Source organism: Tachyglossus aculeatus, chromosome 20 (assembly GCF_015852505.1).
Source record: "Tachyglossus aculeatus isolate mTacAcu1 chromosome 20, mTacAcu1.pri, whole genome shotgun sequence".
Taxonomy (NCBI): domain Eukaryota; kingdom Metazoa; phylum Chordata; class Mammalia; order Monotremata; family Tachyglossidae; genus Tachyglossus; species Tachyglossus aculeatus.
Genome location: NC_052085.1, coordinates 9,200,905 through 9,261,852, shown reverse-complemented (window position 1 = coordinate 9,261,852; position 60,948 = coordinate 9,200,905). Strand labels below are relative to the sequence as shown.

Below are 60,948 nucleotides of genomic sequence, written 5' to 3'. Positions count from 1 at the left end.
AAACAGCAAGAAAGACCAAATCAATTCACTCTTCTGTAAATAATCTTTATTAACAGAAAGGTCAGGGAATATACCTTGGCAAATTCAAACCAACATTTCAAAGACTAATTGCGGTACAAAGATTTCATCATAAAGGTACTTGGATTTTGATTAGACTATGGTTATTTATTTTACCTTTAACAACACTGACAAAACTGCTTTCAGTTGTTGCAGGCTGAATATTTTGATAATTGCCATCAATATCCATCTCTCCTCTCTCGAGATGCTTCGCTCAATCTAACAGGGCCCTCCTTGGAGGAACCTCTTTGGCAGTTAACAAATTGGGCAGGTTTTTTTTTTGTTTCACTTATGTCTAGCATCATTGTGAATGCTTGGGGTGGTGTTTGCCCCAAGACCAATCACAGGGTCCCTCATATTTCAATGGGTGGGAAGTTCTTACCTCTCACTGCCATCTAATGTAGCTTTCCTACGAAGCTTTGGTTATGAGGTTTAAGACTGAAACCACTCAGGAGAATTTAAAAATCTACCTGCAAAGGGGAAGGAGTGGAATTAGCAAAACTCAATGTGCCCGGCTTTTAAATGAATTGATTTACTTAGAGAACATGCCTACATTCTCCTGTAAAGTAGGACACCCTATCAATTAAGGTAAAACTTGACATTTCCACTAAAAGTTTGCAGTTTTCTATGCACTTAGTTTTCCATGCTTCAGAAAGACTTTATTGGGTTATGAAATAAAAGTTATAATGATTTTATTTTGGTTTACTGTGACTTTTCCTCTCATCTGGTTTCAATTGTTTGATGTTTGTCTTTAGCTTGTTAAAAGTATTTATGTAATGCCCATGTCAGTAGGTTAAGAAAACTTGGAGAAACTGCCATATTTTAGTATGGGTGGCAGATGGCTTTACAATTTCTTTATCTAAACATTTGGAACACTAGTTGTCTGATCTCTCTTGGGTTAACTTCTCACAATCTATTTTAACGAGGTGGTGAACATGGTATCAATGGAGTTGTTTGGCATCAACTTCAAGGAATCTAAATGAAAAAAAAAAAACGGATTTTTTCTGACATGGCACAAAAACGGAAAATGTGAAGACTTTTTTTAGAATTGAAGGAGCCTGAAAGTTGTAATGAATTATACAACAAAATTATTAAACCAAACTCACAGGGCTAGAAGCCCACACATTCTTCTAATCTAATACATAACTTCTGGTCCTATTGTGAGCAGGCCGCATGGGCCAGGCAACACAAGCAACTTGTCAGAATATAAACCTGACCAAAAAAAAAAAAAAAAAACAACAAACCCACAAGCTACATTTGACCCGTTTTTCTTCAGGTGACAGTTTTGAGGCCCTGAATTATATTATACGTTATAAATCTCCATTTAGATCAGCTCTCATTTGGTGATGTATTTTTTCACATTCAAGAATCTGAGATGCTGAAGGCCATTAATAAGAAATGTCTACAGGAGTATGGAAATGAAAACAGCAGCTTGATTCCTTAATCAGATGTATTTATAGTGTGCTTACTGTGTGCACAGCACTGTTCTAAGCACTTGGGAGAGTACAACAGAGTTGGTAGACACATTCCCTGCCCACAGGGAGCTTACAGTCTACAGGGTGAGAGACATTAACAAAAATAAATAAATTATGGATATGTACATCAATGCTGTGGGTCTGAGGGAGGGGTGAATAAAGGGTGTAAATCCAAGTACAATGGTGACAGAAGGAGTGGGAGAAGCGAGAATGAAGGCCTACTTGGGGAAGGCCTCTTGGAGGACATGTGCCTTTGATAAGGTTTTGAAGGTGAGAAGAGGAATTGTTGGACACAAAGGGGGAGGGAGTTCTAGGTCAGAGGCAGGACATGGGGAAGATGTCAGTGACAGATGAGATAGACAAGATCAAAGTACAGTGAGTAAACTGGCATTAGAGGAGCAAAGTGAGTGGTTAATCCCCCTGATAACATTTTCCACCTTTTGCTCTTCTTCTTTTTCTTCTCGTTTGGCAAAGCGCGTAATAGCTGGCTAGAACAGCATGAAGAACTCCATGATTACTTTGGTCTTCCTACAATTTGGAGATTGAGCATTTAACTTCATAATGTGAACATGCACTTGGATCTGGACCCTTTGAGCACTTGATATTCACCCCACCCTCAGCCCCACAGAATTTACGTCCATATCCATAATCTATTTTAATGTCTGCCCGCCCCCCGGCCCCCAAAGACTAAGCTCCTGGTGGGCAGGGAACATGTCTACTAGCCCTGTTATGCTGTACCCTCCCAAGCACTCAGTACAGTATGCACTCAAAAAATACCATTGATTGATTGATAATGCCTGAAATGCCTAAATAGTACTTACTATTTAATCTTGGAAGTTACTCTTGGATCAAGTTGGACAGTGATATTATTACATTCACTGAACACTTCAGTGAAATACTGCTTGATGTAAAAATGACAGGCAATAAGAATGTTAATTATTTCTTTTGGAAACTTCATGTGTTACTTTAACCAGAGGTCCTTGGTTGTTATAGACCCACACAACTACTGTTTCATCATACCAATACTGACCTAAATGCTATGAGAAATTATGTGACACTAAGGAATGAAGAACTTGAACAAAACACTATTTAAGATTTTAACAGTACCTAAAATCAGTAAAGTATATATGAAAATACATAAATCCACATACACAGAACTATTTGCTTCAGAGCAGACTGTCTCCTCTTTAAGAATTTTGAGACCACATTAAAGAAAAACAAGTTTCACAAGCATAAATTTTCACAATATTAATAACTCTAATATTTCACAAACTGTTTCAAAAATATTTACAAATATACTGGGATTGTAATAAAGCTGACTGGCTTTGACTTTAAAATAATTAATAATAGTTTCTTAAAAGATAGCTATGCCTTCTGAAATAGTTCAACAAGAATTTACTTTGCTTCAAATGCACAAACGTGTTTATACATGAATATATTCTCAAACCCAATAATGGAAGTGTTGGTTTGGATTGGCTTAGGGATGACTCCGGGGTCTTGATTTACTCATTTTTCCTCCTCAGCCCATTCTTAATGTCCAATTTTCCTATCACCTGTGACCACACACCATCAACAACTAAGCACCAGAAATCTCAAAAGCTTGGTGCTTTTGTGTGTGTCTGTGTGTCTCCCTTAATATACCTCTCACATTCAATCTGTCCCCAAGTGTCCTGGAAACTCTTTCTTAATATTTCAGAGCCATTCTCTCCTCTTAATAGAAAAATCATGCTAGAAGATCTGAATGTTAAAAGCCTCCTTACTGGTTTACCAGAATCCAGCCTCTCCTCTCTTCAATCTGTTTTACATACAGCTGCACCTATTATCTATCTAAAATGCCAGTCAGTGCATATTACTCCAGTGCTGGAAGCTGAACTGTCAGGAACTAGTCTCCAGTGTAAGAAAAAGCTTTGGAATGAGTGTTTCAAGGCAGTGCTCCACCCTCAGATCTCATCATCTCTTTGGCCACCAGCAGCTGAAGCCCTGCCTCTTCCATCTTACTCTGCCCAAGACCCTGGGAGAGCATACCCAGCATCTTCTTCTGTGGCTGGCCATATCCCCTGGAAATGCATTTGCCACTGCGATACTGGGACCATTGGCTATCAGGTTATATATATATATTTTTAAACTTTCAGGATTGTTACTCTCCTATCAAGTGTTCCATGCCTTTCCATGGCTTCTCACATAAAACCAAAGTTCCTAACCATTGTTATAACTCCCTCATACCACCGCTGATGTTCTCTGCTTCTCCTGATCAATAAGTGGTATTTATTGAGTGCTTACTGTGTGCAGAGCACCATACTAAGCAGTTAGGAAAGTACAACAGAGTTGGTAGATGTGATCCCTGCCCACTAGGAGCTTGTCTAATAGGGGGCAAAGGCATTAAAATGTGTTACAGATAGGGGAAATGGAGTCTAAAGATATTTACATAAGTGCTATGGGACAACCAAGTGCAGAGTTGACCCAGTGGGGAGGATGGATGGGGAAATGGGGTCTTAGTCAAGAAAGGTCTATAGGTGATGTGATGTGATTTTAAGAGGGTTTTGAAGTGGTGGACTGTCAGATATGAGTGGGGAAGGAGTTCCAGGTTCGAGGAAGGATGTGGGCAAGGAGTTGGTGGAGGGGAGAACAAGGTAGAGAGGGAATAGGCTGGTGTTAGAGGAGTGGAGTATGCTGGCTGGATTACAGTATGAAACCAGCAAGATAAGAAAGGAGGGAAAAAGCTGATTTAGTGCCTTAATCCCACAAACACCCCTCCTATGTTTTCAATCTTTTCCTTTCATCTCTCCCTCCTCTGATCCACTGTACATGCCCTCCCCTTCTCAGCTTTTGCCAACCATGTTCCTCTCCTCCTTCAAAACTTCAAAGCACTTCTGAAGAGCCACCTCTTTCATAAGAGATTTTTTCATGAATCCCCTCACCATCCTGGTCATGCCACCCCCTCAACACTTACACATTTGTTTACCCTTGTCCGTTGTTTTTATCTATTCTCACATGTACTTAAGTCAAGCATAACAAACTTGCATTCCATGGGCTGTTTACGGCCCACTGTGAGAATGGCTGCGGCCCACACAGAACAGCTGCTTTAGACAGAGGCTAGTCTGTCACACTTTCCCTGTCGGTAGCCCAAATGCTTGCTCTTATCCCGTCTGAAGGGGCTTTTCTCTGGGGGTTGAAGGGGCTTGGGTTCCTGGTGAGCAGTCCCTAAAAGTGGCAGCAGTGGCCTCCAGCCTACAGCAGTAGTGACAAACTGGGCTGATGGCAGAAGCGATGATGGGGCGGCAGGTTTGGCTGTGATTCTGTCCGCCAGCTTCTGAGGGGAAAATCATCTGGTGAGTGTCTATGCGTGGACATGTCAGTGAAGGGGTGTGTGTTCATTTATCTCACTGCCTCTTTTCCCCTTTCTTACCTTTTTCTTCTCACAATCATAGACTATTGTCCCTGCCCCCATGGAACCCCCACTCATTATCATGGGATGGCCAAGAAATATGGCCATGCGCACCAATTTCATTTCCTTTCATTCTGCAGGGACACCACCCCCTTTACACTTTTAATGGGTCCATAAAAATGAGGGCTAAGCAAACAAGTGCTAAATGAAAGCCCTTCTCCACCTCAACCCAGCAGAGCTTTTCTTAACAAATGCTGGTATTAGTATTTATTGATCACTCCAATCATTCATTCATTCAATCGTATTTATTGAGCGCTTACTGTGTGCAGAGCACTGTACTAAGCGCTTGGGAAGTAAAAGTTGGCAACATATAGAGACAGTGCCTACCCAACAGCAGGCACTTTGTACAATGCACTGCACTAAGTGCTGAGGAAGAACAAAACAAAGAAGTGACCCATTCCCTTCCCCTAGACTCTGAGGGATGAGCGAAAAATATTTGCAAATAGCCATGATACGTACTCTACATATATACAAAAGCAGGGCTAATGAGTTCACAAATGCTAAAGTTTATAAGACTTACGGAGCTGGGAATTAGTTGGGAAAGGTGGGATTTTGGAGGGTTAAGAGGGCTTTGAATGTGGGGAGAACTGTGGTCTGCTGGCAATGCTTTTCCCCTCCCAGCCCCACAGGACTTAGGTACGCATCTGTAATTTTATTTATTTGTACTGATGCCTGTCTCCCCTCCTCTGGACTGTAAGCTCATTGTGGGCAGGGAATGTTACTATTTATTGTTGTGGCATACTTTCCCAAGTGCTTAGTACCATGCTCTGAGCTCAGTAAATACTACTGAATGAATTGAGCCAATTCCGGAGACACTTGCTTCCTGGCTTGCGATCCTGGAGAGGGGTGGCTCCCTAACTCCAAGTGATCAGCTCCTGCCCTGACCATGGATACAATCCCCACTGACTTCCTCTGTCTCTTCCCAACCCAACATCCACCAAAGGACTGCAGTCACCTGCTCTACCATGTAGCACTCTGGGGTGTGGGAGGCCACAGAACTGTAGCAAAGTGAAAAAGTATAAAGTAACTGCCATTTAAATGTAAGAGCTAAAAGCATAAAAGAAGAGGGTCCCTGTATTTAATAATGTATTATCTGTATTAATGACCTATCCACAGGACTGAGTTTGAAATGCCTGGTACAGATCTTGTAAGATCATCACTTAAAATGTGCTTGACCTCCCCATAAGACTAAGCAGCCCGCAAGCGGGAACTGTGATTTAAGATTTTTTCCAAAAACTCCTCACTCTCAGCTTCAAGGCTATCCATCACCTCGCCCCCTCCTACCTCGCCTCCCTTCTCTCCTTCTACAGCCCAGCCCGTACCCTCCGCTCCTCTGCCGCTAACCTCCTCAGGGTACCTCATTCTCGCCTGTCCCGCTGTCGACCCCCGGCCCACGTCCTCCCCCTGGCCTGGAATGCCCTCCCTCCACACATCCGCCTAGCTAGCTCTCTTCCTCCCTTCAAAGCCCAACTGAGAGCTCACCTCCTCCAGGAGGCCTCCCCAGACTGAGCCCCCTCCTTCCTCTCCCCCTCGCCATCCCCCCCGCCCTACCTCCTTCCCCTCCCCACAGCCCCTGTATATATGTTCGTACTGATTACTCTATTTCACTTGTACATATTTACTATTCTATTTATTTTGTTAACAATGTGCATCTAGCTTTACTTCTATTTATTCTGATGACTTGACACCTGTCCACATGCTTTGTTTTGCTGTCTGTCTCCCCCTACTAGACTGTGAGCCCGTTGTTGGGTAGGAACCGTCTCTATATGTTGCCAACTTGTACTTCCCAAGGGTTTAGTATAGTGCTCTGCACAGAGTAAGCGCTCAATAAATACGACTGAATGAATGAAAGTACTTAGTAAAAGGCTCTGCACTCAGTATACATACTAAGTGGCTCAATGGAAAGAGCACGGGCTTGGGAGTCAAAGGTCATGGGTTCAAATCCCCACTTCACCACCTGTCAACTGTGTGACTTTGGGCAAGTCACTTCACTTCTCTGTGCCTCAGTTCCCTCATCTGTAAAATAAGGATTAAGACTGGGAACCTCACGTGGGCCAACCTCACTTCATCACCTTGTATCCTTCCCAGCGCTTAGAACAGTGCTTTGCACATAGTAAGCGCTTAACAAATGCCATCATCATTATTATTACTGTTGCTGATGCTAACAAAAAAAGCAGTGGATGATTCATGGATTCCACCCCCCCACACCCCACCAAGACCCCTACTCAGTGTCCCAAAATAATGTTCTTTCTCCTATCTGTTCTAGCTGTCTCCTGCTAGAATGGGACTGCAGGCAAAAGGCCCATGGACGGGGGCTAATCACTGACTCCTACTGCAACCTCATTTCCAAAGACACAAATGGAAACCTAAATCTTAACGAGGAGGAATCAGTCATTGGCCTGCCTCCTCCGGCTTGCCAGGTGAATGCCTACCACGGCCACTTTCTGGAAACAAATACGACGGAGGTAGGGTAAGCAAGGAAAAACATTCCCCAACTCTATGCTCTTCTCACCACAACCCTAGCAGAGTAGTCCACTTAGCTCACCCCTACCAATTCAATCCCTGCCATTCACACTTTCTCCTCTACTGTCCGCCCCGCCCAGCCCCATTTAGTTACAGTCAGTGGAATTCCTGCTCTATTGAGGCTAAACTCCCCATCATACTCAACCTTTCTCTGCCCCTGGCATTCCTCTTCCTCCTGCCATTATGGAGACCTTGACTCTCATTTCATAGCTGTCCCCCATGTCCTCTCCTGAGCGGATTTCACCTTATTTCTCCTGACTGGGTAGGCGGGGGAGTGGGGGGGAGATGGGGACGGACAGAACGACGGGAAGGAGAGGAAGAATCAGTTTATTCTACCCACAGTGGTGTTTTCACACCACCACTTTCCATTCACTTGAAGCCCCAATCATCTACCTTTACCACCCACTGCAACTAAGAGTAGCAGCATGGTTTAGTGGATAGAGTTTGGGCCTAGGCATCAGCAGGTCATGGGCTCTAATCCCAGCTCCACCTCTTTTCTGCTTTGTGACCTTGCACAAGTCACTTCACTTCTCTGTGCCTCAGTTACCTCATCTGAAAAGTGGGAATTGAGACTGTGAGCCCTACTTCGGACAGGGACTTTGTCCAATCCCGGCTCTGCCAATTGTCAGCTGTGTGACTTTGGGCAAGTCACTTCACTTCTGTGTGCCTCAGTTCCCTCATCCATAAAATGGGGATGAAGACTGTGAGCCCCCTGTGGGACAACCTGATCACCTTGTAAACTCCCCAGCGCTTAGAACAGTGCTTTGCACATAGTAAGTGCTTAATAAATGTCATTATTATTATTATTTGCTTGTATCCACCCCAGAGCTTAGTACAGTGTCTGACACATAGTAAGTGCTTAGCAAATACCATAATTATTATTATCACTGCCTCCTTGGCCCCACCTCCGATCATATTTATTGAGCACTTACTGAGTGAAGAGTATTGAGCACACTAAGTGCTTAATAATAATTTTGTTATTTCTTAAGTGTTTACTATGTGTCAAGCACTGTTCTAAGCAGTGGGGTACACACAAGGTAATCAGGTTGGACACAGTCCCTTTCCCTCATGGGGCTCACAGTCTTAATCCCCATTTTACAGGTGAGGTAACTGAGTCACAGAGAAGTTAAGGGACTTGCGCAAGGTCACACAGCAGACAAGTGGCAAAACTGGGATTAGAACCCACGTCCTCTGACTCCCACACCTGTGCTCTTGCTACTAAACCACGCGGCTTCCCTTTGGGAGGGTAAAACATAACAGAGTTGGTAGGCATGTTCCTTGCCCCCAAGGAGCTTACAGTCTAGAGGGGGAGATAGACATTAATAAGAATAAATGAATACGATATGTATATAAGTGATGTAGGACTGATGGTGGGTTGAATAAAGAATGCAAAACCAAGTGTGAGGGCAACACGCAAGGGAGTGGGAGAAGACAAATGAGGCCTCAGAGAGGCTTCTTGGAGGAGATGGGATTTTAATAAGACTTTGAAGGTGGGTAGAGTGTTATGAAGGGGGAGGGAGTTCAAAGCCAGAGGCCGAAAATAGACGAGATTGAGGTACAGTGACTACACTGGCAGTAGAGGAGAGATTAGGAGGCCTTCCCAGACTAAACCCTCTTTTCCCTGGCTTGCTGTCCCTTCTGTGTCATCTAGGCACTTAGATCTGTGAGCCCCTTGATATCCCTGTCCCCAACCTCATAGCACATTAGTAGATATTTTTAAATTACATAATAGACTTTAAACTCATTATGGGCAGGGGCACTGTCCGCTATTGAACTTTCCCAAGCGCTTAATACAGTGCTCTGCACATTCTAAGCACTCAATAATAATAATAATGGCATATATTAAGCGCTTACTATGTGCAAAGCACTGTTCTAAGCGCTGGGGAGGTTACAAGATGATCAGGCTGTCCCACGGGGGTCTCACGGTCTTAATCCCCATTTTACAGATGAGGTAACAGGCCCAGAGAACTGAAGTGACTTGCACAAAGTCACACAGCTGAGAACTGGCAGATCCGGCATTTGAACCCATGACCTCTGACTCCAAAGCCCGTGCTCTTTCCACTGAGCCACGCCGCTTCTCTAATAAACACCACTGATTGATTGAATGAGAAGTGCGTGGTCTGGGTTGTTGCAGGAAATCAGAGAGGTAAGGTAGGAGGGAGTAAGGTGATTGTGTGCTTTAAAATCAATGTTAAGGAGTTTCTGGCGGACTGGAACATCCTTCTCTCCTACACTGATCCTTCAGGACTTGAATATCCACACACTTCCTACTCCTCCCGATTCACTCACATACCAATTTGGGCATTAAATTAACCTCACTATCACTAGTTATATCGTTTCTAACTTCACCAACTCAAATCCCACCCTCCGACCCCAACTACCCAATCTGACATCTCACCCACAACAGGACCTCGGCAGAACTGGTCTCTTCTCCCACAGAAAACATCAATCTTTAGGGAAATGGAGAGCATTAGAGTAGTTTTCAGGGAGAAATGAAGGAACATAGAGAAAATCATGGAGGAAAAGATGACCTAACAAATCTGAAAGTCTTTCAACTAGTATTCTATAAACACAAAAAGAAACCCAACCAAGAACAAATTTATTCATATCAAGACCTTTGAAATTTCACCCAATGCTACTCTGCACAAATATTCCTGAAATAAAATACTTCAAAATAAAGCCTCAAATTCATTACCTATCAAATTTAGGCAATTATGGAGCCTAATTCTATCAGTGCCAAAATGTACTCCCAAGAATAAGTTAGGCACTTTGGAAAAAGCAACTAAGGGACTGTTGCATACACTAACTTTAGTGCATCTTGGCAATCTTCTGGTGGGCTGACAGTGTTAAGGATGCTCCCAAAGTTTCTAATTTAACAGTGAGTCTAAATTTAGATACCTGGATTACTGGGCCCAAAAGTTTGGAAAACACCAAGCTACATATTTGATAAGGGAACATAAAATATTGAATGACGTGGACAAAACATGAAAAACCACAAGTTAATGAAGTTGTGTGAATTGTGGTAGCACAACAGGTAAACCAGCAGGACATTTTAGCATATTCACTTTTGATTGTCAATTGCAGAGAGTAGTCAGCCTTACTTCAGCAGCACAGTTAATACTGGAGATACTTTTAGAGTCTTAACGCCAATATTTACGTGCTGCTAAGGTACTGCTGACAGTGAGATCACAGTGGTTTTGACTTATCAGAAATACAGTGTCTTCAGAAGATCAGATCCTTGTATTTTTGAGGCAGCACAATATGGCCTGTATAATTTCAAAACTCACAAACCATTATGTGCTGCTACTTTACCCCAAGGTGTCTTCAAGCTAGCTCCTAAAGAATAGGAAATTAACACATTTGTTAGAAAATGGAATTCACTGAGATTAGCAAATTATTTTCATATTTTAAAAGACTCTCTAAGTACTGATAAAATTGTTCCTTTTTCTTAACTAGCTGCCTTATCACCTTAGAAACCTTTACTATTATGCCCTTTAATCTTTTTCCTGCATTCAGTGCAATTCAATCGAGTTCATTTGAAATTTATCAGGAGTGCATAAATATGAAGAAAAATTCTAAATTAAATTTATTCTCCTTTCATCCTAAAACAAAAAAGGGTTTAAATATTTTTAAACTCTGAATAACAATACATTTTATAATATATTTATTTAACACATACCATTCAAAAGAAATAGTTGTATTCCCTCAATAAAATAGTAAAGATGATTGGGGGATAGGGAAGAAAGCAGAATCAATTAGAAATATTTATGAAATTTATTACAAAAAACTCTGAAAAGCTAGCAAACTATGAATAGCCTTTAAACACTTTAGAGAGAGTGTACTTATCAAGTACCTATAAATATTATACATCAGTACAGAAATAATAAAATCAATTCTCTCATTGCCCAGAAAGGCAATTTTATTCAGATTTTTTAGTTTATTATCCTGGGGAGGGATTGTTATGGTGTTTGTCTTCAACCACCCCATCCCAAAGTGTGAACTTCTTGGGGGACGGAACGGTTAGAATTGAATTGTTCTATACAGATTTCCAAGTGCCTAGTAGCATGACATACATGTAGGCACTCAACGACGGTTAGTAATGATAATGATGAGGAAGAAGTCAACCATGACTCTTGACTCCTTTCTTTTCAACAAGAAGAAACAGGAAGCCTGATGTTTAGAGTACTGAAGCATGACATTTTCTACAATAATTTAAATTCTAGGATGTGGGAAATAATAAAAAAAAATTCCCATGGATCTGAATTATAGACCTTTTAAATAGAACACTATAGTAATTTTCCTCTTGAAAGTTTACACAGAGACAATGTCTATTCTTTGCTCATTTCATATTCAGTTTTTTTATTATTAAAAATACTCTACTGGAAATTTCCATTTCTGAAGGACCTTACATCTTAAATTACTTATATTCTTCCTATATAATGGAATTGCCATTCTTAGTGGAGCTAATGTATGCTTTTAGTACAATTTTATGTTGAAAATCAATTGTATTTATTGAGCACTTACTGTGTGCAGAGCAATGTATTAAGTGCTTGGGAGCGTACAATGCAACAAAGTTGAGAGACATATTCCCTGCCCACAATGAACTCCCAGTCTAGAGGGGGAGACAGACATTAATATAAACAAATTATGGTTATGTACGGAAGTGCCGCGGGGCTGAGGGAGGTGCGAATAAAGGGTTCAAATCAGGACGATGCAGACGGGAGTGGGAAAAGAAGAAATGAGGGCTTAGGGAAGGCATCTTGGAGGAGACGTGCCTTCAATAAGGCTTTGAAGGTGGAGAGAGTAACTACCTGTCAGATATGAAGCGGGAGAACATTTCAGGCCAGAGGCAGGACTTGGGAGAGAGGTTGGCGATGAGATAGACAAGATCGAGGTACAGTGAATAGGTTGGCATTAGATGAGCTAAGTGTGCGGGCTGGGTTGTAATAGGAGAGGGCAAAATAACTGAGTGCTATAAAGCCAATAATAATAACAATGATGATGATGATGGTATTTGTTAGGCGCTTACTATGTGCAAAGCACTAGGGGGGATACAAGGTGATCAGTTTGTCCCATGTGGGGCTCACAGGATTTAGACTGTCTTAATCCCCATTTTACAAATGAGGTAACTGAGGCCCAGAGAAGTTAAGTGACTTGCCCAAAGGCACACAGCTGACAAGTGTGGAGCTGGGATTAGAACCCATGTGCATGTTAATAAATGCATTAGTCTTTCCAGGTTTACATTAACTGTATTACATAGCTTCTGTAGTTAGCTAACCCAATTTTTAAAGTTAAGTGAAGATATAGAAAGGTAGTTAAAGAAATCCAGACAAAAAACTAAAATCCTTATTTGAGATAAATGTTTCAACCTCCTCCTTAGCCAAATCTTTTCCTAGAGCAGCTACGAACAACAACAACAACAACAACAACAACAACAACAAAAATCGACTGATTTGAATTTCACTTCCTCTTCTTTCTCCTTCTCCCTCTTTGGTGAATGGGTTAATGATGATGATGATGTTAATGATAATAATGTTTAAAAGAATGGTGTATGAACAAAAAAGAAAAGTGACGGACCGGGATAATCCACTAATATTCATTCCCTAGATAATAATTCATTCTCTGTAGGTAAACAGTAATCATAATCAAAACCAGCACTTAGAACAGTGCTTTGCACATAGTAAGTGCTCAGCAAATACCATTATTATTATTATTATTATTATTATTATTATTCTCTGGATAATCATTATCTGTACGTCAAAATTTGACTGCAAGGTAAGGTAATTATGAAAAATATAAATCCTAACGATCTCCAAATTTAATATCCTTCTTACAATCTAAATAAATAAAAAGTTCTCATAAAGATTAAAAAGAGATGCTTATATCTACATTCCTGAAAATTTTGTACTTAGTTAACATTAAGTTTCTAACAATTTACCTCTGGGTCTTAAATGCACTACATACTAAAAATGCTAATCTCTCAGAATAGCGGGAAAATGAATCATAGTTGTGCATATTTTTGATACGTAAAAGGAATTAAAATATTTTCCCACAGCCATCTCACCTCAGAGGACTAACTAAAAGAAACCTATTAATTTTAACCACCTTTTTGTCTATATTATTCATAATCATAAAGTCAAACTCAAAGTAGTATTACAGTTCTATTTTCTTTACTTCTTGGATTTAAATAGAGTAAAATACACAAATTCAAAAGATCTTCCAATAGATTCCTATCACATTTTTTGTTGGAGAAAAGGAATAAAAACATCAACTCTTTAAAAGGTTTTCAACAATTAAAAGATTTACTCAAAATGGGTGAGGAATTATTATTAAAAAAGTACAGATACTTTTGAAAATAAAGACTTACATTTTCACTTCAATGCAGAAATGCAAGAGTAGTGCTAATTTCTCATTCCATTTCTCACCTTGCTCTTAAAGCACATTCTTACAGTACATAAATCAGGGTGGAAATACTTCAAATGCACCTTGAACCAGCAGTTACTTAGCGCCATAACAGAAGTGGAAAGGAAAAAAAAGAAAATTAATTATTTAAAAAAATAAATTAAAACTACACTCCAGCTGCCATTCTGCCTCATCCTCTTGACTCACATTTACATCTATATGGGTTATAACCATTATTTTTTTTAAAGTCAGTCAACATTATTTGTTGAGCCTCGATTGTGCACACAATGTATCACACTGTGGGATTTAGGAGGAAGAAAAAGACATTTCCTGCCTATAAGAAATCTACAACATAATGAAAGAGATTGAATGAGTTTAGGAGGGGAAAATGGGAAAGATTTTGACTAGAAGTTTAAAATTCAGCCCATAACAGTTCAGGTTGTGGAGTCAGGTGCAATGGGTAGAAATAATTAACTTCTGCCAAGTTGCTTCTTTACACCATGGTACAACCACTACTGATTTGCTACACTGTAGCATAATCACGCTTTTATTGAATTTTCGGGAATGTAATCATCTGGGTTCATTTTTGAAATAATAACTGATCTCTGGCAGTGCTTAAAGCCTTTTATCTACAGCAATTAATTCTCATAATATCCCATATATTAAATTCAGAATTTCCATCTTCATTGTGCCTGACAAGACAACAGAAACTGAAATTAAGAGCTTTAAACAGAATGAGGATGTGGGTAAGGAATACAAAAAAATGGTCTTCTGAATCTCATATTTGGGCTTTATTGACTAGGCTATTCTGTACTTTAATTTCACTGACTTCCAAGTAATCAGACCCTGGTAAGGTTTATCTAAACTGAATATTTTCAGGTAGCTGTTGGGCCACTTCTGATCTAGGACTAGATGGGAGGTGGTAGTACAATGTTAACTGAGGTTAACCCTCCCCCATAAAAATGGGTGTTGTTCTTAAGAAGGTGAAAAGTGGGGAGTCCACATAGTCTTCTCTCCTTAGCAGGATGCAAAGAGGAGCAACACTATCAGAAAGACTTATCTTTCACCAAAAGAGTTCAAACTGAAGGAATGGGAAGGTGACTTCTGAGGACACCTCCGTCTGGATTAGTGGAACCTCACAGAGGATTTGCAAATGAATGATGAAGAAAATGGGGCAAAAAGATTAAAAGAGGAAATTACCAAATCTGATCTGGTACATTTGGCTACCAGCTTGAGATATGGCTTGCTCACTGAAGTCAACAAAAGTTATTATTATGATGAGGATTTTATCCATTTTTTTTAAATGAAGGGTAAAACTGAAAACCTCAACTTAATATATTTTTAAAACATTTTCTTAGCCAAAAATGAATTTGTTAATTTAAGAATCCATCTCAATTCCACAACACTAGACCTACATCAATTTTGCCCACTTGTGTCACGAATTGCCAATAAAATTAACAGTTTAGAATGGGACCTTCAAAGTGCGGTTATTTTCAAATGTGTAATAGTTTGTTTTTTTTAAAACCTGGGTGAGTTTCCTTCTTGCCTCCTTGGAAATTTCTCTGGGTAACTGGCACCCATGGTCATTTCTTGTTCATCTCTAAAATGTTAACATTTTTCCAACTCCAATATACAGTCCTCAACTCAAATCCAAGATCAGGATATGGTTAAATTTTTGTCTGACTCCCCAAATTTGTTAACCTGAAAAATGCAATCACATTTATTGAACATCTACTTGAGCACTGTAGTAATCAATGTGTCCCCTTCCAAAGTCTTTACTCACAGCAAATTTAAAGAATCACCTAAGATCATCACTAGGCCAGAAGACAAGCAACTAAAGCATCATCTTTTTTGGTGACATCATGATGCAACATCATTATGAACAGAAAAAGCAGTCTGCTACTTGTCTTCATTAATTTAGGATTTCTACAAATTTAATTATCTTCCCAGATAGTTCAAATTTTTTTTCTGGAAAGTACTCTTTTGGGAATCAAGGATTTGTTGCACATCACTTGATCCTGACATCAATTTAATGCTCAATCAGAGCCACCAAGTTTCTTTTAGAAAGATGATAGTTGTATTTAACCAAAATCACTTTTGAATCTGGGACTGTTCAAGAGAAAGTGAAGCTAAAAAAACACTTGTGTCATCCCAAAAGAGGGTGTGGGCCTGCATGTGTACTGCACATGGGGCAGGAAAAGTGAGATTCTTCCTTTTAAACCTGTCAACAAGACCCATCTCTGCTAAAATGTATGTAGAGTGTTTTTTAGACAATGCAGGCAACAGTTGTCATCCTTGAGAACATAAAGGCAGAAAGAACTATAATTTTATTCTAATTTTGCCTGGAAACTCCTTGTGAGAAGGGAATGTATCTACCAACTCTGTTGTACCTCTCCAAAGTGCTTAGTGCAGTGCAACACCACTGATGGATTGAAAAGGTTTCCTAAATCTGAAGGAGATATGAAGAGGGGAAAAGTTAAGAAGTGCTAATAATTTTACAAAATATGATCTAACAGTTTGAGGAAGGACAAGAAGGGATCCCAATGTCAAGTTTTAGGGATCATAAAGATCGTTTTGATAATCTTGCTCTTCAAAAGGGAGCCCATTCAGGTTCAACTGCATTTATCAAATTTTATAAAGAGTGAGTTGCTTTTAATCTGAGCATTAAAGAGACAGTGAAAACTAGATCGCTAAAGCCTGAGTATGGTGGATGAAAGAAGAGATTTTGGAAACAAACCCATATTTATAAATGAGAGCTGAGGATCTCATAGAATACTCACAAATCAAGAATGATCCTTCAATTGAAGTCAAGAATTAACTATCGCAAAAAAAACAACAATGGGCTTTCTTCATTTTATCTTCATATTTGGACCTAAGAAAAACCAGTACATAGTTAAGATGTAAAAAAAAAAAAACAAAAACAAAAAACCAAAACACCCCAGCTAAGTTTATATAGTAATACTGGAATATTTAAAACTCTCATTTATATTGCATCGCTGTTTGTAATGCATTATATTGCATTATTTATATTCTTCCATGCATTTTACCAGACAAATTAATCTTCTTTGTTGAACCTCACGCACCAAAATTTACTTCTTTAAGTACAGATTGCAGGTACTCAAAGGCTATTTTTATATCAGCCTAAGCAATAAGCATTAAAAGTTTTTAAAGACTTATACAACCACATTTCTACTAAGATTAGCATCTATAAAACTTAACACATACTACTTCATGAATCTTAAGTACTAAAATCCCTTTATAAAGTGTTTTCTAAATTCCTATGTGACTGCTTGACTCGAAAGCTATAGAGAAAGAAAAGACTAGGAGGGATAAAAGAATGGTGATTGGAAAAGGGCATGAAATTTTTTGTTTCATTGGTTGAGTCCTTTTTCTGTCTCTCTCACTCTCCCATTTCCAAAGAGGAAGGCTTAACCTTGCTCAGAAAGGTGAGAAATACACTCTAGATCATCTTTACAGTGGAAAAAACAACAAAAACTACCAAACAAAAAAGACTTCATTAAGGCCCAGCAAGAAAATAACCAAAATGGGAAGTGTTTAGCCACAGTGGTTAGCATGGAAAGGCATACTGATACCGCTTTCTTGAAAACCCATTAAGTTTATTTCTGTGATTGATTACCATCCGCATGGGTAAAATGTCCCAAACACTTTAAAGTTCGAGAAACAGTTCGTGATGCGGTAGCACCACTAATATTACAATTATGGGCCTAATTTACGTAGGCCCATCATGTTATGACCAGAGACCTAAGAAAATCAAGTGGAGAAGCAGAAGCAATTTGATTTTTCCGCATTTTTATTTGGAAATAATCAATGTTAAAGCATTATTATTTCACTTATTTTTTTAGGTTAAACAGTAAAAAGGGAAATGTAAATGATGTATCTTTGTTAAACTGCAAGCAACATATATTTCTAATTTAGTTTTGCGTAAGAACATCATGGAAACATTAAAAAGTGCTTGTTGTTTTATGGCTGAACAATCCGAATCTCAGTTTTGCAAACAGGAGGGGTTTCACTCTGTCTAGATACTAAGTTTATGCTGTTGGACTAAAACAGTGTTTGGTTGTATTTTGGATGGTAAAGTGAAAAATGAAGAATAGTAATAAAAAAATGGGAGATAGGGAGAGGAAAAAAGCAGTGAAAAGTACAATTCATATTTCAGATTTAGAGTTTCTACAGCAATGCTCCTATTCTCAATGTCAAAACAGTACTAAGTATGATTCTTTTAGGAATTCATATGTTTACCTATCAATAATTCCATTTTGAATTTTGAAATAAAAACTTAAAAAAAAAAAAGATTCCTAACTAGTTTTTTTATCATCACCATAACTATTCACTGAACACTCACTGGTGCAACAGCACTGTAGGAGGAAGTTGAATATTTATAGGCATCTACATTTAACAAGTACACACACACACAAAAAAAATTCACACATCCCTTCGTTTTATTTTCTCTGAAATGACAATCCAACCTTATTTATTTTATTTAGCAGTTGAGAACTCTTATTTTGTACTTGGAAATGGTCTTATTTTGATATTGGAACTGAAGACACTTAGATCCAATTACTGATATTAAGTAATGTTTCTTTCATTAGGCCTCAAAAATGAGGTTGCCAGTTTTTCACTGGGGAATCTTACTATATTTTTCATTTGGTGTGTACACTGCTTTTTCCTGGTCTGGTAGGACTCTTCTAGAACGGTAAGTGGAAGACAAACAACAGCCAGACCTGGATTTTCATGCACCAGAAGGAGTGAGTGAAGCCAGGGAGGACCACACAAGACCTTCTCAATAAGGATGAGGTGGGCTATTATGGCAGTAAGGCTAAAAGTGAAGATGGAATGTTTATCAGCATCTATTAATGGAGCTTTTCTCTTAATTCTTTGTGACCAACATCAATGGGAATGCACATGCACACTAATGTGGGCTTCAGAGTTCCCCACCATTAATAATCTATGAAGAAACTGACATAAGGGTTAAGTGACTTACTTAAGGTCACTTGGCAAATCAGAGACTTCTAGCTCCCATTTGTTTTTCACCAAATAATCTTCCAAAGACATAGTTACATTTAAAAGACAAAAAAATACTTTCATAGAGTTCCTCTTTTTAAGACAGTATCTTAGCCACAGAGCTCACTCTTCAAGGAGCAGAAAAAGTACTAAAAGTTTTATTTATGACTGTCTGTTTTTCCTATTTCGTCAGTGATATGAAATGGCCTTCACTTAACTACTCAGTGACTAAAACTCTCTAAATTTTGGGTTATAAAACAAAGTGAGGTACTTTTGCAAAATCAATCCTAAAATTGTAGTGGCTTTCAGGGTGAATAAAATGAGCAGCTGCCTGTGGACCTAACTTTACCACAAAGTGAGCAAGGACCGATGTACCAGACAAGTAATATTGTCCATCACAGATAATGAAAACTACAGGTCTCCCTGCATAACATACCTAATGGCCCACACACCTAATCCACTTCAAATGAAAACATGCAAATAGATAACAAGGCCCGGGGCCTTTATATTTCTTTTAAAACACAGCTGCTATAAAAAAATATAGCACTACTTCCCCAGCTACTTTTAACTATAATTGAGAAGTAAATGCAATATGCACTTTAAAGGAACTCCTTCCTTTGTTAATTTGATGAAGATGATGGAAGTTCAGACACTAAGCCTGCTTTCACATGACTATCTAAATTTCAAAGCATTTCTCATCACTCAGATACTAAGAAAATTCTTACTTCAGGGAAGTACCTCAAAAAGACACAGAAACAAATGCTTACAAAAGAAGCTATTTAAGTGCAAAAAATGCTTGCAAAATATTTCAGAATAGAAAAGGAAACATATGCAATAGTATTAAATTTTAGGAATATGTTTATGTCATTAGGTTGTCCTTCACAGATTTGTACTGTGATTTTATTTTTACACTGAATACATTTTTGGCAGAGATAAAGCAATTTCCCTTCCATAACACTTCAGTATGGTTAACTGTAAATAAACTTAAGACAAAAAGAATGATTACGAAGAGGACTGTAGTCTAACTAGTTAATCTGGCATACTTCTACCCCTGTCACAGTCTCTATCTGCATTTGTTTTTCTATCTGAATTTTTATATGCATTTGAAAAATGTGTTCCTTTCCATTAAAAAAAATACAATAAATCACCCATGTATGACTTAAAAAATTAAAACACATTTAAAAACACTAATGGATTGCTCAACTTTTAGTTAATTTGTCAAATGTCTCAGAAACCATATTATGAAACAGACTGCTTCTCATCAAAATAACTGTGAAAACACAACTAGAGAAAAGCAAACCACGAAATGATATATATTAATAAAATATCAGAATAGAACATTGTAAAACTGTGAATATGCTTGCCAATAAAACTGTTTCCAAAATACCACAATTTCTTGAACACTGACTTGTGTTGTGTACATTCTTCCCCTAAAGTCTAAAAATTTATGACTTCCTTTCAAAAGAAACTATGGATTAATAATTGATGAATTGCACAGAAAATTTCATATTAAAAAGTCTTACCTTTAAAATAAAGTTCAAAATATATATCATAATGAGAAAAACATTTCATTTGGGGAAAATAAAATATTTACTTGTGGATTTAAAACCCTTAAACTAATCTAGACAACCCTCATTACTGAAAAGTACACCACTTTCATTACAGAAAAGTACACCACTTTCATTAAAGAAAACTACACCACCTCCATTAAAGTTGTTACCATTTAAAATTGCAACAAAATTTAAAATGAGAAAAAAATCCAAAATTTGCCCATACATTGTATAGCATTGCCAAATAATGGATAATTGTATGTGCCACTTATACTATGTATTAAGGCATGATGGATATCTTATATTTTTTTCAGTTACTTCTAAAACACTTCTTCTAAAAGGTGTCCTTGTCAAAAGGATAAAAAGTTTCTTCAAAATGGAAATGAGCTGGCAATTTTTGGATGAGTTTTTTTTTTAAATAAGCATATTTAGATTACAAAAGTCCTTTTATGTAGCCAACATTTCCTTAATGGAGCATAAATATAGAAAATGGGCGAAAAAAATGTTAATACAGTATCAAAATAAATCTTGGGTATTTTGAAGGTTACCAAATATTACTATATATATAAAACTGAATTGGAAAGTAAGGTTAAATACCATCTATCTTTAAAAGCTTATGGAATAGTTAAATGACAATCACCCACCCTGATGCACAAAAGGCCTCTTGCTACTTAGGCTAAGGTTTCTCAATTAAAATCTCTCAGAAAAATCCTCCAAAGCTATAAAAATAATTTTCCCCAAAGATAAATCCACTCTTAGAACAGTTCTGGCAGGATATACAGAAAACAGAGTACACTTCTAAATAAAAATGTACACAGCAAGAGCCACTATTGTGGTTAGGAGACAATTATAGGATATATTTTAATAATACAATGCAAACCTAAAAAATAGCAGCATTTGAAAAAAAAATTAAAGGCCACAAATCTCTAGCAATGACTTTCTGGATTTATGTATTTGTGTATAAGCTCTATCATTTTTTCTGCTTTCCAACTGTTATAATAGCTACACCTATTACTTTAAATTGAGAGAAACTCACATTCAAACAGAAAAGTCCTTAAAGCATGTTTTATCTTTAAAATCTATTCTTTAAATATGTGGCTGTAGGGTTTATGTTCACACTAATTTGAAAAATGTATTTATTCACCCAAACTGTTTTCATAAATTTAGTAAATGTATATATCTACCCGCATATTTGAGGATTTACGAATTTTCTATTATATCCTGATGCAATCACACTAGACTTTATAAAAAATAAACTGTCATTTAAAAAAAAACCCACTGGCCAAATAATCAAAATTCCACAAAGTTTAGCTAAAGTTTAATTTATACTTAAGTACTAAAAAAACTGAAAAAACTACTTATAAAATTTAAGTTTTGGGGGATTATATTAGACTACATAAGTGAACGTGGAAAACAAAAAATGCACTAGCAAAGCTTGTACTTCTTTCCTACGCAGTTTATCACAGGCATAACTCTAGAATACCCTATTAGACCTCATCTCTCATATCAACCATAAACTAAATATTAGATAAGATTTTTACATACTGCCAAGAATAGCCAATTCCACTGTTGAACCTGCTCTACTTCATAAACTGTTACTATTTTGAAGTAAAAACAATCTGTTGTTGAAAACTTTCTACCAATCTAATTGAAAATAAAAATTTGATGCCAGAAAGAATTTTCAAATATCACTAAAGTGTGTTTAATATTACACTTCAAAAGCAAAGTAATTGGAAGTTATGGTTTTTAAGGTTTTAGATTTTATATTTGGTCTTCATTTTGATTTTAACTTCTGATTTGAGCAATTTTAATTTTTCTCTCAGATTACTCATGTGTAAAATGGAAGTTTATGCTCAAGTGAAAGTGAGTTTTTCAGTTTCAACCAAATTTGCATTCTTGGTAAAAGACGAAACTTCAGTTGTAAATTATTTACTTAATGTTTATTCTTTTAGAATTATATTTGATTAGTCTTACTACTGAGTGTTCTTTAAAGACCAATTTTGAAACTCACTACTACTGCAACTGTCAACAAGCCAACAATTAGTACCCTCAATTTTATAAGATGAAAGTACACAATTTTTTTTCTTTTCAATCTACCCAACAATTCACTGTTCTTATGAAAGACTAAAACTGTTTTAAAAAATAAAACACTTTTTCATCCATTCTCGTATTCTGGGACTAATGACATTTCAGTTGGAGATTTTCCCAATACAAAAATAAGAGAACAACATCGAATGGAGAATTTGCACAACTCCAATGAACATGCCTGCTGCAAACTCAGGTTTTTATGTTTCCTCCTTTTCACATAGATGGACTTCTCAAAAAGAAATGGAAGCTGACTTCTAACTTCTTAAATTTTTTCTAAGAATGAAAGTACACCGACACCTAATTTGGCAAAAAAAGAAGTCTTTGAATGTATAATTAGGCTTTTGATAGAGTTAAAAGCCAAAATCCAATTACAATGTGTTTTTAATCCACACAACATACAAGTAATAAATTCATTAGCATACCTTAATTATTCTCTCATCCATTTTCCCCATAGGACGCATGACTTTTCAAATCACAGAAGTGTGTTGTTCTCTAGAATCAGCTCTCTCTTTTGAAAGGTCAAAACCTGCAATAAAAATGTCATGTATTATAGCACGAAGACACTCAACAGATTTCCGACACCCAGTTCCACGGTTGATCCCTAAACATAGATGTAGGTCATCTAAATGACCCTCATCTTGCCTATGTTCTTGGAAAATCCTAACTCTAAAATACTATTCTTTGAACTGAACTGAGTTGATTAGAAACACCTGTGATATGCTTCTTTATTATCAGAAGCCCCCACAACCAAATCAGATTAACATGTTTCTGTTTTCATTTCCCCCTATAGCATAAATGTTCAAAAAGGGAATGAAGTTGGGAGAAAGAAACCAGCTGAAAAATGTATATGTGTGTACACACACACACACACAAACACACACACACCCCTCTCTCTCTGTCTTTCTATTTCAGCTGTCTATCAAGTAGGGTATATGCTGAATTCTGCCGACAGTTTAAAAAACTGTTTAAGGCATAGTGTGTTCCTGGAAGAACTTTTTGGCCACCCTCCCTCCAGAACCAGCAATATCGACATTTTCAATAATGATGTGAAACATAACCACAATAAATTACTCTCAATGAAATATATGCGAAGCAGGATCCGGCAATTGTTCATTCACAAATTGCCAACAGCTATAGAATGATTACTTCACTAAAACGAAAGCTCAGTTAAAAAATAAAATAAAGGATCACTAATAGCTATAAGAAATAACTATATTTGAAACAATTACCTAGTGAAAAAGTGATGTGACCAAAAGCTTTCTAAACACTAAGCATTCACATTTATAATTTATCCAATTTAAACTACTTTTATACGATCAATCAGTAATTAAAACATGAACACAATCTAGTAATATTTTTCAATATCTGATTTTAGTGTAATTTGACATGGCATTTTTCAATAAACGAAGGTGAACTTGGTTTTCCACTTTAAAGCAAGACGGAGGGGAGGAGGGATAGAAGCAAAGGAAAATTAATTTTTCTTAGCCTTTATGCTTCTTCAAAATGTTTGGTGCAGTTTTTAAAAATTTACCAAACCTCTCAGCTGCAACATTTTGTATGAAAGAAAAACCAAATCCCATTTCCACCCCAAAACTTTCCAGGGACAACAAGGGTGAATACACATTCACAAAACTTTACTTTCCTAAAATTAAGTCTTTTCTAAAACATTCTCATAGGGAAATTTAGAGGTTGTATAAAACACAATTTAAACTAAAATAGTACCCAAGCAAATATTAGACTTAAATGAGTGGAAGACAAAAATAAGCTGTATGAGTAAGGGAAGGTGTGTAATTAATTAATTATCGGGTCCATATTAAGTTATACAAAAGAAGGAATCCAGAACTGAAACCTGGATATCAAGTTCTTAAAAAATATTATCTTCTATCTTTTTAGGGGTCTATAACCACTTATGGCAGGTAATGATCTTTACATTGCTATAAATATTATTCTAACTGGTTAATAGATAAAATTTGTTGGGGCTTGATTGAAAAAAAAATCTTAAATGCAATTAAAAATATCTCTAGCATATACCCTGGCTAACCACAATTCAAAATTTGAGCTCATTATGTTTTGCCTTCTAAAAGTATCTAAATATTTTCCCAGTATCAATTTATACTAATGATGTGAGCACAATCACAATAAATTACTCAATGAAGCACATGTAAGGCAGGTCCTGGTAATCGTTCATTTACAAATAGCTAACTTTTCATAAGAGCTGCACTAATGCTCAGTGAAATGCTGGGAAAAAAAATTTTACATGTTAATTGGACAATCATAGAAAACATATATGTATAGATTACATCTATTTTACAAATATCATATGGATGTGTAAGCACAAGCTCAGGGTGATGAGATAAATGGGTAACTTCTGAAATGAAAAGGACAGAGAATTGAAGTGTCCTACTGATATCAATTAATCATTTCTCCAAAGTATAAGCCAATTATGAAGAACATTTACAGCAAGCTAAAATTAGATGTAAATATTGCTCCCATATCCAAAGCTTTGACATACATAATTAAAATATAACAGACTGGATCATTTCTCTAGGCTTGAAAGATTATTGGAAATTTTGGACACAATCAAAATATAGAACCTAGTCATTTCTCAAAATCCATTCCTATTTAATAAAATGTGCTTCCAAAATGTCTATTTTCCAAAAATTAGCTAACAATTGTCAATACTTTTAAGAAAGGGTTAAAAAATACAGGTAAAATCATTGTTAAATTAGTCTTTACTTGTGAACCAATTTTAACAATAAATAAAACCAGAAACCTAAATGAAATATTTTTGAAAGCTAATTTACTACAAAAAAACACAAAAAAAACCCAACCCACACTAATGATCTAATATGTTCTTTAAATAGGAGTTACCTTTTAGATACTGCTAAGTTTTCCAAAATAAAATGAAGGGTTAAATAGGCCTTTTCTGAAAAATACATTTGGTTTAAATCTTCCCACAATATTTCTGATGCTCAATATTCCAAAGCTATTCTTTGAAGAAAAAAAAAGAAAAAATCATTATGCCAGTTTTTAAAAACAAACAAAGAAACCCCCCACAGGATCCAATGAATAATGGCAGCTGAAAATTATAACACTTCCAGCAAATATGAAAAAGAATGACTTGTTAAAAAAAAAAGATAAGGGATTCCCCAAATCTTTTTTGGGTTTGCTGTTTCTTCAGAGTGTTATTAAAATCAGTATTAATCAATGGCATGAAAAAATGCAGATTGCTGCATTTAAAAGCTCATTGAAAATGACCGTATTCTGACAAAATAAGATAATGCCACTTTTTTTGGTTTTTTTAAATGAAGCTGCATTTTCTACTTTTACTTTAAAAGTGGTATATTCTTTTCAGCTAATTAAAAAGAATGAAAATGCTCTGGGAACGACAGTAAAATTAACAATGTATTTGAGTTAGTGATTACAGGCAAGCATTCCATTAAGTAAAATCACCACTCCTTTGCAGATATGAAATACTGACTTACTTAAATGGTGTTTTTAATAGGTCAAGAACCAGAAAACAAAACACAACAAAGGATGAATGTGCATATATGCACTTTTATATACACCTGTTGGGAAAATCCAAAGCAAACTCTCACTGTTCTAGAAGACATCGAAATTACAAATATACAAATATTATCACAATGCATTAGCACCCATCCAACTAAATAGTCCCATTTAACATATTCTCTTGGTTACATCTGGAATCACCAATACATCAGTCTTTATTAGAGACATCCAAATTTAGAATCATCTTTTTAAAAGCACTGCTAACAAAGTAAAATTCTATTTTGTGGAAAATCCTGACCAATATAATGAGAACCAAAGCATAAAATAATGGTCCCAGGGTGAAAAGGTCTTGAAATTAAAATCATGTTTTTCTGATACTTTGGACAAAATTGCATTTCAGAGGAAAATGGGCCTTCTTACTCGTCGTCACTTCATCTTAAATTTTATTTTTCAACAAAATGTTAATGACTGACTTTCCAAAATGATCTTGAAACAATCCAAAAACCAAACATTTTAATGAAAAAAAAATAAGGAAAAACATTCAGTTTTGTAGATTTCCCATGATAAGAATATGACTTCTTTAACAGGAAATGAATGTATGACTAATCTGAATTTTTCAAACCTTACAATTCAGACAGATTTTTCTAAGGAATGAATGTATTTTGGTGTTAAACAGTAATCTTGAGAATTTAAGATAAAACCTAAAATCTCACAGAGCAAAATGTGGACAGACTCAAAATATAAAATTACTACATGTAGACGATTTACATATAGCTAGTTCATCAGTATGTCTACTGTTCCTTTGAAACCACACCCACTTGCTCATGTTGTAAAAAAATGGGAAGGTTGACAAGTTCTGTAATATATGGAGAAAAAAATACCCTGATGCCTGCTTGTTCTAATATTTACCTCACATTTAACTACAATGCATGTTCTTGGAAAAAGTATGTTTCTTAATACTTAATTTATCACTATCAAAAGAGTGAAATATGTGCGCACCTGTGCACCACTTACCTGTTACCGGGCCCTAACTGTACTGAATAATTTTATTGAAAATGCAAGGTGAATTTTATTCAATGTATCGGAGTAGCTGAATAAAAGCCTATCTATATAATTTGTTTAACATTTGTAAAAATCAATATACACAAAACCATTTTAGGCTCCTAAGAGGAACAACCTGAAAACCTTTCGCAGTTGAGTCTGTGTATCGAAATGCCCGAAAAATTCCACCTCAAAACCCGGTTTTCCTATCAAGACGTCAATCCGACAATGGGCTTTCTTCTAATCTTCCCATGAACACGGTTAAATAAAAGGGGACTGAGCAACACGGTGGTAGAGGCGGAAAAAATAAAATACCGTAAAGCTGTTCGGCGGGGATGCTAACCAAAGTGGCGGGCACGAGCACTAAGTTTCAGGTTTCTGTCGCCCGAAATGACAATTCTGCTAACGTCCTGGGTTTGGGGCTCGACACTACTGAAAAAAAAAAAAAAAAAAAAAAAAAATCACCGACTTGGGGCACTCAAGCCAAACCGTTCCTCTAACATCTGCGAACTGCAACGCCGTCCTGCCCGGGTCGCCTTCCGTTAACTAGGATTTTCGATGAACAGGATGCTAAGGAAAATTCTCTGGCTCTTCGCCTTCGACCGGCTAGTGGGTGGATGGAGGGGAAGGGGAGGGGGAAGGGGGGGGGGGCAGTGCTATGACCCAATCCAGCCTTCAAAATCCCAGTCCCCGCTCGCCTCCAGACAATCAGTGGGGGACAAGGGCCGAGCTCTAACCTCAGCCCCGGGCTTGCTGATCACAATTTTGGGCCAGACCTTGGTGAAAAAAAAAAAAACCTGCCCCCCTAAAACCCCAACCCATCCCACTACGTCCATCCTCAGCTCCTCCTTTGGAAAGCCTCAGGCAGCAAGGTCCTTTTCTCCACTGAGCATTAGCTTCACCGATAGACGAATTCCGCCAGGCCACCCCACCAAAAAAAACCCCCAAAAAACCAAACCAAACCTCTGCGATTATGTCCTTACTAGGCAGGGTTATTCCCCTCGCCAACAACATCGAAACTGTTGCAAAAAAAAAAAAAAAAAAACGAAAGGGGGGGGGGAGAGGGAAACTAAAGAGGTCTTCGGTAAGAGACGCAACCTCGCACCCCCGGCACATCAGCGAGGGGTTAAACTGGTGCCTTGGAGCCGGACAGGGTCCAAGGTCTAATACGATCGTCCTGCGGGGTTTTTCCGAGGCACCGCACGAAGTTGGAGCGAGCGCTGCGAGTCACTCGACAGCAAAGAACCGCTCGGCCGGCCGGGCACTGAAAAGTATCAGAGAAACAACAGCCCAGGACAACCCAAACTAGTGACAAATAACACCCCCCTTCCTTGCCCCTTGGAGGCAGAGGTCCGTAGGAGGGGAGGAGGCGGCGGCGGCGGCTGACAAAAGTCCCATCACTTGTCCGGGGAGTGACTTTAAAAAGAGAAAACAGACACACGCGCGTTTACAAGCCGTTCCCCCTCCCCTCTTTCTCTCTCTCTCTCTGCAACTGAAGAAGGAAACAGGCTCTCCAGAGAAGTCTGACAGGGAGAAGGGTACGGCAACGGCTAAAGGACTCATCCTTCTTCCCACCCAGTGAGAAAGAGAGCGCCCCAAAAATACACCGACCTCCCTGCTAGAATGCGAGGGCAACTGGTAGACTGTGAGCCCACCGTTGGGCAGGGACTGCCTCTGTATGTTGCCAGTGTGTACTTCCCAAGCGCTTAGTGCTCTGCGCACGGTAAGCGCTCAATAAATACGACTGGTGATAGGAGTCCCACCTTGTGGATCCTCCGGGAGGGCTCTCCAGAGAAGTCTGACAGGGAGAAGGGAACGGCAAAGGCTACAGGCTCATCCTTTTTCCCACCCAATAAGGGCGCCCCCAAAATACACCAACTTCCCTGCTTAAATGCGAGGGCAACTGATAGGAGTCCCACCTTTGGATCCTCCAAGAGGGGCCCTCGCCGATGCCTCCCTCCCCAAACTAAGGGTGAGTTGGGACGCCGCCAAAATTCCCCTTTTTTTCCCTCAGAATTGGCCAGGGAAGCCCGCTGTTGGGCAGGGCCCGTCTGTGTTGCCAGCTTGTCCCTCCCAAGCGCTTAGCACAGTGCTGCGCACACAGTAAGCGCTTAATAAATACGAATGAAAGACACGGGCAGCCCTGCGCGGATGGGCGTCCTGGGAGTTTGGAGCCCCGTGCTTGCTCCGAGGCGGGGGGCAAGGGACGGTGGCCAACGTGCGCGGGGAGCTGCCCGTCTTGGTCGCCGGGGATACCGCACCGGTTGCTGGGGGGGGGATCTCCGGCTCCACCGCTCGTTCCAAGTACCGGGGGGGGGGGGAACGACACGGTTCTCCTCGGTGACCGGCAGTGGGGGGCGAAGAGAGGAAAAAGCCCCTTCTCCCTCCTGTCAGGAGAAGCCGCTGCCGCCGTGACCCCACGGCCCTCCCGGCCCGGCTCTCCGCGGGGAGTGAGAATGACAGATCCACTTGCCGCCGGCGGCGTCTCCTACCGTAACTGCAGCCCCAGGCTCAAACCGCCGTCTCCCGCCACGGTTCCCATTTTCGGAGGACGTTTCCCCGGCAGCCGGGGGGAGGAAGGCGGACCTCCCTGCGCCCTTTCCCCCCCCCCCCCCGAGTCCCCTCCCCCCCGCTCCGCTGCCGCCTTCCCGGTCCCGCTCTCGGTTCTTACCGGCGGCGCGAGCCTCGGGGATGGCCCCGCGGCCACCCCAGGGCGGGGGGATTTTTTTAGGATTTTTTCGCGATTTTTTGAAGGGCGTCCGACGGGGGTATCCGCTCGTTCGGGCTGTCCCCACCTCTCCCGCTGGATTGATGCGATCGGGCATCACTCGAAAATGGCGCCGAAAGCGCAGGGGCTCCTCATTCAAATTCGTTAGAGCCAACCCCGCCGCCCCGGGGCATGCCGGGAACGCGGGCCGCCGCTGTCAATACCGCCCCTCCACCCCCCCCCCGCGCCCGCCTCGTCTACCCATGCGCATGCGCGGTCTCCCGCCTCGGCCCCCAACCTGCGTCCCTCGCACATGCGCACTACGCTCTCGCCGCCACCGCCTCCCCCCCCCCACCTCTGCCCTTGCGCATGCGTATCCTCCCGCTCCATTTAGCGACAGAGATGGAACCTCGTTAGGAGCGGCGACGGCGACAGTGCCTAGTACTGGACTGCTCAAGGTAAAAGAATAATAATAATAATGATGGCATTTGTTAAGCGCTTACTACGTGCCAAGCGCTGTTCTAAGCGCTGGGGGGGGGGATACAAGGTGATCAGGTTGTCCCACGTGGGGCTCACAGCCTTCATCCCCATTTTACGGATGAGGTAACTGAGGCTCCGAGAAGTTAAGCGACTTGCCCGAGGTCAAACAGCAGACATGTGGTGGAGCCGGGATTCGAACCCATGACCTCTGACTCCAAAGCCCGTGCTCTTTCCACTAGGCCATGATGTGGGGTACAATAAGTCTAGGGACAGCAACAGAAACGATTCACAGGAAAACCTTAAGCAGCAAAATTAGGTAATCTTTAGATATGTATACAGACCTGAGTGTGTATATGTAAATATGTATATGTTCTAAATATATATGTATATACACTCAGCATGGGGATTTTCCCTCATTTAGCTGCAGCAAGGGGAGACATTTCGGTCAGAATCGGCGCCTTTGCCAAGGTTGGAAGAGGGGTCACCTCCTCTGGATGGGCAAGTGGCCCTTTGGGCGGCCTATTTTGTGGGGCACGTGCTCATGTCGTCAAAAACGTTTTATTGAACATCCTTCTTTGGATGCCCACTGTTGGGTAGGGACTGTCTCTATATGTTGCCAATTTGTACTTCCCAAGCGCTTAGTACAGTGTTCTGCACATAGTAAGCGCTCAATAAATACGATTGATGACGATGATGATGATGATCTGGTTCTGGAGGGGGTGGGCATGCACCTCCCACTTTCCCTAACTTTTCTGGCGTGACCCATGAGCTGACTGCCATCAGAAGTTAAAGACGAGTTCTGTGGGGTGAGGACAGCCGGTTTTAATGTGAGAATCGATACAGCAGGGTAACAGGTACGGTGGACCTAAGCCTGACTTGTTTGGCTTCTAACATTTTGGGGCCTCCCTTCCTTGGTGGCCCGGGGAAGTCGCACCATTTTCACCTTGGGATTCCATATTTCACGCTCCCGCTTTTCTGTGAATATGCGTCGTCAACAGCATTCGTCGAGGGAAAAATTTAAAGACTGTTTCTTGGTGCCATTTTCTTTCCTATTAAAGTTATCCGTAAATTTCCCTACCGGCCTCACAGTTTCCGTTCTGGTGGGGCAAAGCGATGCCGCCTTTTAACCCATGCAACAAGGAACTGAAAACTTTACCAGCCCTGTCACTTTCGATGTTGTTGACTCCCAAATGAAGTGGCAGGTTTGAAATCACTGGTTAATTATTTCAGTCGAGAATAACACTGCAATACACTTCTTGACTGTGGACCTCCTTGCCTTTGGCCTAAAAAAAACAATAGATACCTCCACATATGTCTGTCTGTTCACATAATTTACTGTGGGTTTTACCATCAGTTTAATATGTTGTACATATTATCTTTAATACCTCCACGGTGTTTGGAAATTGATGCTTCATTTTGTTAAGAGAAAGCAGAAAAAGGCATTTATTAGTTCCTTTTCTGAGAGGGAAACTAATGATTTAATAGAAGTCTCGTAGTGCTAAAATTGAGGAAATGGCTAGTTTGCTTCTTGCCCAGGATTAGTATTGGTTTGTGCCAAGTAATAAAAAAAAGCTTGTATGTATATATATAGATAGATATGTATATATACACACACATAAGGTTTTATATATATATATATATATATTTTTGCATATATATATATTCATTCCTTGGGGAGGATGAGCTGGAAAATAATGTAAGGGTGGTAATAATAGAATGGTTGTTGTTTGCAAAATTCTATTTGGGCTTATTAAATTTGTGAATTGCATAAATTTTGTTTTCTAATGTTTTCTAATGTTAGGAGGATCCTGACAAGTTTATAAATATATATGAAGTATAAAGTAACTGTTAAGAATAAACTGTGTCCTATCCAGTTCAGAATCAGGAGTAATGAGATCAGTACCAAGTACTTACTTACCAAACTACAGCCTTTGAATAAACGTTCCTGGTAAATTTAAATTTAAAAAGCGGGGTGAGGAAATTACTTCTTCGGCTCTCCAAACTGTATTAAGGCGAAAGACAGTTGAAAAAGATGGCCTGTTAACACTAAAAATCCCATCCCAGGCCATTTCTCTCCACTAGGGGGTGCAAAATCCTGAGCCACGAATCACTTAAAAAAAAATAAATAATGCGTAAATTTCTGAAAATGAAATTCAGAAATAAGAACCTTTTCATGTATTTCCCTTTCGACCGCAAGTGCAATGGGGCTTTGTTGGTGCACAGAGAGAGTGAGAGATGCTGTATAAAAAAAAGCGTACCCAAATCATTTATCTATTAAATTACGCAGGTTACTGTTTTTCAGACTTTTCTTTATCATCATCATCAATCGTATTTATTGAGTGCTTACTATGTGCAAAGCACTGTACTAAGCGCTTGGGAAGTACAAATTGGCAACATATAGAGACAGTCCCTACCCAACAGTGGGCTCACAGTCTAAAAGACTTTATCTGAAGAATGTATCCCTGTCTCTTCTCCTTAATCCCTGTCCCTTTCAGTAATCCTTTCTCATTTCTGTTCAGGAATGATACTTTGGACAAATATTTGAAGTTGATGATCAACATGGGCAGTATAGAGAACAGAGGTGATCAATCTTTTTACTTTTTTTTAGTAAGTGAATTAGCATTAAAATAACAACTTGAATTGGCCTCAGTGAGACACATGATGAAATGCTGTTACACTGTGATCTTCTTGAGCACTTTATGATTAGAGATTTTCAGTGAAACTAAAACTCATTCAGGAAACTCTGGAATGTATAAGATGGACTAGTAAATCAGGAGTCCAGCAGTAATGTTTTTCATTCCTGGGATGCTGTACTTAATTGTATTACCTCTGATTCCTTCAATCTGTCTATCAGCACTCCTTTACTCTATTTGGACTGAATTTTAAAATCTCTTGCTTTCATCTCTGCTTCTGTGGGACAAGTAGAGCATATCATTTGTAGGTTTTTGAACAAAAGAACCTGGAGAGATGGTAGCATTTTTGTAGACTCTTGTTCTTTCTTGGTGACCGTGTTTATGTAACATGCAGGAGACTGCATCATGCCCCCTGATCTTTGTCATATAGTGGTATTCTGATAATTATTTTTTCTGCAAATACAGAATTTAAAAGGGATATATCCCTAGATCTAGGCAGCGATTCACCTAACTGATGGGAATTGCTTTGCTCTGTTTTAAGAATTTGCAAAATAAAACTTTGGCAATTTATTAAAAAGCCCATAATTTTCCAGGTAATTGCTAATGGACATTTTAAAACCTGTTTGAATCAATACAGTGGGTGTTTGGTGGTTTTGGTTTGGCCATTTCTTTTCCAAACCCTCTCCTCTTTCTGGCATCTCCATCATTATCAGTAGCACCACTGTCTTTCTTGCCCCACACTTCTCCCTCATTTGGTTATTCAAGTGCAGCATGTTACTAGACCCCGGTGACTCATCCTCAGCAATATTTCACAGACCCTCTCCACCACAGCCTACAGTGGCTCCCTGATATGGTTCACAACAAATTAAAACTCTCAAGTACATGTTTCTACACTCTCCACCAACTGTTTCCCTCTTTCCTAATTGCCCCCTGCCAGCTCTGAGCCTTTTTTTGTATTGTCGTTCCCAGACCGGACTAACCTCCTCCTCATTTGCCTGACCATGCTCCTCCCATCAAAGCTCTGAGAAATGCCCACCACCAGAAGCCTTTCTAGATATCCTCCTCCTCATCCTTCTTCCACTGTTGTTCATGGATTCACTCTGGTTTCTTCAGCCCATATAAATATTACAGAAAAATATAGATTCATATTTCTGTGACTGTGTTATGCCCAGCCGAGAAGCAGCATGGCTTAGTGGAGAGAGCACGGGCTCGGGAGTCAGAGGGCGTCGGTTCTAATCCCGGCTCCGCCACGTATCAGCTGTGTGACTTTGGGCAAGTCACTTCACTTCTCTGTGCCTCAGTTCCCTCATCTGTAAAATGGAGATTAAGACTATGAGCCCCACGTGGGACAACCTGATTAACTTGTATCTATCCCAGTGCTTAGAACAGTGCTTGGCACATAGTAAGTGCTTAACAAATACCATCATTATTGTTACTACTTTGTGTATTTATTTTGTCTCCCCCATTGATGGTAAAGCCTCCAAATCAGGGATCCTGCCTTATTCTTTGTTATTCCCACAGGCCTAATACAGTGTTCTGCACAAAGTGCTTAATAAATACTTTAATCTGGTGCTCAATGGCCTCTAGGTCTCCTTATACATTGTTAGGGAAAAATATGTTTGGTTTTCCCTTCCATTCCGGCTTAATGCAAATCCCCACTTTCCCTTCCTACTGCAGTTATCTTCAGATTCAGTACTTTTCAACAGAGTCCTACAGGTGGACTGAGCTATTTATATATCACACTTCTGACTGGCCGTAGGATCTACTGCCTTTGCAGTCCCCTAGAGTCCTGTCTTAGAGAAGATTCAATCTAGCATTTTCATTTTCCCACTTGGATAGACTGCCACATCTACATAAATCTATTTTCAATTAATCAGTGGTATTGATTGCTTGCTGAATGCAGAACTCTGTACTAAGCAATTGGAAGAGTAATAATAATAATAATGGCATTTATTAAGCACTTACTATGTGCAAAACACTGTTCTAAGCGCTGAGTACAATATAACAGAGTTGGTTTACTTGTTCCATGCCCACAAGGAGCTTACTTTGCTTTTTACTGTGCTTTTCTCACCCAAGGATAAAATCTTTCCAGAAGTAAGTTTGAGGTGTATTACAAATGGGGTAAGGAGAAAAGGAGGTGGGTTGGTGGATGTAAGTAGTTTTTATTATTATATCCTTCTGCTGTGTTCAGCTTAGAAAAAGCTTGGGGAAATGTCATAGGCTAGGAGGTTGAGTACTGCAATAATTCATGATTTCTAAAGAATATACTCTAATATCATCAATGGCACTGTGTTTTAATTGTGTTTATACTCAAACTACATGCCTTGCAGTTTTGGAACCTTAGACATCAAAATGTAATAGACTTTGCTCTTCCCATGGCAGCTTCTCTAAGCTGTTTTTCCCTTCCTTCCTCCTGTCTCTCCCAACCCCCAGACATTCCTAGGTGGAGATTCCATCCTGCCACGAAAAATTAATCAATCAATGCTATTATTGAGCACTTACAGAAAAGCTTCTGGTGGGATTCAGTGGTGCTTTCAGACAGGTAGTTGTAATACTATCAATCAGTCATATTTATTCATTCATTCAATTGTATTGAGCACTTACTGTGTGCAGAGCACTGTACTAAGCGCTTGGGAAGTACAAGTTGGCAATATAGAGAGACGGTCCCTACCCAACAGCGGGCTCACAGTCTAGAAGGGGGAGACAGACAACAAAACATAGTAACAAAATAAAATAGAGTAAATATGTCCAAATAAAATAGAGTAATAAATATGTACAAACATATATACAGGTGCTGTGGGGAGGGGAAGGAGGTAAGGCGGGGGGGATGGGGAGGGAGAAGAGGGGGACAGGAAGGAGGGGGCTCAGTCTGGGAAGGCCTCCTAAGCCTCTCATCTCCTAGGCCTCTTATCTTAAGTGGGGAGACAGTGTGGCCTAGTTGTTAGAGCCCAGGCCTGGGCGTCAGAAGACCTGGGCTCTAATCCCAGCTCCACCACTTGCCTGCCGTGTGGCCTTAAGCGAGTCACTTAATTTCTTTGTGCCTCAGTTCCCTCGTGTAAAGCAGGGATTGAGACTGTGAGCCCCATGTGAGGCACGGTCTGTGTCCAGCCTGATTAACTTGTATGCACCCCAGTGCTTAATATAATGCCTGGCACATAGTAACTGCTTAATAAATACAATTTTAAAAAGTGATTACTAGAGTCAGTGAATTTACTCATTCCTGATTTTCAGCAACATTTCACTAAATGACGCAGTTCAAATGAGACTTTAGAAATATCAAATCCAACTGTGTTCTACTCCCCTCTGTCCTCCCCAATTTTTTTTCCACCCCCCATTGCGGCTTAAAACTTGTAAGAAAAAAATAGCAACACATAGAAAAATACTAACATCAAAACAAGTATTTGATTTTTTTTAATCCTTCCACTGAATATTAAAACAAGGGCCTTATTTTAACATCTTTGCACAGAATTCACAAGAATTGCTACATATTTTTCAGGCCATAACACACTAAGGAGAAAAATGTTATTGCCCAACATCTTAGGGTGGACAAAAAAAGAAAAAAAAATACAGACCAGATGAGCAAAATGGAGTTTACTCCCTGCTGGGAAAACTGCTACCAGTACTTAATAATAATGGGTGCATTGACTGAGTGGTGCATTTGACCTAAGGCTGAAAGAAAACTGGCTTCCTGTCTCCCTTTCCTAATAAACAGCACCAAGCAGCAGCAGGAATGGATGATTTGTCCATCCTCCTGCTGTTTCCCTAAATGCTTCCACTGCTTCCACTTAATTTCCTATACCGAACTTCAGAAGATGTGCCTTTGAGGCTGATTAGGGGTCAGCTACAATCAAATTATGACAACTCTTTTGAGATCTGGGTTGGTTTTACGGTTAGTCAGCCGTACGTATGTTTTTTTTTTCTTCCTCTATGCTATTTAGGAGAGGAAAAGCAATAATGAGACCCTCAGAAAGAGAGAAAAAGAAACATGTAAAAACATGGTAGGGGGTTGGAGGGAAAGGGAAGAAAATATGTTATGTCCCAATCCAGGCTTGGTGAATTTATATGAAAAAACAAAAAAAAAGCAGCGTGGCTCAGTGGAAAGAGCACGGGCTTTGGAGTCAGTTACCTCAACTGTAAAATGGGGATTAAGACTGTGAGCCCCACGTGGGACAACCTGATCACCTTGTATCCCCCCCAGTGCTTAGAACAGTGCTTTGCACATAGTAAGCGCTTAACAAATGCCATCATTATTGTTATTATACTTGAAAATATCAACCTTCTTGATACGGTGACTCAAGGAGGTACTGAATTTATGAAGTGTTAAAAGGAGTGATCCACCTCAGATCTGACACATTTGCCTTTAAATGTATATAACTTGCTTCAATTTCTCATAAAGAAGTATAAAAAATTATTTCTCCAACATTAGGACTTTTAAAATCCCATTTCAGAGCACCCCCCCCCCCCGTACCCCCTCCCCCCACAACACATGTATGGCTTTGGTACTCGAACAGGATGCCTGTGGATGCATGTGTGACTTAAAAGGCCAATGTGGGACCCAGAGTTCAAACCACACACAAAGACTGTCCTTTGTTGTGCTGTTGTGTTTGTTGTTTCCAGCACCTGGCAAGGTTTTTGTTTTTGCCTCCTTATTTCACCATCCTCTCAAAAGGAACTGCTCTTTTCTTGACTGTGGTGCACCATGCGGAGATGCTATTGTCTGAGTCTGCAATATCTCAGCCTTTAAGTGCTTTCTCTGTCTCACTTTTGCTAGCTCAATTTCAGCAGTTTGGGTAAAGCAACTCCTAATCTTTGATATCAGAGAGTTTGGTTCGAAGGACATGGATTTATATAATAATAATTATTATGGCATTTGTTAAGCGCTTACTACATGCCAAGCACTGCCCTAAGCGGTAAGCACCGTTGCCCATTTTCTGTTCTGTTATGTAAGTTGACAGAAGACTGCTAATTGGACATTCCCAACATTGCCGCCTCATAGTTGTAAATAAGCTCACAATCCACTTGGGAAATTGTTTCTGCTCTCACTAGGGTCAATATAAATGTCCTCATTATCAAGGAGTGCTGGTTTTTTTTTTCTAATATTGATGGGTATGATTTTTTTTAATCCAGAAGCAGCCAAAAAATAACCACAAATTTACTTAATGTGTAAGCTTCAGGAAATATATCAGACTTTGTTGTCTTAAATGGAGTCGAATGCACCCAGGCCAAAGCCCAAATGACATCAGCTCACCCTCCCTCTTTCCAAAGCCATTCTGGTTCCAGACCAGCCCAAAACATGTGGGTTTGGCCTAGGATGGGGAACTGAAATGCCCCAGTTCATCTGGCATTGTGGCCCAGCCTTAGGCAGCACCAGCAGTGAGGGCTTTTCCAATAAGTTCAAGTCTACCCTAAGGGAGATGCTTTTTTGCTGCTGTCAATGAATCTAATTCATTAATTCCATCTTAAGTGGGTCATTTTAGTAGTAGTAATAGTAATAGCAGCACTTAGTAGTAGTAGTAGTAATTGTTAAACCTTTACTATGTACCAACCACTGTGCTAAATGCTGGGGTACAAGCAAAATAATTAGGTCCCACATGGGGCTCACAATCTAAATAGGAAGGAGACCAGGTATCGAATCTCCATTTTGCAAATGAGGGAACTGAGGCACAGATAAGTTCATTTAATCATTATTTATTGAGCACTTACTATGTGCAGAGCACTGTGCTAAGCACTTGGGAGAGATTACACCACAGGTACATGGTGGATCTGGGATTAGAACCCAGGTCCTCTTATTCCCAGGCCCATGCTCTTTTCACTAGGTCAGGCTGCTTAGTGAGCACCCACTGTATGCAATGAACTGCAGTAGTCTCTTGGGCAGTTCAGGAGCAGTTCAGGATAATGAAATGACAGGTTCCCTGCCCACAAAGAACTTTAACTCTGTCACGGAAGACAGACATAAAACTATCACAATGAGAAGCAGCATGACCTAGAAGATAGAACACGGGCCTTAGAGTCAGAAGGACCTGGGTTCTAATCCTGGCTCCACCACTTGTCTGCTGTGTGATCCTGGGCAAGTCACATAAACTTCTCTGTGTCTCAGTTAGCTCATCTGTAAAGTGGGGACTAAGCCTAGGAGCCCTCTCTGGGACAGGGACCTTGTCCAAGCCAATTACCTTGTATTCATTCATTAATTCAATTGAATTTATTGAGCGCTTACTGTGTGCAGAGCACTGTACTAAGCGCTTGGGAAGTTGCAAGTTGGCAACATATAGAGACGGTCCCTACCCAACAACGGGCTCACAGTCTAGAAGAGAAAAAAAAAAAAAACACCTATCCTGGAAGTACAGCAATACCAGACCGATGCCTGGAGGGGACAGAGCAAGCTCCCAACCCCCTCCTTTCTCCAAAAAGCTGGTAAACACAGCATCTTCACATCGAAGACGTATCAGATATTAAACTGATAAGAACAGATAGTACACATGATCTTAGCCATCTAGCCTAGTGCTTAGTACAGTGCTTGGCACATAGTAAGTGCTGAACAAATAGCACTCTTCATCATCAATCGTATTTATTGAGCGCTTACTATGTGCAGAGCACTGTACTAAGCGCTTGGGAAGTACAAATTGGCAACATATAGAGACAGTCCCTACCCAACAGTGGGCTCACAGTCTAAAAGTGGGCTCACAGTCTAAAAGCACTCTTCTTCATACTTTGTGGGGGAGAGAGAGCCAGTCACATGTGTGTAAGTGAAAGGGATGAAGTAGGCCTATGAGTGTGTAAGTGGTCGGTGGGGCTGTGACTATAGCAGTTTTGGGGCAGCATTTCCTCTTCACCCAACCGCTAGCTCACAGGGTCTCGATTCAGGGGTTAGTGTGGGGAGAGACTGGCTCAGCACCAGCCCAGTTCAGTTCTCCTCCTTCCCCTTGCCAGTTTGAGGCCTCTTGACTCTTCCACCCCAATTGGTGGGTAGCACTGGTGTGACGGCAACAGCCCCAGAACCCACAGCCCTGAATTCAGCAGCACCAGTGTTTACAGTATTAGGCATTCGCCGGGGCCTGGGGGCTTTGGGGGTTCAGGAGTAAGCTGTTCTGCATGTGCAATTACTCATGAATGGTCATTGATAAGTCCAGGTATTTCTACAGAAGATATGGTGCATGGAGATCAAATCATGCAAGGGGGTTCAGGGCACTTTTTTTTTTCTTAAACCACTGGTTTGCTTTTTGTGAAGGGGGAAAAATCTATCTGCTGATTTAATATGGGATTTTTGCTCTTGTATTACTGCAACTTTCCAACCCATTAAACTATATAATACACTGTTCAAGAAGTAACTACCACACTGCTGCTTTTCATTAAATCTCACATAGTAAACCAGAGAAAATGGTAAAGCCATTAGTCAGTAAAGTTTCACAGTGATTGGAGTTTTAAAATGTCAAAAAGTGTTTTCAAACGCTACTACAGGAACAAATCCTCTGCTCTTAATTTTTATGTTGCTAAACACTTAAAAAAAACTTTAAGGTTTCTTGGAAAAAAATAATTAAATTTAAAACCTGCTAATGGGGCCCCATAAAATTTATGTTTAAAAATCTTGGAACTTATTTATTATACTGAATGCTCAATGACAGTTTGGCAAATTATTAATTTTAAATCTCTTTTCTGGGTGACAGATTCTTCCAGGGCCAGCCCATGGTGGTGGCCAACTGCTTGACATGTTAGCTCCCAATCTACTAGTGAAATCACCTGCATCAGTGGAGCAGTGAGGAATAAAATCTCCCTGTGGGAATACGGTCAGTTCCTTCTGCAAATGCCCTCATTTCTAAAACCTCCTGCTATGTTTTCAAATATTGTTGTGTGGTGGTGGGTTTAAAAAACAACAACAGCAAAAAGAATTAATCATTATTATTAGATTATTTGTACTTCTTGGGGAAAAATAAGAATAACAATCTTTTATTGAAAAGTTCAGTGCCATCTCTTGGGTGAAATAATTTGGAGGTTAATCTATTTAACTCTGCAGATATGAGATAAAACATGCTCCTCTCTGTCACACCCTCTTCAGTTGTAGCTACCTGAGCAGCAGGAAGAGAGAGAGGAAACAAGAGGAGAAGGAAAGATGACTAATGGATATTATTATTATTATTATTATATTTGTTAAGCACTTACTATGTGCCAGGCACTATTTTAAGCACTTAGGTAGACTCAAGGTGGGTTGGACACAGTCCCTGTCCCACATGGGGTTCACAGTCTTAATCCCCATTATACAGATGAAGGAACTGAGGCACAGAGAAGTGAAGTGACTTGCCTAAGGTCACATAGCTGACAAGTGGTAGAGCCAGAATTAGAACACAGTTCCTTCTAACTCCCAGGCCCGTGCTCTATCCACTAGGCCACGCTGCTGCTGAACAGAAAGAGAGGGGGTGACCAGGGTTTAAGACAATGAGTAAGGTGGACCACAGAGCCCAAAGGAGCCACCATTGAGAAATTTTACTCTCCTCACAAAGTGTTGATAGATTTCAGATAAATTATATAGAATTCTTTTCTCTTTCATACTTTAAACTTTTTTAATAGTAAGATTTTAATAAAATCTTATAAACGGAATTAGAAAATCCTGCTCAAAAAACTTATGAAAAGTTGCGGGGGCAGTGCAGGGTAGAGCTGGGCAGTGTGGTTTATTAGATTAGGAATCAGCTTGAGAACATTCCTTGGAATTGCAGGCTTTGAATCTAAATCGGGTGGACTGAACCTTTCCTTGTACCAGAAGCAAATAAATTGAATACAAGCAATCGCCCTGCAGTATTAGACCCTTTCTGCTTGTGTGAGCACTCAGGGCACAACTATATTAGCCATGCCAAGGGGAACTTATACACATGTTTTTAGAACTGCGCTCACTTTTTTCGGGAACTCTAATACACTGCCAATGGGCATGGTTGGGAATTTTAAGCATGTTTCCAATTGCTAGCAATTTGCTCACTTGGAGCAGGTTCAAGTGCAAAGATTTCTACCTCTCATTTAAATATGCTCAAATTGTTAATATAGACATGCCCTGAAGATCTGAGGACATTTTTCCATAAGGATTCAATTTACCTTTGTATTCTAGGCCACAAATTATGGGACTCAACTAAAATCAAGAATAGCTCAGCTCCTCTAAAAAGTGGTGTGGTCTAGTGACTAAAGTGAAGAGATAACTAAACTGAGAATCAAGGTTTTGAGTTTAAATTTTAATTCTTCCATTAGCATGTCTAGAAATGGCAGTGTTTCCTTTAGGAATGTAAGTAGGACCTCATTTCTAAAATAGTTTTTTCAAGTCGAGCCACTTCTGCTGTTCTAAGATCAGTTAATGATGTAATCAGAGTCATAGATACCCACTTCACGAGGGTCTGGGGCTGCACAAATTCCCCCCACTACTTTCTGAGCTAGACTCCCAGGCTTACTTATCCTAGATCTCTGAAAAGACCTGAGAGTTTCCAGTTGTGGCTGAACTGACCCAAGATGGTGGCTTTCTAATTATTAGGTCTCTGAAGCAGTCCTCATCGCCCCTGAACACCTGCCTTCCTATCGCCCCCTCTTTCGAAATGAAAAGCTCTCCCCTAAAATCAGAGTTGCAAAGAAATCAAGAAGTGGCCCTCGTAACTTTTGCCTATTCACAATAGTTTTTTTTTCAAGAATTACAGAAAGTAAAAAGACTTTTGTAACTGTGCATAGCGTTTGAAAAAGCTAACACCAGCCTGTGTCCCATTTAGATTTCAGAGTAGTAGAGCTATTCATTCATTCATTCATTCATTCAATCATATTTATTGAGCGCTTACTGTGTGCAGAGCACTGTACTTGGGAAGTACAAGTTGGCAACATATAGAGACGGTCCCTACCCAACAGTGGGCTCACAGTCTAGAGGGACGAGACAGACAACAAAACAAAACATATTAACAAAATAAAATAAATAGAATAAATATGTACAAATTAATAAATACGTACAAACATATATACATATATACAGGTGCTGTGGGGAGGGGAAGGAGATATGCCTTACAGGACTGGCAGCAAGCCCTAATTTTTCCCTCCATCTCCTCTTTGGAGAATGACTGTAAGGTATGAGGTACAAGGTCTAAGTGGCACTTGCCTTAGGAGTTCAGGTGTGTTGTTTATGGTAATTACTGTGAGCGCAGTTAAGTCCTTACTGGGTGCTGAGTATTGTGTGCCTTAGTCGGGTGGCTGAACATTTGAGGTTTTCAAATTTCAAAGTAGAAGAAAATCTGAAACCGAACATGCTTTAATTTTTTGTTGTACTAACTTATACTAAATTTTTGCAGCTTCTTGATTGAAAAGTAGCTAAACCAAAAGCTAAATGCCTGTGGTTTTGTTAATGTTGTAGCTTGCCTATTCACAGTTCTGTATTTTCTTTAGGTCATTGTCCCGTTGAGGGGTTTGAAACAGGGTGATGTGAAGATCTTAGGTCGGATCACTTTAGATTGCAGTGGCCAGACTCATTATGGGGTCTTATTGTATTTGGTGTAACGGAATTAATCTGGTATCTTTAAAAAAGATATGCCCCCCTTTCAGGGTTTTGGGTTAGGTATGAGGAAAAAAATTCTGATAGTAAAAATAGTTAAACTTTACAATGGTGTACAAGGACGATTTGGAACTGACTTCTTTGGAAGTTTTTAAAACCTTCCATCTAACTTGGGTTATTTAGATGTGGACTTTATTATGTGATTTCTTGAGATCTCTTTAGCACCCTGATTTTATGATTCTTTTTCATCTGTAAGCAGTGTATGTGTCTGTAGAGTTTTCCTTCTCTCCTTCAGACCTTTGTAACACATATTTTTGTACAAATAAGATCATTTCTTTTTGGTATTTTTTAATTTTTCCCTCATTGCCAATTCTTTGGAGCCAGCAAATATTTTTGTTTAGATACTCTTGTAAACTTATGTGTATCTTCATCTTCACAAGATCCATAGCTTACCTCTTTTTAATCCTTTCTTAACGGCATTCTCCTGTTTTTATATTTCACCCCAACATTTTAGATTTCTCATCCCTGTTAAACTCATGTATTTTTCATAAAAATAGGTCTTTTTGAAGATTGGCTTTTATTTCACTTGAGTTTTCTGAACTTATTTTTCTTTTCCATGGTACCCCTATTCCCTCAAATTTAATTTACCCAGTTTAAAATGCATCCTGTTTTAAATACACTACATGATAGACACATCAGCGGATAAATAAAGCAAGCATGAGGTATCGACTTAATCTTCATTCTTAAACTATGAAATCTCATTTATAGTCTGTTTATGCTTATAGTCTGTGTATTACTAATCATAGGTAGTCATGATGGTGGTTTAGAGTTTCTTTTCTTCATTACTATAAGATCTCACAGCGCAAAGAATATGAAGAAAACAACCCAACAATATGTAATTAAATGTAGCATTAGACTTTTTTTTCTGTCTTACACACATGGTCCTCCTTTTTCTGGGCAAGCAAGCTTAATATTCATTCATTCAATCAACTGTATTGAGTGCTTACTGTGTGCAGAGCACTGTACTAAGCGCTTGTGAAGTACAAATCGGCAACACATTGAGACAGTCCCTACCCAACAACGGGCTCACAGTCTAGAAGGGGGAGACAGACAACAAAACAAATAGGTGTCAATACCATAAGAATAAATAGAATTATAGCTATATACACATCAGTTCTGCCAAGTGCTACATGCAGTAGTTAAATTAAAGTTACAAATCAGGGATGAGAGACAAAGTGACATCCATGAGTGACCACAGAACTGGCCAGGAATTCATTCATTCAATATGAGCTGAGACCTTTAAAGAACTTTAAGCTAAAAGTTTTGTATTCAGGAAACCAATTTAAAATGATTAAAAAGGCACTAACAAAGGAAATATATGGACCATCTTGAAATATATGTTGTACTACTCAAATATATATATATATATATATATCCATGAGATACCAATGAGCAATAATAAGTTGTTGTTTAGGAAAGACCAAAAAACCTACATTCAAAGGAATCAGGAATAGAAATAGATGAACAAATCTAAGAAAAGAGATATTTTATTTTCATTTATAGGTCTCTCAATTTTAAACACCATAAATGTTGGCCTACTATTTATCACTTGTTTTTGATATCTAAAATGACAGAAGATAGAGGGTAATATTATCCCCCTATAAAGCTGAGCAAGCTAAAGCAAAGGCAATTTATTTGACAACACACAAGCCAAGCAGAGCTAGAACTAGTACTCTACCGTTCTGAGATCGGGAAGTGTTTAAAAATTCTTATCATCATCAATCGTATTTATTGAGCGCTTACTGTGTGCAGAGCACTGTACTAAGCGCTTGGGAAGGACAAGTTGGCAACATAAAATTCTTATGATGAAAAATGCCAGACCAAGCTAGGTGGAAGCACCGATCTGCCCATGTAGCATAGGAATTTCTCCTTAGGTGACTCCTAAGGACTTCTATTAGACCTGATTGGTGGAATGGAGGGGTCTCTGGCAACTTGGGGTACCCCAGGGATTTCAGGCTTGGGTGGGCAAAGGGAAGCAGATTTTTGATGACCAGTTGAAACTGGCTCAGAGGTGATTGGTGAAAAATCTGGGCATGAACATTTGAAAGTGCAGGTGTTGGGGAGGTAAGTGGGGCCAAGGTTGAAGCGCTCCTCAATTTCCATCTGCCACTTTCCCACCTGGCTCTGAGTGGCTTAACCATTGCTCCGACTGACCAGACTCTTCTGGTATTCTGGTGGGCTGTTGCAGTTCTACCAAATGTGGGTGTGGGTCTCTCCCCGCCGCCCTCTCCCCTCCCCCCGCAATTTGGTTACCTAGGAAAATAGATGAAAAACTGCCTGGCCTTCTTGGTTCTCCGTCACGATCCAGGGCCAGTTCTCCAGTGATTTTGTCCTTCTAAAGATTCATTGTTACTCGAGTCTTTAGTCAAGCCTTGTGGCTTGCTCTGGGTTTTATAACCATGTGCCTCTTAATAATACATGTAGTGGTATAAAATAGCATTCCTTCTTGGCAATGACTCTGCCCATTTGTTTGAGGCAAAATACCTTTTTTCTAGGCAGACATGAAAGAGGTATTTTATCTTAGAGGTGAGTAATTTATTATCCTGAAGAGATTGTAGTTTACTTGCCTTATTCCACTGAAAGTTTGGGCTTCAAGTTTTTCATCCAAATCCTTTCATTTTTGCAGTGGACTGTTCAGTTTATGAAACACTACTTCATAATGTTAATGTTGTTTGACCTGAAGAACTAGACACTTATAAACAAATGCAATAGCAAAATCCAAAGTTGCGATGCAAAGCAGTCACTGAAAGTTAATTTGATTTTCAAAATGGAATACCAATTAGCATATATGTTTAACCCCAAATTTAAAAAGACTCCAAAACCTCCAATAAGTTCTATGAGAAACAGTACAGTTACTCTATAGAGTGACATTTTTAAAGAAAATTAATGTAAAATAGTAACTCTATTTACTGAAATAGTTTTAGAACAGGCACTGCTGTGGTTCATTACCCCAGGCAGCAGCAAACTTGGGGTTGGAAAAGAGGAGAGCAAGGAAGGAAAGTGAGTTGTGGACCAGAGCTTTTCTCAGTTAATTTCTAAATCTAAACGTAATTCTCAGGGATTTTTTTTTCCCCATGGAGTAGCGGCTCTGCAAGGAAAATCCTTGAGAATTAAGTTTAAATTTAGACACAACCGAGGCCCTTCCTGCTCTTTCCTCCCCCTTCTCTCCCCAGTTCATTGCTGCCCGAGGACAGTGGAGAGTAAGGTACTACTGCTCCCCAGGGGTCAATTTGTCAGGGGCACTAACCGCAGCGTGCATACCTCTGTTGTGCAGCCAGGGCAGCATGACTGCTTTTAAGAAGCCAACCTACTGGATAGAGTCCTGGACGGAGTATTGGTAGCACTTGGGAATCATCCACTTTGGGATTCAGCAGCAGCATTCTAGTGACCACTGACTCAGTGAGAATTATTGGGATAGACGGCTCAAAGATAACATAACTAATTGTTTTTGACACAAGTTCCTGTACTAATATCATTGGCAGAATGCTTTATGCCATTGCCTCTCATAGGGTTTTTTTTTTTTAACTCTCTTAAATACTGAAAGTTGCATCATAGGTACTAACTACTAAAGGGAACAGTGAGGCAGAGGCTGGGGATCATAACAGCATCACACCCTGACCGACATCGCGCATATGCACACAACCATCTCTTCCTATTCTGAAATGTATTTGCACCAACTTGTAGAGGATGACTGTGCCAAAACCCAATGTGCAGGGTGTAGTAAGAATGTTTCCTAATACTTCCTCCGTGTTATAGACAAACCGAGTTACGAAAGCACAGGTTATAGTGGAAAAGACTGTACCTGATTGCCACTAGCTAAATGAGTGAATTAGAGCTGTCAGTAGAACAATCAGCCCCGTATATCTGGAAAAGCCGCAAAGTCTAGTTTGTGTAAAGAACTGAGGGAGCTGATGCTGAAACCTACTATGTAAATACAAAATTTAATTAATAACGATTAGAGTAAGATACAGATGCCTGGCACTGAAAGTTTCACTTTCCATAGAAGCTGATGCTGCAATTCAAGATTTCCTCGTTTTAAACCTAGCAGCAATCTAGAGGCACCATGAATTTAGTGTTTACTGAACCATAGTTGCCCCATATTGGAGGATGCATCTGTACTAGGCTTTTTCAACTGGATGTTTATATCATTGGCAAACAATCCCAAACTGATGTAACATTCTGCAATACTCTTAATAAACAAACGGCACAAATACTATCTGTGCCTTATTCTTTTTTTTTTTTTTTTTTTGCCAAGGCATATATGACCAAATTTAGAGACACTCCCTTTTTATCCTTATGTTTCTCTTCCCGTTAGACCTCAGGCCAGTTTTACTTTACCTAATCATTATCTCTAGGCCTCAGTGTTTTTCCCCCACCTCTACCCTCCCAAGGTAATTGCTAGTTCCTGCTTTGTTTGGTTTAGTGTATCATCTCCAGTTTGAATTCCTCGCTCAAATAGCATCTTCTAGTCCCAAGGACTCTCATTTTAACTGTTGTAGATCTATGCGGGTTCTAGGATTGTACTCCGAGAACCCTGAAATAATAAACTATAGCAATAGCAAGCACCATGCTGATTTCCTCATTTAGATGCTTTTTATAGTGGGGATTGTAATTTGGTTAAAATATAAATTTACATTCCTGAAAATAAATTTCTTTGGTGGTTTGTACATTTCAATCAATTGTCCTTTAATTCGTGTGAAGCTCCTTGAGAGTAGAGACCAATCTAGCAAAATCTCTGTGAACCCCTGGCACAAAGAATTGTTTTAAGGCACTTAGAATACAGTGATGACTGTTACAATTGGGAGTATTTTTACCCTGGTTTTATTTTGATGCCTTGTCAAGTTGACAGTAAATACCAATGACACAATCCTGAAAGCAGCACCAAAAGGAAAGAGTTGCATTGCAGTGCAGTGAATTTACATCTCCGGGGGGAGGCAGGACAAATAAACATTCACAAACACACACAAAAAGGTTGTAAAACACAAATGACAGCAACATATAAACATATATTGAAGAGATATACACAAGGGCTAAGACAAGCATCAGCATGTTTTTTTCCTGGCCAATCCCAGGATTTCCCTAGGGGAATTAGGGGCCCTGGGACAACTAACCCAGTGCAGTCCTGCCCTGGAAGCAGAAGTAGGGGATAAAGTTTTGGGGCCCTGCTCTCCAGGAAAGGAAGAGCTCTCTAGAGTGAGGTGAGGGCCTCTCTGTCCTGTACTTTGCCTCACTCTTCTCCCACTCCACTCTAGCTTGCATGCTTCATTCCTCTCAGGCCAACTGTGCCTCCTGCTTGTCTCTACCACTATTGACGTCTTACACCTTTCCTAAGCATTCAGCGGAGAACTGCTTTCCACATCTCCAAAGCCCTTCTAAAATGACATCTCCTCCAGGAGGCTTTCCCAGATTAGTCTCTCATCTTCCCACCCTGGCTGTGTACCCTGGCTGCCACTTCAGCGCTTCTCCATCCCCTAAACACTTGGATACTCACATCTTCCCCCCTATGGAGCAGTTGTGTACTTATCTTTCCATTCTGTTGTTTCTTCTTACCTGCAATTTATTTTACCTGTGCCTCTGCTAGTGTGTGAGCTCTGTGAGGGCAAGGACCCTGTCTACAATTTCTTTGTCATCTTTTCCGCCCCGCCTTCCTCCAGGGCACCTTTGGATTCCTCACCACAAATTACCCTTTCCTTCCTGGAGCGCTGGGTGCCAGAGAACTGCTGCCAGTGCAGGACAGAGTGGCCAGTGGGGGAACAGTTGGCCAGTTGACTCTCCAATGTCCCTATGTTCCTTTGCTACTCCCCATTTAGGAGCAAGGAGCTCCTGTACTCCCACCTCCCTCAGTTGTCCCAAGTGGCAACAGCTCTCCATAGTCCTGCTCACCAGAGAGGCAGGCCCAGAACAACTGCCCCAGTTGGCTCTACCAAAGGGATAGTTCTGGCTGTGCCATTTGGAAGGGTCAAGATTGGAGTAGGGAGCTTTATAGGAAAAGGGTAAGATATTTTCCAGCCCGGAGTATTGAGGCTGGGTGAAACTTCTGCCCCAATTCCATCTGCAGGTCTTTGTCATCCAAATGTCCCTACTGTCCTAACTGGAGTTACCGATGGGCAGAAAAGAATGGTTGGGGTCCAAATCAACAGTGAGGGCTTGGAATCACTGGTGCTAGGACTCCTTAACATAAATTTGCTACACTGGGACAGATCAACTGGGTATCCAGCCTGACAATCTGTCTTCTATCTCTCCCCACTCAAATCCTCACTTTACTCTGCTGCCCAGATCATGTTTCCCCACTCCTGAAGAACCTCCAGGGGGTTGCCCGTCCACCTCTGCCTCAAACAGAAACTTCGTACCATTGCTTTTAAAGCACTCAATCCTACTTCACCTCACCACTCTCCCACTACAGCCCAGCCCACACACTTCACTCCTCTCTAATGCCAACCTTCTCACCGTACCTCAGTCTCATCTATCTCACTGCCGACCTCTCGCCAAAGTCCTGCCTCTGGACTGGAACACCCTCGTCTTCATTTCTGACAACTACTCTCCCCACCTCCAAAGCCTTATTGAAGGCATATCTCCTTCAAGTGGCCTTCCCTGACTAAGCCATCACTTCCTTATCTCTCACTCTCTTAGGCATCGCCCTGACATGCCCCCTTTGTTCACCCCCTTTGAGCCCCACAGCACTTATGTTCATCACTGTAATTTATTTATATTAATGTCTGTCCCCCGTCTAGGCTGTACGCTTGTTGTGGGTAGAGAATGTGTCTGTCATATCGTGTGTTATACTCTCCAAGCCCTTAGTACAATGCTGTGCAAACAAGTACGATTGATTGATTGACTGATCTTCAACAGAGCACCAAAATAGCTCCCCAGTACAATCAGTGGTATTTATTGAGTGCTTACTGTGTGCAAAGTGCTGTACTAAGCTCTCAGGAAGGTACAGTATAACACTTAAACACATTCCCTATCCACAAGAAGCTTGCAATCTAGAGGGGGAGACAGACATTAATATGAATAAATTAAGTGCTGTGGGGCTGAAGGTGGGGTGAATATAAAGTGCGTATAGGGTACAGATCCAATGTAAGGATTGCCCTCCTTGACATAATATAATGATGGCATTTATTAAGCACTTACTATGTGCAAAGCACTGTTCTAAGTGCTGGGGAGGTTACAGGATGATCAGGTTGTCCCACATGGGGCTCACAGTCTTCATCCCCATTTTACAGATGAGGGAACTGAAGCACAGAGAAGTTAAGTGACTTGCCCAAAGTCACACAGCTGACAATTGGCAGAACTGGTATCCACCCAGTTCATCCACCCTCGTGGTTTGAAATGTTTCACCTAACCTATCTTGAGCCAGTTTTCCACGGTCCTACTGAAACTCTTCCTGTGTCTTCATGCATTCCTAACTTCCTGCTCTAATAGCCCATCATGGACTTCTTGTCCTGGAACAGAGGTGGCTGTTCTTGATCCAGGCCAGAGGTTAAGGAGCTATTGAAATGTTTGGAGTCCCTGGAGCCAATCCTGTGTTCCTCCCTCTGGCACTAGAAATAGTTTGGGTTTTTTTTCAGTGGACTTAGCAAAAGATAAAGTTCACTCTCAGTAAGTTTTAACCTAGATCCAAATTTAGTACAACTAAAATGTTCCTAGGCAGTCTCACTCCTTTTCTTTCATAAAGGGACCAACCTCAGTGCAGTGATACCTTTCAAGTAAAGATTAATTATTTTTTATTAATGACTTGTCTTAAAAATTGATTTTAAGAAAAAAGAGCAACCACTGAATAGCAGTCATGGCATTTATTAAGGACTCACTGAGTGCAATGCACTGTACTTAGCACTTGATAAAGCATAATAAAGGTACAAAGACCCTACCCACAAGGAGTGTAAACTCTAATGAATCTCTCTTCCAGGTGTTTTTTGGGCTTCCGTTCAGGTTGGTCAAACACAACAATTTAGAGTATCACGTAACACATTCTATATTATGTTAAGTTAAAGGAAGAGGTAGAGAGCTAAGAACCCCTTCTTTCTTCAAATAACATTTACATTCTTCCCAGTTTTGACAATCCTCCTTTTCTGGTTTCTCGTTCCTCTTCGACTTCTTCTTCGGGATGCCTCAGAGGGCTACATGCAGGACCCAGCCAGTACAAAAAGCAGCTCACCTTCTAAGGTACTAGTGGAAGTCACTCAGCAAGACCGTATCAGTGTCCTTTACACACTTAGCTGCCTTTCTATTTGGAGTGCTAGTTTTTAAAACCATGTATGACTTGAGTTTCTAAAGGTTTGCCAAATCACCACTCACCTTCCCTCCCTGACACCCACCCACCACCCTCACCCCAGAACACCTGATGAGCAAACACACCCCTAGGGGAGTATATTTTTGCTCTTGTACCACATTTGTGGTTTTAGGCGTACTGGAAGCTGTGTGGCTGTGCAGTAGGACTAGACGATCAGCACCCAGATTCACGTCATCTGTTTTCCTCAGCCCCATCAGTAGGAGCAAATCTGCAATTGCATTTTGGAACCATGGTGAAAGGCATTATGTGTAAAGACAGTTTCAAATTTCACAATATCCCTTTAATTTTGATATAAAAATGCTAGCTCAGGCTACCCATTTCCCTAATTTAATAATAATCACTATTATTATGGTATTTGTTGAGCACTTACTATGTCAAAGCACTGTTCTAAGCACTGGGGTAGGTACAAGGTAATCAGGTTGTCCCATGTGGGGCTCACAGTCTTAATCCCCATTTTACAGATGAGGTAACTGAGGCCCAGAGAAGTGAAGTGGCTTAACCAAAGTCCAACAGCTGACAAATGGCAGAGCTGGGATTAGAACCCACAACCTCTGACTCCCAAACCTGGGCTCTTTCCACTAAGCCGCACTGCTTCTCCAATTTGTGACCTTTTATTGATTTTTAGCTTTGGTAATTAATAATGAATGGCTTGAAGCCATGCCTTCAATCAGTCAATCATATTTATTGAACACTCACTATGTGCAGAGCTTTGTACTAAGTGTTTGGGAGAGTACAACAGAATTAACACGTTCCTTGCCCATAATGAGCTCTGTGAAAATGCTCTTATCTAAGGAATCAGGATTTTGAAGAGGGTAGACACCAACCTAAAGTAAATCTGGATCTTCAAGCTGAGATTGTTTTCTTTCTCTGTGCCCCTCGTAGATCATCAGAATGGTTCAGTATGAAGTTGCATTGTTTTCAGTACTAAAGTTATCCAAGAAGGGAAATGTTCAGTGGAATACCTACAAAATTTCAATTCAGTTGTTTTAAGCAAAATGAAAGGTAGAAATTAGGATGCTTAAAAAAGGTAAATTAAGGAAAAAATGAGAGATATCAGTGTGTTACTATGAGTTTAAATGCATCAAGTAATAGTGGGGCAGAAAGTCCCCAATAGTAAAATTCCTAAACAAGACTGATTCTGTCACCATGTTGTCTCTTAGAAAACGTAATAAAGAATTCAGCAACCAAAGTTGACATTGTTGCACTGTCTGCATCATGTAAAGTTGCAGGAATGTGCAAGACTACTTGATGTACTTGGTTGTGAGCAGACATTTCATGCTTGAAAAATGTCACCTTGAAGATGACAGTTGAGCCTCTCGTGCCTAGACTCTTGACTTCTAGAGACATGTGGTGCCTCTACAGTAATTGCATTAAATATCCAAGGATGGTCAAGCCTGATTCTCAACAGTAGCCCGATATACCGTGGCTTTTGTGGCTAGCCTCCAGTGGCTACTAGGATGGGCCTTTGGCTTCAATTCTGAGCAGAATGAAGCCGTCCCTCTTGGCTCTCCCAGCCCAAAACGATTTGGTTTTCTTCTTCCTGCTTGGAAGCCACGATGGGTGGGTGGAAAATTACCAGGCTTCTCTCCTCATGCTGGGAGGTGGTGGTACAGCAGGAGAAACGTGTTTAAATGGTTTCGAGGGGAGTAACTTTCAAATGAATACAGATTCTGAATCTGATTCTTGTGAAGTGGCATCCTAGGTTACCTTTTTAAAAAATTTGGAGTACAGAATAAGATAATTTTAATTTAGGCTCTGTTTTTCCCTTTGTATCTCTGAGGAGGGAGATCAAGAAAGGGAAAGCAATGAATTGGTCGCTGCAACTGCAAGTAAAAATTAGCCTTTTCTACTTTTCCCTCCCTTTACCATCTTCTGGAAGCAGGCCTGGGCCTGACTGACACAGAGCATCACTCCAGGACTGTGCACAATGGCCAGGAGATGATCCCAGAAACAAGCCTCCAGCCAGCCAGAACAGTGTTTCCTCCAAGCTGTTTAGGCATCTGCCCATAGGTGCCCTGTGAGTTCTGGCACAGATTGAGCCCTGTGTTTACTCAACTGCCAGGAAAGTCAGTGGGAGTTGGGGATAAGTATCAATAGGGCAGAATTTGGTCCAGTAACTTTGTAAAGGAGAAATGTATAGCCAATTCTTAACTCTCCTGGATAAAAGGGAGAAGGTCTTGGCATGGATGGTGGAGATGGAAAGCCAGTAAGTGCTCCTGCCCTACCTGCTTGGGATCCATTTAAAGTTTATAAATGATGCCTGAGTATGGCAGAGTTCTAGAGAGACAATTTCTACTCCCACTGCCACTCAATATGGATGACCTCAAACAACAGATAATCCAAAAAATGCTTGTTGGGCACCAGTTCAGAATGTATTGTATCTAGCTGCTCGTTAAGCTGTCTTCATTTGTAAAGGTGGAAACAAGCTTTGGTGTAAATTTCAAATGCAATATGGTAAAAAGAAAAATTCTCTAATGCATATTAGAGATATAACTGTCTCCAGGGCATATAAACAGCATAATCACCACAACCTGTTTTTAATTAAATGGCTGTTCTTTATAGCCAAAGTCTATTTTACTTGAACTGTAATAGATTTCCTCTTTTCCTGTGTTTTGTAAGCATGTTTCTTACGTACACACACACACACTCTCTCTCTCTCTCCCTCCCTCCCCCCCATTTCTTTCAGACTGAGTGTTTTGCTCTACTTAATCCAAGAAAATGTTCAAGTAGTGAGTACTGTGGCATAACTAATGTGAATCCCAAGAACCTAGGCCTGAAATAGACAGACTTGTTATACTCTTCCTTACCTCTTTCCACTCTTGTAAACCCACAGTAGGTTGCAGGAAAAAAATTAGGGATGTTAGGTAATACAACCTAACAGTGAATTTATGCCACTCTTCCTTACCTCTTCCCACTCTTGTAAACCCACAGTAGGTTGCAGGAAAAAAAATTAGGGATGTTAGGTAATACAACCTAACGGGTGAATTTACAACAAGGAAAGCAATCATCACACTGTTCCTCCAAGAAAGACTGGGGTCACTAATTGAGACAGGGTACTGGATCTGATAGTTGTTCTGGTCCAGTATTGGCATTATTTTCATTCTGCACAACTGCATAGATCTTTGAGAAGTGGCGGTACAGTATTTAGCCTGAATTGAAAAGACGCCTAAAAGGGTAACTACATAGTGGCCATCAAATCTGCAGAGGGATGTTTTCCAGATAATTGTGACTAACTTCTTAATCACACCCATTTCCGAAGGACTAAGCACATGGGAGAGTCTACTAGAGGTAGAAGATATGGTCCCTTCCCCACACGGGGCTCACAAGGGTCTCCCACAATGAGCTTAGAATTTTCACCGTAGCATTGAGGATGAAGCAAGAGAAAGATGAGATGTGCAACAGACCCAAGTTAGAAAAAAATCTGTCTGAAAAGGTTACTGAGGGAGGATGTGGAATTTCCTAACAAAAAGATAAAACTAGGCACCAGCCTGTCTGGATGGTTTATGTGTAGTAGTCCTGCCTGAAATCAGGAGGGATGGGTTAAATTCCCTTTCAATCTTACATTTTGCGGTCAGCATTCATCTTTCTGAATTCTCCCTCTAGACTTCAAGTTCCTTGGGAGCAGGGAACAAGTCTACCACCTCTGTTAAATGGTACTCTCCCCAATGCTTGCTTCTGTGCTTTGCATACAGTTAAGTGCTCAATAAATACGATTGATTCTACACCACCTAGGCACTCGTGCATTCCCATCCATCCAAAGCACTTTCTGATCATCTTGGCTTACTCTGCTATTTTAGGACTTCCTCCCCTCCATATCAATTTTTCCTTTTTTTTCTATCTTTAAGTTATTTTGTGTCTGTCTCCCCTGCTAGACTGACTGCTAGACTGAGGATGGGGATTGTACCTTTTACTTTTATTATACTCTGCCAAATGCTTAGTCAAATCAATGGTATTTATTGAGCACTTTGTGCAGAACACTTTACTAAGCGCTTGGGATATACTGTACTCTGCACACGTGCTCAAATACTATTACTTGTTTGATTTATTTAAGTATCAAACCTACATAGGCCTAAACGGATGGTATCCTAATATTGCCAAAAGGACGTTATCTTCAACCACTTAATCAACATTTGACTTCTCCAGGCTCCACCCTTCCTGCCTTAGGGGCTAATAAAGTAAGAAGGCAGAGAGTCTAGAGTGGTTCCAAAGTGGCCAAAAGTAGGCTTGCATTAGTAGGAGAAGGAGCAGCAAGAGCATAGGAGTAACCCATCATTTTTTAATTTACAAACTGTTACTGCAACAATCCTATTTATATTCACCCTACTCCAACCTCCAGCACTTATGCATATATCTTTAAATTACATAGTGTAAATTGTTCATATTGTCTGTCTCTCCCTCTGGACTGTAAACTTGTTAATCATCATCATCATCAATCGTATTTATTGAGCGCTTACTGTGTGCAGAGCACTGTACTAAGCACTTGGGAAGTACAAGTTGGCAACATAAAGGGACAGTCCCTACCCAACAGTGGGCTCACAGTCTAAAAGAGGGAGACAGAGAACATAACCAAACATACTAACAAAATAAAATAAATAGAATAGATATGTACAAGTAAAATAAATAAATAAATAGAGTAATAAACATGTACCAACATTTATACATATATACAGGTGCTGTGGGGAAGGGAAGGAGGTAAGATGGGGGGATGGAGAGGGGGATGAGGGGGAGAGGAAGGAAGGGGCTCAGTCTGGGAAGGCCTCCTGGTTAATGGGCAGGGAACCTATTTGCTAATTCTGTTGTACTCTCCCAAGCGCTTAGTACAGTGTGTGGCACATAGGAAGCGCTCATTAAATAACACTATGTTTTGCTTCAGTAAACACAGCAAATTTGGGGCTGTGAAATTGCTTTTATGTAAGCAACAATTAAGGGATCAGTCTTGCTTACTAAGTTGTTTTTGTGTTCTGCATGTATAAATGCTACAGTTAGTTGCCCCCGCCTAGACAGTTGCTAATAATAAGGTCAAACTCCACTTAGGTAGTGTTTAGAAGACACAGCTCAGTTTTTGGTTCCCAACAAGGAGGGAGTTAGGTCCCTGGTAGTACTCCTAGACAAAATCACGGTTAATAAAACCAAAGGCTTATGGGGCAGAGGAGATTAGGAACTCCACAACTAGTGTCCCCTAAAAAAAAAGGCATTCACAGCCTTTTAGTTATAATGCTGTTCAAGTTAACAAGAAAACCCAAGTTATACAACTGTTTAACATTCACGATTTAGGGTGCTGTGTACCCTCACTCAGAGCCCAGTGTGGCTCCCATTTGTTCCCGATTCGGTAGTTCATTAGCATTACACAGGGAGCTAATTGTAACAGTGCACTGATTGTAACCGTGAACTTTAAACAGTTACAATTAAGTTCCCTGTGTAATGCTAATGAACTACTGATACGGTACGGGCCAGAAGCACAATGCCCAACAATGGGGGGACCGAGTGAGGGAGAACGCCTGTCAGGTTGAAATAAAATGGTAGGTAGCATTTTGCATGGCCACAGGAAGTCCTGGTTACTCAAAACTGAATGCCCCGGTATCTGAAATGCCATGCAAGTTAGAGATTATTAAAAGTGGACACACTCAAAACCGCTGTTGGCACGGGAAATCTGGAAAAACATTATCCATCCAGTGATAGTGGAGCCTAGGCCCTCATCATCAGTTATGTTCTTGCCCAGTTGTCCCATAGGTCAGAGGCTGCCGGATAGGGAAGTTTCCCAGGAGGGGCCCCTGAAATTAAGCCCTAGCCAAGAGGGGAATTACAGTACTATCAACTATTCCACTCCTTAAAACCCTGATCAGAGGCAGGCTCTGGAGTATATCCTTCCTGGGGCTCCCCACCACCCCTGTCTTACAAATCTCCTAAAATCCAGTTCTTCACCATCAGAGTGTGTACAGGGCACTGGACTAAGCATTTGGGAGCAGTCCAAAGAGTAAAGACACAGTCCCTGTCCTCGAGGAGCTTAAAGTCTATTGGGGGAGTTAACCAGCTATATAGAGGTTATCTGAGCAAGAGTACTCAAATATATACTGAATAAACAAATATATGCTGATATGACTGATATGGTGGCATATAGGACCAGGAAAGAGGTCAGCTACCTTGGCAAGGTGGCTTTGTAAGAGGGATTTAAAGGTGAGGCAGGACATGGTTTGGTGGATTTTAGTGGGGAAAGAGAATTCCAAACAGAGGAAAAGACATGTGATAGGTTGGAAATCGGTAAGTCACAAGTGAGGTACTTACCTTGGGAGAAGCAAAGAAAATGGGCCGGGGTGTTATGGGAAAAGAGAACAGATAGGTAAAAGGAAGACACAGAGTTGGTGGAGAGCCTAAAGGCTAATGGTAAGAAGTTTTTTTTAATGTTACTTTAATGTGACAAACATTTCTTGTCAGTGAATTTCAGTTTCCGTGTTTCCAAAAATTGAATCAGCCCACTGACAAAAACCCATCATTCAACAGTGTTACGGTTGGAGCTTTGGCCAGTGATGAACATAGATTAACTGGAGACAATCTCCCCAATACGATCTTCCTTCTTATGAGAATCAGCATGGCATAGTGGACAGGGCATGGATGTGGGAGTCAGAAGGTCATGGGTTCTAATCCCAGCTCTGCCACTTGTCTGCTGTGTGGCCTTGAGCAAGTCACTTCACTTCTGTGTCTTTTACATCCATCTGTAAAATGGGGGTGAAGATTATGAGCCCTGTGCGGGACAGGGACCATGTCCAACCCGACTTGCTTGTGTCCACCTCAGTGCTTAGTACGGTGCCTGGCACATAAGCGCTAAACAAATACCATAATTATTCATTATTATTACGACATTTTAGGCTTAGGGGAAGCCAGGCTAATTTCATCTTCCACTACTGTGTTTATCCTGCTATCTCTTGCCACTGGCCCCTCCAAGTACTGCAGTGCTCCCAAGGAAATCAACCTCTTGAGCCCCAGCCATGCTGGGGGCAGGACTGCTTCCTTAGGGGAGTGGCCAGGAGTGCTAAGCATTTAGTACAGTGCTTTACACACAGTAAGTGCTCAGTAAATACAATTTAATCAATAGGAAGTAGCAGAAGGGATGATGGTAATAGCATTAGCCTCACCAAGAGTGCAGTTGGGTCTCCCCACTTCCCAGAAGGATATGTTAAAATGAGGCTGGCTTTTTAGCTTACGCAGATTCAAGACTTATGGTTCATGCCGAAATTTGACTTTGACCTTCGAAAGAAACCTTTAAATAAGAAAACAGGAAGAAAAAGCAAATTCATTGCTCATGAATTAAAAAGAAATGGAGCTCATGGTTTTGTTAATCTCATATAGTTCACACTTTATGCTCTACGAAGGAAAAGCTTTAAAGGAAATTGTTGCAGCTATTTGTTTTTATGTTTCATAAACGTTCACCCATTCTTGAGCCCCTGGGAGCCTGTTTAAATCAAACTTCAGAACATGAACCAGAAAGGGGGGGTGGGGGGGAAAGCCAGCCTTGCAGTCAACCTCATTCAGCAAGGCACTTCCCACCCACTAAGTATGAGCCAGTGGGACCTTACAGGTCATTAAAGTACGGCTTCGTCAGTTTGGAATGAAAAGAAATTCAAAAGATTTTGAAGCAGCATGGCTCAATGGAAAGAGCACAGGCTTGGGAGTCAGAGGTCATGGGTTCAAGTCCCAGCTCTGCCATATGTCTTGCTCTGTGACCTTGGGCAAGTCATTTAACTTCTCTGAGCCTCAGTTTCCTCATCTGTAAAATGGGGATTAAGACTGAGCCCCACGTGGGACAACCTGATCACCTTGTATCCCCCTCCAGCGCTTAGAACAGAGCTTTGCACATAGTAAGCACTTAACAAATGCCATCATTATTATTATTAAAAGATATATGCCCATCACAGAAATTGTTATGCGTCCATCCCTTTAAGATACATAACTTTATCTCAGCACTGCTAATAGGAGATTTAGTAAAAAGTCATAGAAAACAGTAATCATTGGAACCTGGTATTGTCTTAAACAGAGTGGGAACTGGGTTCTAATCTCAGCTATCCCGGAGGCTCTGGGCACATTTTTATTTAATTCTCTTTAAGCCATATTCTTCTACAACAAAAGAGATAAAAAAAGAAAAAGGGTGGAACCCTAAATTTAAGTGCCTGCTTGGACAAAATCAGAAGTCCCAGACCGATGTGAAGCCATTAGTGGAATTACCATTAACCTGACCAGAGAAATTTAAAGAGTATGTCATACCAGTATTTACAGTTCCATGATAAGCTCATGAATGATTCAGAGATACTGAGCCAAACTCTCCCAGGACCTAAAATGTTCCAGAGGGAATACAACTTCCTGTGCTTGATTTCCCACCAGGGATTAGTCTGAACGGCTGGAAAGATCTGGCACAATGTATTCAGAACAGACTTACAAGCGACATATCACCTTGGACAATTTAATGAAGGGACAACTACTCTCCGTCATATCTGTCCTCCACCCTGATTTACTAGCAGTTGGAGAAAATCTGGTCAAGTACTATGACTGATTTATTACCTTTACTCTCTAGACCAATTGCTGTCATTCAGAACATGTTTGAAATCAGGCCTGTCCACAGTGAAGTTATACTAATATTTGAAAAGTTGCTCTCTCTTTCTGTTTCCCAGACATTTATTTAACACACTTCCTGTTTATATCACAAGTGGCAACCATGCAGTGTTCCTCTTCAAAACAGGATTTTCAAGAATTATTAGGGATTTCAGTGGCAGAAAAAATGTTATCCTAAGGAACTGAACATATATAGAAATGAAAAAAAACCCTTAATTTCTTTATTTTACGGTATTTAAGTGCCTACTGTATCCCAGGCACTGTACTAAGAACTGGGGTAGAGATATAAGCTAATCAGGTTGGATACAGTTCATGTCCCACATGAGGTTCACAGTCTTAATCCCCATTTTACAGATGAGGTAACTGAAGCCCAGAGAAGTGAAGTGACTTGCCCGAGGTCATACGGCAGACGTGGTGGAGCCGAGACTAGAACCCAGGCCCTCTGACTCCCAGCCCCATGTTCTTTCCAGTAGGCCAAAATTGCTTGCCCCAACCCCCCTCCAAAATACACCGTTACAGTGTAACAGTACTGAAGTTCGTGTTACTGGAAGAACAGAAAATATACC

General features: G+C 40.2%; 1 long non-coding RNA gene and 1 other non-coding gene across 2 annotated transcripts; both read right to left on the bottom strand.

Moving 5' to 3' along the window:
- Nucleotides 1–13,800: 13,800 nt before the first annotated feature.
- Nucleotides 13,801–29,924, bottom strand: LOC119941510. Its single transcript, XR_005455220.1, has 5 exons — nt 29,785–29,924; nt 25,434–25,553; nt 22,985–23,088; nt 16,683–16,774; nt 13,801–14,001 (listed from the first exon to the last, which is right to left on the bottom strand). It is a non-coding gene; the product is annotated as an uncharacterized LOC119941510 (long non-coding RNA).
- A 9,325-nt stretch (nt 29,925–39,249) lies between these two features.
- Nucleotides 39,250–39,438, bottom strand: LOC119941722. Its single transcript, XR_005455303.1, has one exon. It is a non-coding gene; the product is annotated as a U2 spliceosomal RNA (small nuclear RNA).
- Between the last annotated feature and the right edge of the window lie 21,510 nt (nt 39,439–60,948).